This window comes from Salvelinus fontinalis, chromosome 34 (assembly GCF_029448725.1).
Source record: "Salvelinus fontinalis isolate EN_2023a chromosome 34, ASM2944872v1, whole genome shotgun sequence".
Taxonomy (NCBI): Eukaryota; Metazoa; Chordata; class Actinopteri; order Salmoniformes; family Salmonidae; genus Salvelinus; species Salvelinus fontinalis.
This window is the reverse complement of record NC_074698.1, coordinates 25299793-25371881: the sequence shown is the minus strand read 5'-3', so window position 1 is coordinate 25371881 and position 72089 is coordinate 25299793. Positions and strand designations below refer to the sequence as shown.

The following is a 72089-nucleotide window of genomic DNA, read 5'->3' as shown; positions in this document are numbered from 1 at the left end:
AGTGCAATAGAGATTGCATCTGTGGATCTGATTGGGCGGTATGAAAATTGGAGTGGGTCTAGGGTTTCTGGGATAATGGTGTTAATGTGAGCCATGACCAGCCTTTCAAAGCACTTAACCTGTCTAGGATCAGCGTGGCGCTAGCGGCACACCCCCCCCCCCCCCACTGAAAAACCAGTGCCGCGAAATTCAAAAAAAATATTTTTTTAAAATATTTAACTTTCACACATTAAAGTCCAATACAGCTAATGAAAGACACAGATCTTGTGAATCCAGTCAACATTTCCGATTTTTAAAATGTTTTACAGGGAAGACACAATATGTAAAGATGTACATCTATTACCTAAAAACACATTAGCATAATCCACCATCTTTTATTTGTCCACCAACACCAGTAGCCATCACCAATTCGGCTAAACTAAGATATTTATAGCCCCTAACCAACAAAAAAACTCATTAGATGACAGTCTGATAACATATTTATGGTATGGGATAGGTTTTGTTAGAAAAAAGTGCATATTTCAGGTAGATGGCATAGTTTACAATTGCACCCACCGTCACAAATGGACTAGAATAATTACAATGAGCAACGTGTTTACCTAACTACTAATCATCAAACATTTCGTAAAAATACACAGCATACACGAATCGAAAGACACAGATCCTGTGAATACAGACAATATTTCAGATTTTCTAAGTGTCTTACAGCGAAAACACAATAAATCGTTATATTAGCTTAGCACATAGCAATTAGCAGCCCAGCATTGATTCTAGCCAAAGTGAGCGATAAAAGTCAACATCGCCAAAAGATATTAATTTTTTCACTAACCTTCTCAGAATTCTTCCGATGACACTCCTGTAACATCACATTACAACATGCATATACAGTTTGATCGAAAATGTTTATATTTAGCCACCAAAATCATGTTTAGACAATGTGAAATGTAGACAAGCTGGTAAAGAAAAAGTCCTTGCGCCACTTAGACAGTGATCTACTCTTATACATAAATACTCATAAACGTGACTAAAAAATATAGGGTGGACAGGGATTGATAGACAATTTAATTCTTAATACAATTGCGTTATTACATTTTTTAATTTATCCTTACTTTTCAATACAGTTTGCGCCAAGCGAAGCTACGTCAAAAAACATGGCGTCCTAAGCCACTAAAATGTTTAGACAGAAACACGATTTATCATAATAAAAATGTCCTACCTTGAGCTGTTCTTCCATCAGTATCTTGGGCAAAGGATCCTTTCTTGGGAGAAATCGTCTTTTGGTGGAAAGCTGTCCTCTTGCCATGTGGAAATGTCAACTGCGTTCGGGATGAACTGAAAAGCGTGCCCAACTTTTCACATCGTTGCAAAAATAAATGTCCCAAAATCGCACTAAACGGATATAAATTGCTATAAAACGCTTTAAATTAACTACCTTATGATGTTTTTAACTCCTATAACGAGTGAAAAGATGACCGGAGAAATATAACAGGCTAAACTAACGCTTGGAACAGGTGCGCGCCGGTGTCCTCTAGGCTCATGACGCAGCTCCAAAAGAATGACTAGCTTCAGGGTTTTTTCATTTGTAGGGCCTGTGAACGCGCAATCGACCCCATTGGAATCGTCATCACGTAAAGGCATCCAGGGGAAGACGTAAGAAGTGTCCGTATAGTCATAGCAATGACAGTGCCCTTTTAACTGACTTCAGAAGAGTGGCCAACATTTCTCAAATCTGACTCCATGTCAGGGAAATTGCTGTAGAATGGGCTCTGTTCCACTTAGAGACAAAATTTCAACTCCTATAGAAACTATAGACTGTTTTCTATCCAATAATAATAATAATATGCATATTGTACGATCAAGGATTTTGTGGGAAGCCGTTTAAAAAATTAGCCAAATTAGCATAAATAGTCTAAACAGCGCCCCCATCCCCAACAGGTTTTAATGGCTACAGACGTGAGTGGTCTGTAGTCATTTAGGCAGGTTGCCTTAGTGTTCTTGGGCACAAGGACTATGGTGGTCTGCTTGAAACATGTTGGTATTACAGACTCAGACAGGGACATGTTGAAAATGTTAGTGAAGCCACCTGCCAGGTGGTCAGCACATGCCCGGAGCACACGTCCTGGTAATCCATCTGGCCCCGCGGCCTTGTGAATGTTGACATGTTTAAAGGTCTTACTCACGTCAGCTATGGAGAGAGTGATCACACTGTCGTCGGGAACAGCTGATGCTCTCATGCATACCTCATTGTTGCTTGCCTCGAAGTGAGCATAGAAGTGATTTCGCTCGTCTGGTAGGCTCGTGTCACTGGGCAGCTCGTGGCTGTGCTTCCCTTTGTAGTCTGTAACGGTTTGCAAGCCCTGCCACATAAGACGAGCGTCGGAGCCGGTGTAGTACGATTCAATCTTAGCCCTGTATTGGTTCTTTGCCTGTTTGATGGTTCATCAGAGGGCAGAGCAGGCTTTCTTATAAGCTTCCGGATTAGATTCCCGCACCTTGAAAGCGGCAGCTCTACCCTTTAGCTCAGTGCGAATGTTGCCTGTAATCCATGGCTTCTGGTTGGGGTATGGGCGTACAGTCACTGTCGGGACGATGTCCTTGATGCACTTATTGATAAAGCCAGTGACTCATGTGGTGTACTCCTCAATGCCATCGTAAGAATCCCGGAACATGTTCCAGTCTGTGGTAGCAAAACTGTCCTGTAGTTTAGCATCTGCTGCATCTGACCACTTTTTTTATAGACCGAGTCACTGGTGCTTCCTGCTTAAATTTTTGCTCGTAAGCAGGAATCAGGAGGATAGAATTGCGGTCAGATTTACCAAATGGAGGGCGAGGGAGAGCTTTGTGTGTGTGGAGTACAGGTGATCTAGAATTTTTTTCCCTCTGGTTGCCCATTTAACATGTTGATATAGATTTGGTAAAACTGATTTAAGTTTCCCAGCATTAAAGTCCTTGGCCACTAGGAGCGCCACCTCTGGGTGAGCGGTTTCCTGTTTGCTTATTTCCTTATACAGCTGACTGAGTGTGGACTTAGTGCCAGCATCCGTCTGTGGTGGTAAATAAACAGCCACGAAAAGTATAGATTAAAACTCTCTTAGGAAATAGTGTGGTTTACAGCTTATCATAAGATACTCTACTTCAGGCGAGCAAAATCTTGAGACTTCCTTAGATTTTGTGCACCAGCTGTTGTTTACAAATATGCACAGACCCCCCCCTTCATCTTACCGGAGTGTGCTTTTCTACCTAGCCGGTGCAGTTTATATCCCGCAAGCTGAATATCCATGTCATCATTTAGCCATGATTCTGTGAAACATAAGATGTTACAGTTTTTGATGTCCCGTTGGTAGGATATTCATGATCGTACCTCGTCTAATTCATTGTCCAATGATTGTACGTTGGCAAGTAATACTGACGGTAATGGCAGCTTTCCCACTCGCCGTCTGCGGATCCTTACGAGGCACCCAGCTCTGTGTCCTCTGTACCTGCTTCTCTTTCTCTTGCCAATGACGGGGATGTTGGCCTTGTCGGGTGTTCGAAGTACATCCTGTGCATCTGTGCATCCTGCTTGTTGAAGAAAAAATCTTTGTCTAATCTGAGGTGAGTGATCGCTGTCCTGATGCTAGTGGAACTGCATATGCAAAAAGTGTTGAAGGACGGATAGAAGTCACCAGAGATAATTCTAACAGCATGGTTTATCTGAAGCTGTCTGTTCTGAGAGCAAAGGACTCTGCTGTGTATTACTGTGCAAGAGAGACACAGTGGTGTGAGGGAGTGGAGGATCTGTACAAAAACCCCTCAGAGAATCTAACTGGCAAAACAGTCAACAGGGGGCAGAAGCGCATCAGTACAGCAGAGTCAACAGAGGGCAGAAGAGCATCAGAACAGCGCAGTCAACAGAGGGCAGTAGAGCATCAGTACAGCAGAGTCAACAGAGGGCAGAAGAGCATCAGTACAACACAGTCAACAGAGGGCAGTAGAGCATCAGTACAACACAGTCAACAGAGGGCAGTAGAGCATCAGTACAACACAGTCAACAGAGGGCAGAAGAGCATCAGTACAGTACAGTCAACAGAGGGCAGAAGAGCATCAGTACAGTACAGTCAACAGAGGGCAGTAGAGCATCAGTACAACACAGTCAACAGAGGGCATTAGAGCATCAGTACAACACAGTCAACAAAGGGCAGAAGAGCATCAGTACAGCAGAGTCAACAGAGGGCAGTAGAGCATCAGTACAACAGAGTCAACAGAGGGCAGAAGAGCATCAGTACAGCACAGTCAACAGAGGGCAGTAGAGCATCAGTACAGCAGAGTCAACAGAGGGCAAAAGAGCATCAGTACAACACAGTCAACAGAGGGCAGAAGAGCATCAGTACAGCACAGTCAACAGAGGGCAGAAGAGCATCAGTACAGCACAGTCAACAGAGGGCAGTAGAGCATCAGTACAGTACAGTCAACAGAGGGTAGTAGAGCATCATTACAGTACAGTCAACAGAGGGCAGTAGAGCATCAGTACTGCACAGTCAACAGAGGGTAGTAGAGCATCAGTACAGCACAGTCAACAGAGGGCAGTAGAGCATCAGTTCAGCAGACTACAAACTGCATACATTCCCCTGAGAACCAAAGCAACCAGTAAACCATCAACTGAACTACTATTAACATGAGCATTGTCGTATAGGCAAGAGTAGAAAGTTAGAAGTTAGAAACAATTATTAAAGTGTCACTCCACAATACATACATTGACAATACAAAATGCAGATTTAAGAAACACTCAGAGTTTTGAGACAATGTAGGTAATCATATGCAAACATGGCACAGTATGTAATTTGGTATCAGCTATACTACACTATAAAACAGGTTGTTTGGATACTGGATGCTGATTGGACGAGCAGCGTTCCAAGACGTGCTGTATTGGTCATCACATACCAATGCCTGCTGACAGTTCCATCTAAAAATGATCACTGCACCTCCATAATAATATCATGTTCATGTTGCTGTCTAAATCATCTCTTGTATTTATCTCAACTCACACTTTATTTCCCTTTGCTTCTAGCCCAGCATTTAGTTTGTTATAGCAGGGGTTAATATAAGCCTAGCTTTCTGCCTATCAGACCTCGGAAGATTTGTTTCACTTTTGTAATGAAAACATCCCTGTAGAGAGAATGGTCACGTCCCCTGCTCAGACGTTGCATGCATCAACCAATGGTTGCGTGCCACGTCATCGACTGTGTCATCAACGGACAGATTTCAATAGAGATCCTATTAACTTTTACTTGGTCACAATCCCGGATCCGGGAGCATCCTCATCAGTAAAAAAGCTGACTAGCATAGCCTAGCATAGCGCCAAGTAAATACCAAGTAAATACTAGCATATAACTATCATGAAATCACAAGTCCAAGACACCAGATGAAAGATACACATCTTGTGAATCCAGCCATCATTTCCGATTTTTAAAATGTTTTACAGCGAAAACACAATATGTATTTCTATTAGCTAACCACGATAGCAAAAGACTCAACCGCATATTTTCACGATTTTTTTACCGCATAGGTAGCTATCACAAATTCGACCAAATAAAGATATAATTAGTCACTAACCAAGAAACAACTTCATCAGATGACAGTCTTATAACAGATTTATTGTATAGCATATGTTTTGTTCGAAAAATGTGCATATTTCAGGTATAAATCATAGTTTTACATTGCAGCCACCATCACAAATCTCACCAAAGCAGCTAGAATAACTACAGAGACCAACGTGAAATACCTAAATACTCATCATAAAACATTTATGAAAAATACATGGTGTACAGCCAATGAAAGACAAACATCTTGTGAATCCAGCCAATCTTTCAGATTTTTTAAGTGTTTTACAGCGAAAACACAATATAGCATTATATTAGCTTACTACAATAGCCAACCACACAACCGCATTTATTCACAGCAACGGTAGCGATAGCGAAAAAACCAGCAAAAGATATAAATGTATTCACTAACCTTCACAAACTTCATCAGATGACAGTCCTATAACATCATATTACACAATACATATATGGTTTGTTCGAAAATGTGCATATTTAGCGGCACAAATCGTGGTTTTACAATGTGAATACGTAGTCAAAATGCAAACAAAATGTCCGGAGAAATCTTGGAGAGGCACCTAATCTAATCAAATAACGCCATTTCCACTTTGGGAAAAAATCGTGCCCAAATTAAACTGCTTCGTACTCTGTTCTAGATCATACAATATGCATATTATTATTACTATTGGATAGAAAACACTCTGAAGTTTCTAAAACTGTTTGAATTATATCTGTGAGTAAAACAGAACTCATTTGGCAGCAAACTTCCATACAGGAAGTGAAAATTCTGAAAATGAGGCTCTGTGTCAGGGCCTGCCTATTCAACTGGCTTATATTTATGGATCTGTATGCACTTCATACGCCTTCCACTAGATGTCAACAGGCAGTAGAAGGTTGAATGGGGTGTCTAGCTTGATGTGAGGCCGAATGAGAGCTTTTGGAGTGACAGGTCCGCTCTTTTGTCAGTTTTCAACGGCGCACAGGGGAACTCCACATTGTCTTCTGAAATGCGTTACGTATACACGTCGAAATGCTCCGGCTCTGATTTTATTGGATATATATGAGAAAAACATCATAACGTAGGATTTTCAACCGAGTTTGACCAGTTTATTCTACGTTTATTGGGAATTTTGGAATTTTTCGTTCCAGGCGCCAAGAGTTGATGGGCATGTTCGCGCCACAATGCTAGCCAAAGTTGCTAATTCGACAGAAGAAATGGACATTCTAAAACCAATCAACGATTTATTCTGGAACTAGGACTCCTTGCACAACATTCTGACGGAAGATCAACAAAGGTAAGAGAATATTTATGATGTTATTTCGTATTTTTGTGTTTTATGTTGGCTCCAACAAGGCGGAAAATTGTAGGGCGCTGTCTCACAATACTGCATGCTGTATGTTGTACTAAAGTTATTTTTTAAAAATCTAACACAGCGGTTGCATTAAGAACCAGTGTATCTTTCATTTGCTGTACAACATGTATTTTTTAGTAAAGTTTATGATGAGTTCTTTGGTTAGATTAGGTGACTGTCCAAAATATCTCCGGACATTTTGGTGTATTGTGGCTACGTATTCACAATGTAAAACCACGATTTGCAGCTCTAAATATGCACATTTTCGAACAAAACATAAATGTATTGTATAACATGATGTTATAAGACTGTCATCTGATGAAGTTGTCCAAAGGTTAGTGATTAATTTTATCTCTATTTCTGGGTTTTGTGAAAGCTATGTTGGCGGTGAATAAATGGCGTTGTGTGTTTGGCTATTGTGGTGAGCTAATAGAAATATATATTGTGTTTTTTGCTGTAAAACACTTAAAAAATCTGAAATATTGGCTGGATTCACAAGATGTTTATCTTTCATTTGCTGTACACCATGTATTTTTCATAAATGTTTAATGATGAGTATTTATGTATTTCACGTTGCTCTCTGTAATTATTCTGGCTGCTTTGGTGCCATTTGTGATGGTGGCTGCAATGTAAAACTACGATTTATACCTCAAATATGCACATTTTCAAACAAAACATAAATGTATTGTATAACATGATGTTATAAGACAGTCATCTGATGAAGTTGTTCAAGGTTAGTGATTAATTTTATCTCTATTTGTGGGTTTTGTGAAAGCTACCTATGCGGTGGAAACATGGTGAAAACATGGCGTTGTGTGTTTGGCTATTGTGGTGAGCTAATATAAATACATAGTGTTTTTGCTGTAAAACATTAAAAAAATCGGAAATGATTCACAAGATGTTTATCTTTCATTTGCTGTATTGGACTTGTGATTTCATGAAATTATATTATATGATATTCCCTGTCGCGTTAGGCTAGGCTATGCTAGTCAGCTTTGTTGATGAGGAGGATTCCGGATCCGGGAGGGAGACTCGTTAGAGGTTAATTGTCACGTTCCTGACCTTATTTCCTTTGTTTAGCCTTGTTTAGTTGGTCAAGACGTGAGCTGGGTGGGTATATTCTATGTTATGTGTTTTCATTGGTTTAGGGGTGTCTAATTGGCCTGATATGGTTCTCAATCAGAGGCAGGTGTTTTACGTTGTCTCTGATTGGGAAACATATTATGGTAGGCTGTTCTCACTGTTTGTTTGTGGGTGATTGTTGCCGTGTCTGTGTTTGTTCGCCACACGGGACTGTCTCGTTCGTTTGTTCCTGTTCGTGCGTTCATGTTTTTATTATGTTCTCAAGTTCAGGATTGTAGCGTCGTTGGTTTCGTTTTGTTTATTGTTTTGTTCGTCTTAAAAAGTATTCGAATAAAGACGGATACATACCACGCTGCATATTGGTCCGATCCTTGCTCCTCCTCAGACGAGGAGGATTACGACGAGCGTTACATTAATAAGTTAACCTTACAAAAAGCGTTAAAAGCATGCAGAACTTTTGTCCCCGTGTTGCTGATCTTGAACACATCGACCTAAAGCCATTATATATAGTCAACGCATCATACTAAAGCCATTATAGTCAACACGTCTCATAAGTAGAATCTGAACTACAGAGAGAAGAACAAAGGACAGAGAGGAGAGAGAATAAAGGAATAGAGCAGATGATCTCTCCCTGTCAGGATATTTAATCCTCTAGAGGGCGGTCTATGCAAAGTCTCCATCCCCTTCATCCCTTTATAATCAGACACAGCTCTGGCCTTCTCATTATAGACAGTGTGGATTGATTCGGTAGTAAGCCCTGCATATAACCTGACTATCACTGAAAAATGAGGACTGTCTGGAGTTTAGTACTCATGGTAGTCTTTGTAAAAAGTAAGTTACAATATTCTGTGTTCACTAGAATTAATGTTCCATCATTTTCAGTAATTTTTCAGAAAGTTATGTGCAGTATATAGACATGTTTAAAGACATCACTGTTCATGTGTATGAATGTATGCATTCTAAAGTTTTGGGTATTTCATTTCCACAGGTGTTCAGTGTCAGACACTAACTGAGTCTGGACCAGTGATAAAAAGCCTGGAGATTCCCACACACTGACCTGTACATATAACGGGTTTGGTGGAAACATTGATGCAGCTTGGATCAGACAGGCTCCTGGGAAAGGACTGGAGTGGGTGTCCTATATTAGCAGTGGTAGTAGTTACATCCACTATTCCCAGTCTGTTCAGGGTCGGTTCACCATCTCCAGAGACAACAGCATGAAGCAGGTGTATCTCCAGATGAACAGTCTGAAGACTGAAGACTCTGCTGTTTATTATTGTGCCAGACACAGGAGGCTGCAGGACCGTACAAAAACTGATCAAGCCGATATTTTACTGTGAGAAAGTGAGACAATTCTGAGCTCCAGTGTCTGTCAATATCAATCTAGCACAAAAAAGAACATAAGGTAGAACAAAAACACACAATAAATAAAAAGAAGAAAGGAAGAAGCTATATACAGCGTCACTTCCAATACCATTTACAATGTGCATTGATACTGGAGTAATGGATGTAGATGTATAGAGGTAAGGGAACAAGGCATCATGATATATGATTAACAGAGTAGCGCCAGCGTAAGTGATGATTGTATGTGAGTGTGTGGCAATGTGTGTAGAGTTAGTATAAATGTGTGTGAATGTTATGTGTGTGTTGGAGTGTTAGTGTGTAGAGTCCTATGAGTGTGCATAGAGACAGTGCAAAAATAAAAATGTAATACAAGGGTCAACTCAGATAGTCCCATGTAGCCATTCTGTTAGCTATTTAGCAGTCTTATTGCTTGGGGATAGAAGCTTTTCAAGGCTGTTGGTGTCAGACTTGATGCACCGGAAGCAGAGAGAACAGTCTATGGCTTAGCTGGTTGGAGTCTTTAACAATTTTCCGGGCCTTCCTTCCACACATAAATAACAACTATTAAAGGTTAAACCATTCATAATGATTCTGACTAAAAAACAACTATAAAGGTTAAACCATTCATAATGATGCTGACTAAATAACAACTATTAAAGGTTAAACCATTCATCATGATTCTGACTAAAAAACAACTATAAAGGTTAAACCATTCATAATGATGCTGACTAAATAACAACTATTAAAGGTTAAACCATTCATAATGATGCTGACTAAATAACAACTATTAAAGGTTAAACCATTCATAATGATTCTGACTAAAAAACAACTATAAAGGTTAAACCATTCATAATGAAGCAGACTAAGTAACAAGGTTCAAGCATTCATATTAATGCTGACTAAATAATAATAATAATTGAATTTTTTTGAAAACTCTGTTTATTCAGTTTTACACACAAGACAACACAATTTGAGTGAGTTGAAAATTAAAATAGTATTATAAGAAAGGCTCATACATGTTTATAGCAGTTATAAAGAATTGTACCTGCAAGATTTAGGTAACATTTTCTAATTCTAAATAAGAAATATATTTTTTAAATAATATATAATACTTATAAAACAGTTAACTGATGGTAAAAAATATACTAAAATATTCTAAGAAATAATAGATCCACATACCATCTGAATGTGTTGCTATCCTGTGTGGTGCTGGTGGGAGTTTTTGTTATGGTGTGTATCACTGTGACTATATGGGGGCCACAGTGATATTACGCCGTACAAAAACCCCTTTGCTCCTGTATGGACACGTCAACGCTGAACAAGTCAAATAAACACCTCCCAGGACAATGTAACCCTAATGAAACCTCACCATAAACATGATTTTGGCCATAGCCATGTTAGTGGATTTTATACTGTGACATAAATCCATACATTTCTAAACAAATGTCACAAACTGATAATGGATACACCTTTAGTCACAAACAATAATCCCAAACAATGAAGATTAATCCACCAATAATTCTGCAATAATCTGTATTAATGCACATTTGTATAGTTTTAACCATAGTTTTATGTTTCTTATACCTCACTGAGAGCAGAGTCATATGGAATCCCTATGGAGATGTGAAGGAGGTGTTTTTGTGCTGGGATATATCACTGTGATATGGGCTGGGGGGCACAGTGAAATGAGGCTGTACAGAAACCTCAGAGACAAAACCTGCATTATATCTGCATGAGGATTGGGAAAATGGGGAAAAACTATACCATATTCTTAAAATGACCGTCTGATATTGATATAACCCTGTTGTAAATTGTTTTACATTTTAAAATGTTGTTTTTGATGGAATGATATCATGACATGGACCTGGATACTGCAATTATTGGATTCTGACAACATAATGTATTTGTTTCATGTTTTAACTTTAAATAATGACTGAAAATTACTCTGTAAACAAAAAAATATTATTTAATCATTGTTATGGTCAAAATTCCTGACAGAGTAAAAGCTGAAAGCCCAAACTAATCAAAGTGTTATTAATAAGTAGTAAAACATCATTTGACATTCTGTTCATCAGACTAAAATCAACAGATCATGTTATAGTTGTTGTGAAAAGTTGCACATGTTTATTCCATCTTTGGCCCTGTACAGAGTGGTGGGGGGTTTTTGTACAGGGTTAAACCACTGTGCCATATAGCAGGTCACAATGATACAGCCCATGGTCCTGTACAGAGTGGTGGGGAGGTTTTTGTACAGGGTTAAACCACTGTGCCATATAGCAGGTCACAATGATACAGCCCATGGTCCTGTACAGAGTGGTGGGGGGTTTGTACAGGGTTAAACCACTGTGCCATATAGCAGGTCACAATGATACAGCCATGGCCCTGCACAGAGTGGTGGGGGGTTTGTACAGGGTTAAACCACTGTGCCATATAGCAGGTCACAATGATACAGCCATGGCCCTGTACAGAGTGGTGGGGGGTTTGTACAGGGTTAAACCACTGTGCCATGTAGCAGGTCACAATGATACAGCCATGGCCCTGCACAGAGTGGTGGGGAGTTTGTACAGGGTTAAACCACTGTGCCATATAGCAGGTCACAATGATACAGCCATGGCCCTGCACAGAGTGGTGGGGGGTTTGTACAGGGTTAAACCACTGTGCCATATAGCAGGTCACAATGATACAGCCATGGCCCTGCACAGAGTGGTGGGGGGTTTGTACAGGGTTAAACCACTGTGCCATATAGCAGGTCACAATGATACAGTCCATGGCCCTGCACAGAGTGGTGGGGAGTTTGTACAGGGTTAAACCACTGTGCCATATAGCAGGTCACAATGATACAGCCATGGCCCTGCACAGAGTGGTGGGGGGTTTGTACAGGGTTAAACCACTGTGCCATATAGCAGGTCACAATGATACAGCCATGGTCCTGCACAGAGTGGTGGGGAGTTTGTACAGGGTTAAACCACTGTGCCATATAGCAGGTCACAATGATACAGCCATGGCCCTGCACAGAGTGGTGGGGAGTTTGTACAGGGTTAAACCACTGTGCCATATAGCAGGTCACAATGATACAGCCATGGTCCTGCACAGAGTGGTGGGGGGTTTGTACAGGGTTAAACCACTGTGCCATATAGCAGGTCACAATGATACAGCCATGGTCCTGTACAGAGTGGTGGGGGGTTTGTACAGGGTTAAACCACTGTGCCATATAGCAGGTCACAATGATACAGTCCATGACAAAAACCCACCACCTCTACCAAGCACAGTGTGAGAGTGCTGACACCTAAGGAACACATTTTTAAAAACACATTATCAACATTATCAACTCAAACACATTTCTATACTCTTTAGGCCTACTTCAGAGAACAACATCTTAACATTAATAACTTTAAAACAGACATACACTGGGGAACAACTATTTTCTGTACACTTTAAATCATGTGATCCTAAAAATTAGCTTCAATTGAACTTCAATAGTGGTTGTAAATGACACAGGATCCAGATGGAGACATTGGAGGTTTCAGTGAGTTTTACTGGGAAGATTCTGTGGCTGTATGTGACATGGGTTTTTGTAATGGCGTGAGTGGCCACAGTGATAAACATCGATACTAAAACCTCTACTGTGCTGTTTTTAGCCAAGTTGTTGAATGACAATCATGTTTGTTTTTCTGCCATCCTTGTCCATATAAATATACAGTGAAGCACCCTTTAAAGGTGGTCTATCCTGACATTTAAGATGTAGCAATCATGGTTTTCACGTCGTCCAGACATGTAGAGTTATTTACAGCAGGTATCGAATACCAAGTATTATATATAGTCCACTCACTGTAGCAACATTTAGAAGCATTCTATATCGCCAACTACTGATATATAGCAATGTCAGGTGCTCCATCTGAGGTTAGTTGGTAGGCTGCATGAATGATCCATAAAGATGTTGACACCATATTGATCATAATCAATTGTTGGGAAACAATGTTGTACAGAACACAACAGATGGTTCCTTTTGATATTGAGAGAAAATACATCAATGTCTAATGTTTCACACAGCCGCCCTCAGTACATTGTAAATTCCCCCATCTAGACAGGAGAGGGGTTTTTGTACAGGGATGTATCACAGTGCAGTATAACAGCCACAGTGATACAGCCCATGACAAAAACCCTACCCCATCTCTAACACTGGGTTTAGAGTGTGTATTAGGGGAGAAACTAGGTGTTGAGCATAGTGTCAGGATTTGGCCAGGATTGTTCAGGTTTTTGGTCACTAGATGCCCCCATTGCGCCTTTTTTGAACCTTTTGTTTTTCCCTTGTTCTAATTATTATTTGCACCTGTGTGTCATTTCCTTGTAGGTATTTAATCCCTTTGTGTTCCTCAGTTCTTTGCGTTGTGTTTGTATGTTAGCACCCAGCCCCAGCCATGCTGTGAACATATATTTCTCTTGTTGGATTTTCCAGAGGTTCTCTGGTTTTGTTCTTGTTTATTTTTGATTAGTCTTTTGAGGTTTGTTTTTTCCCTGCTGTTCTTACCACTTTGTGGATTTTCTTTGTATTTTGGAGGATATCCATTTTTTCTCTTGGCTTTACTTTTGACGTTGTGGATTTATATTTTTGCCTGAAGATCTTTTACCTTGATTAAACCACCGTCTCTAGTACTGCTGTGTCTGCCTCATCTTCTGGGTTCTGCCGACTATTAGTGACTGTTTCTCACACCGGGTCCTGACAGAAACACAGCGCCATTAAAATGAACCCAGAGGCAGCCAGTACCCAGGATTTTTTTCCCATGCTGTCCCACCACGAGGGGGCTGTCCAACGTCGCAAAGCTGCTCTGGTTCAGCAAGAGGCCTTAATGGCTAGACATTCTCAACTTCTGTCGGAGATGCTGACTTCCATAAAGCAGATTTCTGATCGACTTTCCCCGGCAACCGCGTCTGCTCCAGTACATCAGATTCAAGTGCCCGTGGCAGTTAACCCCCTGGCTGAACCTCGTCTGCCACCTCCCCAACGGTTCTCAGGTGATCCGAGTGTTTGTAAGGGGTTTTTCACCCAATGTTCTCTCTCCTTCGAGCTGCAACCCTCGTCGTTTCCCACCGACCGGTCCAAGATAGCATATATCATCACCCTGTTGTCGGAAAAAGCCCTAGCCTGGGCTACTGCTGTGTGGGATGCCCAAAGTCCCTGCTGTGCCAGCTACTCTACCTTTGCTGAAGAATTCAAGCGAGTGTTTCAAGGTCTTACCAGCGGCCCTTTTTCAGCCAAACAGCTCCTGACTCTCCGCCAAGGTCGGCGCAGCGTGACGGACTATGCCATCCAGTTCCGCACGGTGGCAGCAGCGAGTGGCTGGAACGACGAGGCGCTCACAGTGTGTTTTTTGAATTGTCTTTCTGACACCATCCAAGATGAACTGGCCACTCGGGAACCACCAGACAACCTCGAGTCCCTGATCAAGTTGGCCTCGCGCATAGACCAGCATCTGAGAGAGAGAGAACTCAACCGTAGACCTCTCACCCTAGCTCCTATCGGTTCCAGCTCCGAGTCTCCACCTTTATCCTCGCTGGCTCCACCAGAACCCATGCAGGTTGGACGCATCTCCCAGGCTGAGAGAGACCGCCGGATGAGGGAGCGATGCTGTCTATATTGCGGCAAACCGGGCCATTTCCGCTCCACGTGTCCCGGGCTCCAGGGAAACGCACTCTCCCGTGCAGGCCTGGGAGGACTGTAACGGGAAACATAACCTCCTCCCATCCATCCAACTCCCGCCTGCTCATTCCAGTTACCCTTTCCTGGGACAACCACGAGCTTCCCCTTCAAGCCTCGGTAGACTCTGGAGCCGCAGGTAACTTCATGGATGTTGTCTGGGCGAAGGAGAATGGCGTTCCCTCTGAACCTCTAAGTGACCCCATAAGGGTTACTACATTGGATGGAAGCCCTTTGGGATCTGGACTTGTCACTCGTGTCACTACCCCCTTGCGACTTTCAGTTTCCCAACACCAGGAAGTGATGAACTTTCATCTGACCTCCTGTTCCGAGTTCCCTCTCGTCCTTGGATACCCCTGGTTTCACAGCCATAACCCTCACATCGACTGGTCTGTGGGCACTATCAAGCAGTGGGGTCCTACGTGCCAAGCCACTTGTATCTTCCCGAGTTCCCCTCCCGAGTCTCTAGAATCCATCGACCTGTCCCGAGTTCCCGAGTGTTACCATGACCTCAAACCGGTATTTAGCAAACAGAGGGCCACCAGACTACCACCCCATAGACCTCACGATTGCCCCATCGACCTGTTTCCGGGCACCTGCCCCCCTAGGGGTCGGATTTTTTCCCTATCTCCTCCCGAACGAGCTGCTATGGATACCTACATCAAGGACGCTCTGGCAGCAGGCCTCATGCGTCCATCTACCTCGCCGGCGGGAGCAGGATTTTTCTTTGTGGCCAAAAAAGACGGTGGATTACGTCCTTGCATCGACTACCGGGGACTCAATGCCATAACCGTCCGTAACCGCTACCCGCTACCCCTTATGGCCACAGCCTTTGAGCTGCTCCAGGAAGCAGTTGTCTTCACTAAGCTTGACCTGCGGAACGCATACCATCTTGTGCGGATCAAACCCGGTGACGAGTGGAAGACCGCTTTCAACACGCCTACTGGTCACTACGAATACTTGGTGATGCCCTTCGGCCTGACCAACGCCCCGGCTGTGTTCCAAGCGCTCATAAATGATGTGCTTAGAGATATGCTTAACATCTTCGTGTTTGTTTACTTGGATGACATCCTCATCTTTTCGAGCTCCCTTCAAGAACACACTAAGCATGTCAGACAAGTACTCAAACGCCTCCTAGACAGCCATTTGTACGTTAAGCCGGAAAAGTGTGAATTCCATTCCTCCCGAGTACAATTCCTGGGATTTGTAGTGGAACCCGGTCGAGTCCAGATGGACCCCAGGAAGGTAGGGGCGGTAGCGGATTGGCCCACCCCCAAGTCCGTTAACCTGTTGGGGATGGGGGCGCTGTTTAGACTATTTATGCTAATTTGGCTAATTTTTGAAACGGCTTCCCACAAAATCCTTGATCGTACAATATGCATATTATTATTATTATTGGATAGAAAACAGTCTATAGTTTCTATAGGAGTTGAAATTTTGTCTCTAAGTGGAACAGAGCCCATTCTACAGCAATTTCCCTGACATGGAGTCAGATTTGAGAAATGTTGGCCACTCTTCTGAAGTCAGTTAAAAGGGCACTGTCATTGCTATGACTACACGAACACTTCTTACGTCTTCCCCTGGATGCCTTTACGTGATGACGATTCCAATGGGGTCGATTGCGCGTTCACAGGCACTACAAATGAAAAAAACCTTTAGCTAGCAAGTCTTTTCTTGCTGCGTAACGCGCGTGGAAGACACCGACCCTCTCCTGTTCCAAGCGTTAGTTTAGCCTGTTATATTTCTCCGGTCATCTTTTCACTCGTTATAGGAGTTAAAAACATCATAAGGTAGTTAATTTAAAGCGTTTTATAGCAATTTATATCCGTTTAGTGCGATTTTGGGACATTTATTTCTTTAACGCTGTGAATAGGTGGGCACGCTTTTCAGTTCATCCCGAACGCAGTTGGCATTTTCACATGGCAAGAGGACAGCTTTCCACCAAAAGACGATTCCTCCCAAGAAAGGATCCTTTGCCCAAGATACTGATGGAAGAACAGCTCAAGGTAGGACATTTTTATTATGATAAATCGTGTTTCTGTCGAAACATTTTAGTGGCTTAGGACGCCATGTTTTTTGACGTAGCTTCGCTTGGCGCAAACTGTATTGAAAAGTAAGGATAAATTAAAAAATGTAATAACGCAATTGTATTAAGAATTAAATTGTCTATCAATCCCTGTCCACCCTATATTTTTTAGTCACGTTTATGAGTATTTATGTATAAGAGTAGATCACTGTCTAAGTGGCGCAAGGACTTTTTCTTTACCAGCTTGTCTACATTTCACATTGTCTAACCATGATTTTGGTGGCTAAATATAAACATTTTCGATCAAACTGTATATGCATGTTGTAATGTGATGTTACAGGAGTGTCATCGGAAGAATTCTGAGAAGGTTAGTGAAAAAATTAATATCTTTTGGCGATGTTGACTTTTATCGCTCACTTTGGCTAGAATCAATGCTGGGCTGCTAATTGCTATGTGCTAAGCTAATATAACGATTTATTGTGTTTTCGCTGTAAGACACTTAGAAAATCTGAAATATTGTCTGTATTCACAGGATCTGTGTCTTTCGATTCGTGTATGCTGTGTATTTTTACGAAATGTTTGATGATTAGTAAGTAGGTAAACACGTTGCTCTAAGTAGTTTTTCTATTCCATTTGTGACGGTGGGTGCAATTGTAACTTATGCCATCTACCTGAAATATGCACTTTTTTCTAACAAAACCTATCCCATACCATAAATATGTTATCAGACTGTCATCTAATGAGTTTTTTTGTTGGTTAGGGGCTATAAATATCTTAGTTTAGCCGAATTGGTGATGGCTACTGGTGTTGGTGGACAAATAAAAGATGGTGGATTATGCTAATGTGTTTTTAGGTAATAGATGTACATCTTTACATATTGTGTCTTCCCTGTAAAACATTTTAAAAATCGGACATGTTGACTGGATTCACAAGATCTGTGTCTTTCATTAGCTGTATTGGACTTTAATTTGTGAAAGTTAAATATTTAAAAAAAATATTTTTTTTGAATTTCGCGGCACTGGTTTTTCAGTGGGGGGGGGGGGGGTGTGCCGCTAGCGCCACGCTGATCCTAGACAGGTTAAGGAAGTTCAGCGTTTCCTGGGCTTCACTAACTTTTACCGCAAGTTCATCAAGAACTTCAGCTTGGTGGCAGCCCCTCTCTCAGCTTTAACCAAGGGTGGCAACGCAAGGTTTCTGTGGGGAGAAGAAGCTGAGATGGCCTTCCAAGGACTCAAGCAGCGCATCCTCTCTGCTCCCATCCTGACACTACCGACAGCGGATGAACCTTTTGTGGTGGAGGTAGACGCATCAGAGGTTGGTGTTGGAGCTGTCCTGTCTCAGAGGGGTGAAGACAAGAGGCTTCATCCTTGCGCCTTCTTCTCTCACCGGCTTACCCCGACCGAGAGGAATTACGATGTGGGGGATCGTGAACTCCTAGCTGTTAAGATGGCATTGAAGGAGACACTGGCTCGAGGGGGCTTCTCAACCGTTTCAAGTGCTTACGGACCACAAAAATCTGGAGTATATCCAGCAGGCGAAGCGGTTGAACTCCAGACAAGCTCGATGGTCTCTTTTCTTCAATCGATTCCAGTTTATCCTCACCTATAGACCCGGGTCGAAGAATCTCAAACCGGACGCCTTGTCACGAGTCTACTCTCCTGCCATTCAAGAAGATACTGACATGCCTGTCCTTCCTGCCGCTAAGATCGTGGCTCCGATCTCGTGGCAAGTTGAGGATACCGTGAAACAAGCTCAAGCCATCGAACCGGGTCCTAAAGGAGGTCCTGCCAATCGGTTGTTTGTTCCCAAGGCAGCAAGGTCCCAAGTCCTTCTGTGGGGGCACTCCTCTCGCCTCACCTGTCACCCGGGCGTAGGTCGCACCTTGGAGTTCATCCAGCGTAAGTTCTGGTGGCCCACCATAAAAGAAGACGTTGCCACTTTCGTCAAGGCCTGTCCCGTGTGCTGCCAGGGCAAATCTTCTCACCTCCGCCCTCAAGGACTCCTTCACCCTTTATCTATTCCCCACCGACCCTGGTCCCATATCTCGTTGGACTTTATTACTGGCCTTCCTCCGTCCCATGGTAATACTACTATCCTAGTCATCATCGACAGGTTTTCTAAGGCGGCCAGGTTTGTTCCCTTGACTAAATTACCTTCTGCCAAGGAAACGGCTGAGTTGGTGATTAACCATGTGTTCCGAGTCTTCGGCATTCCGCAAGATATGGTTTCCGACAGAGGTCCCCAGTTCGCCTCAAAGTTTTGGAAGGTCTTCTGCCAACTCATAGGGGCCACTGCCAGTCTATCTTCAGGGTACCATCCGGAGTCCAACGGCCAAACCGAGAGGATGAATCAAGAGCTGGAAACCACCCTCAGATGTATGGTCTCCAACAACCCGTCCACATGGTCATCCTTCATTGTTTGGGCCGAGTACGCGCACAACACCTTGTGCTCCTCCTCCACTGGTATGTCCCCGCACGAGTGTCAGTTTGGCTATGCTCCTCTATTGTTCCCGGACCAGGAGGCAGAAGTCAGCGTGCCTTCAGCCTTGAGGTTCATCAGACGCTGTCGGCTTACGTGGAAGAAGGCCCGTCTTAATCTTCTGCGTTCCTCACAGCGGTACCAACGACAAGCCAACAGACGTCGCCGTCCCGGTCCTACCCTGTACCCCGGCCAGAGAGTATGGCTCTCAACTAAGAACTTACCGCTACGGGTGGAGTCTCGCAAGCTGTCCCAGAAATTCATCGGTCCCTTTAAGGTTGCCAGGAGAGTGAATCCCGTTACTTTTCGCCTGCACTTACCCAGATCCCTTAAGATTAATCCCACGTTTCACATTTCTTTATTAAAACCTGTTGTTTTTTCTCCCCTTATCCCGGCAGGCAGACATCCCCCTCCGCCCCGTGTCATCGGAGGCCAGTCGGCTTATACCGTCCATCGGATACTGGATTCCCGCCGGGTGCAGCGGTCCTGGCAGTATCTGGTGGACTGGGAAGGCTACGGTCCCGAGGAGCGCTCCTGGGTTCCTGCCAAAGATATACTGGACCCTGAACTTATTCGTCAGTTCAGGGCCCTCCACCCTGAGAAGGCTGGTAGGAACGTCAGGAGCCGTTCCTAGGAGGGGGATTCTGTCAGGATTTGGCCAGGATTGTTCAGGTTTTTGGTCACTAGATGCCCCCATTGCGCCTTTTTTGAACCTTTTGTTTTTCCCTTGTTCTAATTATTATTTGCACCTGTGTGTCATTTCCTTGTAGGTATTTAATCCCTTTGTGTTCCTCAGTTCTTTGCGCTGTGTTTGTATGTTAGCACCCAGCCCCAGCCATGCTGTGAACATATATTTCTCTTGTTGGATTTTCCAGAGGTTCTCTGGTTTTGTTCTTGTTTATTTTTGATTAGTCTTTTGAGGTTTGTTTTTTCCCTGCTGTTCTTACCACTTTGTGGATTTTCTTTGTATTTTGGAGGATATCCATTTTTTCTCTTGGCTTTACTTTTGACGTTGTGGATTTATATTTTTGCCTGAAGATCTTTTACCTTGATTAAACCACCGTCTCTACTACTGCTGTGTCTGCCTCATCTTCTGGGTTCTGCCGACTATTAGTGACTGTTTCTCACACCGGGTCCTGACACATAGTGTGTGTTTCTCATACGTTTGGCTCACCATGCTTGATAATTTTATAGGAATTTATTTTTAATTATACTGTTTAATTAACATGTTATCGTCTGTTAATTAAGGAGAAACATTTGTCGATGAGAATTGGACATACAGTTGGTATGACGTGAGAAACCAGTTTATGCCTAAACATGATCTAGAATTCTCTTATGATTGATTTCTTAAAGTTGATTTTTGATGAAAGGTTATTGGGGAAAAACTGTGGTGTCAATGTTGGGGATAAAATAACACATTGTTTTATTGAGGGTGTCACTATGTGGCATGAGTTTTTGTACTGGCATGTATCACTGTGTACACTGGGAGCCACAATGATATACATCAGTACAAAAACCTCAGCACAAGTGGTTACCTCTCCTGACTCTGTATTAAGTGACGGATCAGACTGGAATGTTCTGAATACGGCTTATTTGAATTCTGGATATAATGACTATGGGCTATGTTGAATAGAACCGTTTTGTGCCATCTAGTTTTTTTTTATAAATTACATTTTTTAAGCAGAATTATTTGTCACATATAGACATTTTGACAAACGTCAAATTTAAACTACAAATTAAAACATTTTCACATGACCTTTACTGTAGGAGCATATGATCCAGGTTTTTGTGGGCAGCTACAGTGATACACACCAATACAAAAACCTCAGCCTACATGCTGGTCATGGCAGCACATACTTACTGAAACCTCGGCAGACTCTGTGCCAAGTGACTGCTTATACGACAATACCTGACCCAATCCAAATAGATTTAGTGCAGATTTCGTGCACTGATACCTTATATCTAATACTGATATCCAACGTTGCATTACAGACAAAGTACCATAGTCCTTCATTTAGAAATACTTATTGTTTTCTTCAGTTAATTAAAAAGGTAATATCAAAACAACAATGGGTTGACACTTTTCTTAGCTGAGATATACAGATGTAGAGAGTCTGAAAATATTTACCTAAAATTAGATCAGTGATAGTGATGATAAGAGTATCAATGACATGTCTTTAATCATTTGTTGAACAAGCACCGGTACCTACATTTGCCATTATCGTTTACAGTGTCATTACGCTCATCATAAAACTGATGTTGATATGAGTTGATGTATGGATGGACAGAAACATACTGTAGATAAACATACAAATGAAGGATGATTAAACTAAAATAACAGACATAGTGGGAACATTTTGGCCTTGTGGTAGAGCATATCCACACTGGATATTATTTATGTAATGAGAGGTAACAGACAGGAAACCAGCCATGTCATTCACCACACTGAGGGAACAGGTGCTTCCTCATAACATAGGCATACTTACTGAAACCTCCTCTGGACTGAGGGTACATAGAGTCCTCAGAAACCACCGCTATGTTATGAAACAGCGTGCCCAAATGTCACTATCTAAGTCAGCAAGTATTCAGTCTTTAGCCTCAAAGGGTTGTTCTTCAATTATACTGTTAAAGAGAATCTAAAATATATATTTTTAACATTAGCCCAAGGACTACTAACAACCAAATTCTTGTTTTTGAGTTGAATTAACAATTGATGCCATTTTTTAGCTTGAGAGTCCACCAGCATGGCACAAGAACGAACTCAGTTCCCTGAAGGCAAGGATGACAACCGTCAGATACTGCATCTTGACACTGGGCGAAAAAGGTCCATATCAGGGATATCTTTACATTACACGTTTTTGATATTCTAGATAATACAGAGTGTTTTCAATGTATATTTTGAGTTTTGTGGATTTGCACCATATCCTGACCAATTATGAATCCAGATGTGTCTTCTAGAAATACAGTCAATGGCGAACCGAAATGTTTTGAGCCCCACATTTCTTGCCAAAAATGTTTTGGGGGGAGGGCTTACCTGTTTTGCATGTTATTTTGGCATTCATTTGTGTCATATATCAGTTTGCAAACAATGTAAAAAATTATATATATATATAACATTTTTTTTAAAATAAAGCTATATAAAACATGGTCTCTTTTTTGCTTTCTTTAGTAAGGCAGCTCCAAAATGCAGGTGTTTCAGCCAAGCTCAGTGCTTTATGTGATGGTGGGGCAGCCATCAGAAAACATGAAGCATAGGTGTTGGTAATGTTCTCTAGTTGCCTCATGATTAGCTCAGTACGTGACAGTACATCACTGCCAAGTCTAAGGGTAGACCTCAATGGGTGCTGTCAAATAGTTACCTTAGAAGTGCCCATCCAAGAAGGCTCAACGTCATTGGCCACAGATAAAATTATGTCAAATCACGTTATATCTACAGTAGCTTTGATTGTACTGATCATTTCAACATCATACTTTCAACATTTTAGCTAGCAGTCATCATCATGAATCAAGTCGACAATCTACTGGCAAATCCTTTTTTATTCTTAATTTGTTACTTTACAGCCATATTCTAAAATTGATTAAATTGTTTTTTTCCCTCATCAATCTACACACAATAGCCCATAATGACAAAGCAAAAACAGGGTTTTAGAAGAAAAAAATATATCACATTCACATAAGTATTCAGGACCTTTATTCAGTACTTTGTTGAAGCACCTTTGGCACCTTCTAGGCAGAGTTCCTCTGTCCAGTGTCTGTGTTCTTTTGCCCATCTTAATCTTGTATTTTTATTGGCCAGTCTGAGACATGGCTTTTTCTTTGCAACTCTATCTAGAAGGCCAGCATCCCGGAGTCGCCTCTTAACTGTTGATGTTGAGTCTGGTGTTTTGCGGGTACTATTTAATGAAGCTGCCAATTGAGGACTTGTGAGGCGTCTGTTTCTCAAACTACACATTCTAATGTACTTGTCCTCTTGCTCAGTTGTGCACCGTGGCCTCCCACTCCTCTTTCTATTCTGGTTAGAGCCAGCTTGCGCTGTTCTGTGAAGGTTGTAGTACACAGCGTTGTACGAGATCTTCAGTTTCTTGGCAATTTCTCACATGGAATAGCCTTAATTTCTCTGAACAAGAATAGACTGACGAGTTTCAGAAGAAAGTTCTTTTTTTCTGGCCATTTTGAGCCTGTATTTGAACCCTCTGATGCTCCAGATACTCAACTAGTCTAAAGAAGGCCAGTTTTATTGCTTCTTTAATCAAAACAACAGTTTTCAGCTGTGCTAACATAATTGCAAAAGGGTTTTCTAATGATCAATTAGCCTTTTAAAATGATAAACTTGGATTAGCTAACACAACGTTCCATTGAAACACAGGAGTGATGGTTGCTGATAATTGGCCTAAGTACGCATATGTAGATCTTCCATAAAAAATCTGCCGTTTCCAGCTACGAAAGTCATTTACAACATTAACAATGTCTACACTGTATTTCTGATCAATTTTATGTTATTGAAATGGAAAAAAAACGTGTTTTTCTTTCAAAAACAAGGACATTTCTAAGTGACCCCAAGCTTTTGAACGGTAGGGTACTGTAATATAGCCTCTTTATTCTTATTGTGTTACTTTTTATTATGACTTTTTATTTTAGCCTACTTGGTAATCATTTTCTTCTTCTTGAACTACACTGTTGGTTAAGGGCTTGTAAGTAAGCATTCCAGGGTAAAGTCTAGACTTGTTGTATTCGGTGAATGTGGCAAATGAAGTTTGATTTGATTTGATTTGAAGATGAGACATAGTTAGCTAGATAGATAAGCTAACATTAGCACATGGCACTTATAGACTGCTAGATTAGTTTAACTTCTTATGGCTGAAGGGGCTGTATTGAGTAGCTTGGATGAAAGGTGCACAGAGGTGCCCAGAGTAAACGGCCTGAGTCATAGTTGCTAATATATGCATATTATTATTAGTATTGGATAGAAACACTCTGAAGTTTCTAAAACTGTTTGGATTATGTCTGTGAGTATAACAGAACTCATATGGCAGGCAAAAACCTGAGAAAAAATCCAAACAGGAAGTGGAAATTCTGAGGCTGGTCGATTTTCAACCAAGATCCCATTGAAATCACAGCGACATATGAATGAGTTTTCACTTCCTACGGCTTCCACGAGATGTCAACAGTCTGTAGAACTTTGTCTGATGCCTCTACTGTGAAGGGGGGCCGAATGAGAGAGGAATTAGTCAGGTCTGCCATGACCTCACCATGCTTTGACCATGCGCATTCACATGGAAGGGACCTCTGTTCCATCTCTCATCTGAAGTCAATGTAATTCTTCGGTTGGAACGTTATTCAAGATTTATGTTAACAACATTCTAAAGATTGATTCAATACATCGTTTGACATGTTTCTACTGACTGTTACTGAACTTTTGGACATTTCGTCAGCTTTTAGGGAACGCGCTTCGTGACTTTGGATTTGTTTACCAAACACGCTAACAAAAGTAGCTACTTGGACATAAATAACGGACATTATCGAACAAATCAAGCATTTATTGTGGACCTGGGATTCCTGGGAGTGCATTCTGATGAAGAACATCAAAGGTAAGGGAACATTTATCATGTAATTTCTGGTTTATGTTGACTCCAAAATGGCGGCTAATTGTATTATATTTTTGAGCGCCGTCAGATTATTGCATGGTTTGCTTTGACCGTAAAGTTGTTTTGAAATCTGACACTGCGGTTGCATTAAGGAGAGGTACAGTATATCTATAATTCCATGTGTATAACTATTATCATCTACATTTATGATGAGTATTTCTGTTGAATCGATGTAGCTATGCAAAATCACTGGATGTTTTTGGAACTAGTGAATGTAACGCACCAATGTAAAAGCAGATTTTTTTATATAAATATGAACTTTATCATACAAAACGTACATGTATTGTGTAACATGAAGTCCTATGAGTGTCATCTGATGAAGATCATCAAAGGTTAGTGATTAATTTGATCTCTATTTGTGCTTTTTGTGACTCATATCTTTGGCTGGGCAAATGGCTGTGCTTATTGTGGTTTGGTGTGAGCTAACATAATCGTTTGTGGTGCTTTTGCTGAAAAGCATATTTGAAATCAGACACTTTGGTGTGATTAACAACAAGATTACCTTTTAAAATGGTATAAGACACATGTATGTCTGAGGAATTTTAATTATGAGATTTCTCTTTTTTGAATTTGGCGCCCTGCACTTTCACTGGCTGTTGTCATATCGATCCCGTTACCGGAATCTCAGCCATAAGTTTTAATTGATGGCATAAGATAATTTATCTTATTGTCTTCTACGGAATGTTTATAATATAGTAGAACGTAATGAACCAACACTGAATCGTAGGAACTTAAAATCTCTTAAGGATTAGCCCCTTTATTTCAATTTTCGCCTAAAATGACAAACCCAAATCTAACTGCCTGTAGCTCAGGCCCTGAATTAAGTATATGCCTATTCTTGGTACCATTTGAAAGGAAACACTTTGAAGTTCATGGAAGTGTGAAAGGAATGTAGTAGAATATAACACAATAGATCTGGTAAAAGATAATACAAAGAAAAAACCAACCGTTCTTTTACATTTTTTTGTATCATCTTTGAAGTGCAAGAGAAAGGCCATAATGTATTATTTCAGCCCAGGTGCAATTTATATTTTGGCTACTAGATGGCATCAGTGTATGTGCAAAGGTTTAGACTGATCCAATGAAGCATTGTATTTCTGTTCCAAATTTTGTATCAAGAATGCCCAAATGTGCCTAATTTGTTTATTAATAACTTTTCATGTTCAAAATTGTGCACTCTCCTCAAACAATGGCATGATATTCTTTCACTGTAATAGCTACTGTAAATTGGACAGTGCAGTTAGATTAAAAATAATTTAATATCAGATATTTTCTTGTTACTTACATCCTCATGCTAATCGCATTAGCCTACGTTAGCTCAACCGTCCCGTGGAAGGGACACCGATCCCAAAGAAGGTTTACTAGCTATGTAGAAATTGGACAGAAGAAAGCTCAGTGCTGCTTACCTGAGATACAGTCCTCGTAAGCATAGATATCATCTCTATATCTTTACTCGTAGGTACAAGTTTGTAGGTAGGTGTCCACATTTGTGTTGGAAAGAAAGGCTGAACAGTATTGGTTGTAGCCAAACTGACACTCAAAAAACGTCTGACCAATGGAGAAGCATCATCCACACCTCCCACTAATGCCCGCCCACAGCTGTGGGGTCAAAAGTGCAAACGAAGAACTAGCGTTTCAATCAACAACAAAAAGTTTCAAAAGAAAAAAAAAAGAAAAGAAGAAGCACTGCAAGCAAAGGGGGCAGTCTAGCCAAAATGGAGGGTGGTTGATAGCGTTCTGTTTTCAAATACATTTTTTGTTTTCTAAATATTTTTGGGGAATAAAATGCATAAAGTTTTGCGCTCTATTACAAAATATTTGATTGCAAATATTATTATTTTTACTTTGAAGCCTCGTTTTTGCTTTCAGAACAATTATTTTTGATTGAAAAAATGTAATTTGCTCTCGACAAAAAGACACAAATGTACATCCATATTATTGGAGCTCTGGAAGCTGCATTATTTAAAGCAAAAATAGCAGAGATGTGCAGGAATTAAATATGACGATGTTTGCTTTTCTGCGCCTTATAGCCTACTACTGAATATAGTCCAAATGTATGCTCAGTTATATCACCTTCATTTGAAGAAGCACTATGATTTTCGGCACCTGAACACAATGTAATTTGTGCACTGGACATCATAAATCGAATTTAGCCCATTTTTTATCATACATATGACAATGAATATTACATATCATGAATGAATATCTATTGAATTATGAATTTCTTGTGAAATACGGATCCATAGATGATCAGGTAATGAATACAGATATGATACATTTCTGAAAGTATGTCGATTTGTTCATTCCTAAATATAAAGCCTTAGATATGTCAGCATGTTGACAGTTAAAATGTTCTACAAATATGTAAGTGGGAGCACACGCATTAGGGGCGTGTCTTTAAGGGATCTTACCCCAGAGATCTGCCTGGGGTGAGATATCCGGATATATGTAGATATCCCCTGATTTTGACCCTTTTCACCCTGTGAAAGGATTTGAGTTGGATACCATTTTACTACATGCGATACAGCTCTGGAACTAGAAAAGTTATGTGGCACTGCAGTGTTGTCAAAACAATTGTTACAAAGTAGCAACATGTCCTCCCCTCCCTCAACCCACATTATTATTCAACACAACACACTACACAATATTTACCATAAATTTCATGTTTGACCAACATTTACTGTAGAAGTGATAAGCAAAACAGTGATGTAGTCACTAAACCTTGAGTCCATGTCGAGTCCAAAGTCGAGTCACTAGTCCCTTGGTAGTGGTCAATGCTGCATTCCAACAATCTTTGACCCTGCATTACAGAAAGCTAACCATCTTACAGTATTGAACATTAGTCAGGATAGCTAGCTAATTCAGTAGCTATTATGTTGAATAAATAAATAATAATAATAATAAATAAAACTATGTTGAATTAAGCAAAGTTTCTGACAATAAAGATACCGTTGGTTCACCTCGTTATTTACTAACCACCAAGCAGTACGTCACCCTCAGTAAGGCAAGATTAGTGGAGTCCCTCATAACCTGTGGTGTCCCACAAGGGTCGGTGTTAGGACCTATCCTCTTCCTTCTCTACATGCTCCCACATGACCAGATCTTCAGACAACACAGTGTCCACTGCTACACAGATGACACACAGGTGTACATTAACAAAGCCTGACAACATCTGCTCTGTCAACATTGTCCAACCTGTCTGGAAGAGGACAAATCTTGGATGCAGAACAACTTCCTCCAACTCAACAGGAGCAAGGCAGAGGCAATGCTGTTAGGCAACCCCCAGCAGATATACAACTCCTGCAGCATCCACCCTGCCATATATGGCCACATCATCCCTCTAATCTCAGTCATCACTCATTTGGGTGTGAATTCATTCCTGCTCTCTCCTTCAATGCCTACATTAGTCACGCCGGTAAAACATCGGATCCGGCTAACTTTACTTGTCAGACCTACTCCCTATGAATCTCCACTCACCCTACATTCAAGCCACACCAAACTCCTCCATACGCCTAGGACCAGGCTCTGCATAATGGGGAACTGTGCCTTTCCTCCCATGCACAACGCCAATGGATTTCCCTTCCAAATAAAGCAGGCCTGAAGACTCATCTCTATCGCCTGGCCTACCCTTTTTTTCTAGACTTTGATTGTTTCTTACATTCATTCTTTTTTTTGTTATTTAAAACTATTTTCTATTTTATTTAATGCACTTCGAGATCATTATTGTATGATGAAAATACATGTAATAAATGGTAATAAATAAGAAATGTAATAAATTATTATTTTTATTATTGATGATGTCCGATCACAAGTCTGAGTCATCAATAGTTGAGTCTTGAATGTTGTCATGAGTCAACAAAATCTGGACCCCTACTAGTACTGGACTGGAGTAAATGCTAGCTTCCCCCGCCAGTAGATGAGTGCAGGGGTGAATTACTACCTCAGTGATAATTGAATCCTGAAAGCTTGATCTGAAGTCATACACCTGATTCAAATAATCAACAAATCTTCCATTTAGGCCATGGCATTGGAATAAAAATAGAATACATTTAGGTGAAATATAAATACAAGGAAGGCTCAAACAATTTACTGTAGGATATTTACATTTTCTGGGGATGAAGAATATGGAGAGCAAGCCATTGAATTGATCAATAATAATAGAAGTCCAATAGCAGTAGTCATGTGTGTGTGTGTGTAGTGTGTGTTTGTGTTTATGTGTGGGCGTGTGAGTTGATGTGTGAGCAAGTGTATGTCTGCGAAGAGTGCGGAGAGTCAGTGCAAAGAGATTGTTGGTGTGCAGGTGGTCGGTCCTAGTTCACGTGTTCAGCTCAGCAGTCGGATAGTTTGTGGGTAAAAGTTGTCTCTGAGACTGGTGGTCTGAGCCCTGATGCTCCGATGCAGTCTGCCAGACGGTAAAGGTTTGAACAGTCCGTGGATGGGGTGTCTGAGTGATGGACTGGGCTGTCTTCACCACCCGCTGAAGGTCTTTGTGGTCAAGAGTGGAGCTGTTTCCGTACCAGGCCATGATGCAGCTGGTCAGGACGCTCTTAATGATGTAGCAGTAGAAGTTGGAGAGTATCCGGGCAGACATGCCACATTTTTTCATCCGCCTGAGGAAGTAGAGGCGCTGTTGCTCCTCCTTGACCAAAGTTGTGGTGTTGTTGGTCCATGTCGGGTTCTCTGTGATTTGGACGCAGAGGAATTTGAAGTCACTGACTCTCTCCACAGCAGTCCCATTGATATGGATTAGGCATATCCTCCTCCCTGCTTCCTGATGTCGACAATCAAGTCCTTAGTTTTGTTGATGTTGAGGTTGTTGCCAGTTATACTGTCTCTTCCCTATAGACTTTCTCATAATTGTTGGTGATCAAGCCTACAACCCTGGTGTAATCAGCAAACTTGATGATGGAGTTAGTGTCGCGCTTGGTCACGCAGTTGTGAGAGAACAGGGAGTACAGGAGTACTGTGTTAATACCTCTTTTGGCTAGACGTGCCTCTAGCGACCCACCACGACAACATCCGGTGAAATTGCAGAGCGCCAAATTCAAATTACAGAAATCGTAGTATTAAACATTCATGAAAATACAAGTGTCATACGTAATTTAAAAGCTTAACTTCTTGTTAATCCAGCCGCATTGTCAGATTTCAAAAAGGCTTTACGGCAAAAGCACACCATGCGATTATGTGAGGACAGCGCCCCGCACACAAAAGCATTACATACATTTTCCAACCAATCAGATTCGTCACGAAAGTCAGAAATAGCGATAAAATAAATCACTTACCTTTGAAGATCTTCATCTGGTTGCAATCACAAGGGTCCCAGCTACATAAAAAATTGTCCTTTTGTTCGATAAAGTCCTTCTTTGTATCCCAAAAAAGTATGTTTCAATGGCGCGCTTGACTCAGTAATCCACAAGGTTTCCCTCGTTCAAAATGCATACAAAATTAATCCCGTAGTTACCAATAAACTTATCCTAAACAAGTCAAATAACGTTCCTAATCAATCCTCACACAAACCAAGATTCTTCATCTCAAATCGGGAAATACGGCCACCATTCACGACCAACTTTCAGAGATTTTAAGCACTGATTGTAGGTCCTGTGTGTCACACCTATCTGGGATTAATTTATCCAATCAGGATAAATAACTCAACTATCAGGATGATGCTCAAGAATGACAGGAAGAAAACACACACTCTTTCAGACAAAGTTAACTTCATGCAACACTTTTATTTTGATGGGAAGTGTGTCTCCCCAGAGAAGCAGCCAACCATCAATATGCCACAAAATAAAGTTAATGAAGCATTACATTTGAAATTAATTGGGTTTTTAGTTTAGGGGCAGATAAACAATTATCACTGTGATTACTATTTCAACTACTGGGGGAAAGGAACCCAAGTCACGGTAACTTCTGGTAAGTAGCATTAACATTCAGACCTAAACATGTGATTTTATTGTTGATGTATAACTTGTGACTATTCAGGTTATTTTATTAACCTGAATGATTGTGTATTAAGTACTGGTCAGACCATTCACCGTGACTACTTTGACTACTGGGGGAAACGTCCACAGGTTAAAAAATATGTATTCTGTTGATTTTTGCATTATTATCGAGGTTTGAATTTAATTGAAAAGTCTCTACTAAAGGCTTGAAATATATATTTTTGGTCTTCACTTGCGGTAGTTTTTGTGCGTTGCATGTATTGAAAGATTGCACTGTGACAATGCTTTTGACTACTGGGGGAAAGGCACAATGGTTACCGTTTCATCAGGTAAGAAAATGTTTATGATTTCATCAAATGTGTGAGTTTTCAAATAGTAAAATAGATCTAGGTTTTTTAAACTCTATTCTAGGCTAAATTTAATACATTTGATACATTTGCTAAATTGAATTGTGGATCAATATCAGTAATGGCAACTATAACACATATTCATAATCTCGACAAAAACTTATCAAAATAATATGTGTGATAGACTATATAAAAAATATAAATACATTGCTTCAAGTTTTTGTGCATGGCCTGTATTGGTTGTTCGTGCTGTGACTACGCTTTTAGCTACTGGGGAAAAGGCACAATGGTTACCGTTTTAGGTAAGAAAATTATTATGATTTCATCAAATTTATATGTGACTTCAAATAGTCAAGGTTTATTCAACTCGATTATCGGTAAAATTTGCTCAATTGAGTTGTGGATCAACTTACATAGTGTATATTATTCTAACCTATGTAGTCTTCAGATGTACAACATATTCATTCTGTCCATAATGTATATACATCCCATCACACACACACAAACACACACCTATATATATATATATTCTGGACTCCGACATCGCTCAACCTAATATTTCTATATTTCTTAGTTAATGAATTTTACTTTTAGATTTGTGTGCATTGTTGTGTATTGTTAGATATTACTGCACTATTGGAACTAGGAACACAAGCATTTCGCTACACCCGCAATTAACATCTGCTAAAAATGTATATGCTAATAATAACATTTGATTTGAACAGTAAAGGTACGCCATAACAAAGGCATATTCATCACCTGGACAAAAACAATAAAACTAAAATGATTTGATTTTATTACTATATAGAAAATTTAAATACATTGGCGCAAGTATTTGTGCATAACCTGTATTGGTTGTTTGCACTGTGGCTAGCTTTTTATTACTGGGGAAATGGGACATTGATTACAGTTTTATCAGGTAAGACTTTCAATTCTAAATTCCGTAGTCTTAAAAATGAATGTTAAAATCGTTTATATTTTTCTGCTTTAGGTTATCAAATAGTTTGTTACTTTTTATCAGAAAAAAACATTGTCTGGAATGGAATGAAGCTACATGTCTAAAATGCAGTCTATTATAAAGTTTGCCAATCAAACATCAAATAGCCTAACATTACGTTAAATAAATAAATATCTGAAAGTGTGCAAAAGAATTGCGTTCATTTGGAGCTCTTTGGTTAAGGATGGGAATAAGACGGTATAGAGCCTGGGATGAATGCGTTTTTATACCACTCGCTGAATTCATTGAACACTGTGCTACGGCACTTTCGACTACAGGGGTCAGGGTACAACCGTAACCGTCTCATCAGGTAAGAATCGCATTTTGTTCGATGGCAAGGCATTATTTAGATTAGATACTGATCTCTTAAATATAAGGATACATATTTAATCAATCAAGAAGGTATATACAGTCCTACCTACCTGCCTTCAGTTCTGTACAGGAATTTATGATACCACATTCAATACAATTTGGGGATAAATAATATCCTATCCTCACTTATTCTTAGTCTCTTAATTAATAAATCACGTATTAGGCCTACTAATGAATGCTAAATACAGTTAAGATAAAATACAATATTATGATTGTAAAATGGAATCGGTCCTTATAACTGTTATTTATTTTATTTGGTCAGTGTTTTTATTTATTATTTGATTTTATTATTTTCATAATGTAGCCTATATCCTTGAAGGCAACAAGAGTTGCCATAGACTAGTAGTCTACCATGCAGAATTTGTATTGATTAGGCTTAAATGTCATCCCCAATATTGAGCGGGTAAACAAAAGTTTGATGGACTTGATGGACTATTTGTAACACGTAATTTCTCTTACAGCCTCATCTACTGCCCCGACCGTGTTCCCTCTTATGCAATGTGGCCCCGGGGCCGGAGATATGCTAAATCTAGGTTGCATTGCCACCGGCTTCACGCCTGCCTCCCTCACCTTCAAATGGAAGGACACCGCCGGGAGAGCCCTGACTGACTTTGTCCAGTACCCCGCGGTCCAAACCGGTGGAAAGTACATTGGAGTCAGTCAGCTCCGCGTAAAAAGGGCAGACTGGGACAACAGGAAGACTTTCAAATGTGCCGTGGAACATTCAGCTGGTTCAAAGGAAGTAATAATGCAGAAACCAGGTAAGTCTTATTTATAAATTAACTTATCCATTTATTTAATAATAACAATACAGAATTAGTTTAGGGTAATTTATTATTATCTATTTTCATTTACACGTATTAGGATAGTAAAAACATATGATAATTGATTCGAAGATTATTCTATTCTATAAAAACCCCAATTTGTAAGTATTATTTGTTTACATTTTTTAAGTAGAAAAACAAAGATCAACAACGATAAGTTTATGAAGTATGGATGAATTGCAAATGTTTTTGTTGTATAATTCCATTTTTGCTATTTGAAATAACAATGGACTACTACTGTACAATGTAGTTGTATAAAGCATATTGAGCGTTCACGTTTATAATAAAGCGTGTATAAAGCTTTATTCATGAAGGATCAATTATTTAAGTCTTATTAATTTCTACCATGAAAAATAATATAAAGCTATTCGCCTATATTATAATTTTTGTTCATGTGTTTTTGGGTCTGCATACTTATGACTTCTTCATTTGTCATGTTTGTTTCTTTACCAATTAATCCATCTTTAGAATCTACTTCAGAAAAACTCTGTACCTTAATAGGCCTAGCCATACAGTAAAACATCTTGTCTGATGAGATACCTGATGCATAATTAAAGTAACAAATGTGTTATAGGATGAATAGAAGTGGCAAACAACAGATGATGATTAGGCCTACATTAAGATTGCTGATGACCACTTGAAGAGCATTACAGAGCTGATAATTGCTCGCTGGAACATTTGTGTGACTGTCACCAGCGATAAAACAAGCCATTTAGGCCAAGTCAGGTATTAGTTTGATTGTGGTGTAGGTGACTAGGATGAGGGTTGGAGTGGCGGTGACTGACCCACGCAGACGAGTCATTGGGTAATTTAGCCATGTCCCCCAGCACTAAGTTTGAGCCCTGTTTGCTTTCCTCTGCCTGCATGGCCCTTTTATGTCCACAGTCTTAACTGCTTGATCATATCAATAATTGAACCGTATACCCCTACACATTGATTGGTTGACAGATTTAAGACATGATATATTAATAAGCGATTGACACACTTTATGGACAGAGCTTTGACCTTTCCATCTCCACCACTGCAACACTCCAGAAATACACACAGTACAGCAAGCACAGTAGAACAGCAAAACAGGTTATCAAAGAGTATAGTTTAAAAGTTGGTATGAGTATTGTGCATGAAAATTGCGGGACTTTACTCCCACAGCGGCCCAGCAATAACACCAACTGTTGTATGTACACATAGAAGCCATATTAACACTTTTCCATTCTAGCATACGTGGTCCTCTCTCAGCCTCTGCATACACCCGTATGAAGAGTTTATTTCTAAAACACTATATCCAAACATTTTTCCACATTTGTGTTTTTTTACCAGAAATTATTTCTTATGGCTACCTTCATGTGTGTAAAATATCTCTGTTCTCAGATTTTTTATTCATTAATTTTAGATGTGTAGTAATGTTTTTGCAAAACGCTATATTATATCCATTGTTTAGCTGGAAAGGAATGTTCGTATACTGTATATTTGACGGATATGTGGTTGTCTCACCTAGCTATCTTCAGATGAATGCACTTACTGTAAGTTGCTCTGGATAAATGACTAAAATGTTGAATATAAATGTTTTACATACAGATCACATCTTACTGTATTGATTCATTTATTTTTTAAATTGACTGCGTAAAACCTAGCAGTACTACTTATTTATCTGAGACTCACACTGAGAGTGAGGCTGATATAGAGTTTTGCAACAAAAAAATATGATCTCAAACAAATACATGTATGTCATTGCACAGCCCCATGCAATGATTAGATAGTGATAAAACACACCGATATCTTTCATGAGTTCTTCAACCAATAAAAGCTAATTTACCAACATTTCTGAAAATGGATATATAGTGTTTTGGAAAGAAACTCTATTTTTGTTCATTAGCTTCTCCATTCATATACGAGTTTGTTTGTTTTTCAGTCTTTTTATGTATTGGCCCCCTCAAAAGAAAATATGCAAGACAATCAAACGACTCCCTAGAAACACAACCTAATGGATTAATCCTTGGATAGCTTTTCAGATTTCAACAATAAATTGTCCCACAAGGAAAGCGAAAGGCATAGAAACCGTAAATGACTTGACAACAGGAAATACATTTATTTCCATGACAGAATTATAAAGCAATTTTGGACTGACCAATGTAAATACATGTAACTTAAAAGTTAAATATCACAACATTTTTATTTGAAATCTTTTGGACATCAGAGCAACCTTGAGTGAATCTTATTTGAGTCAGAATATGATGTTTATATGATAGGGAAGATCTACAAAAACTTCCAGAAAGCATATCCTACTGACAATCTCTTAGAAAGTTGGGGCATAACTAACAAAATTAGAAGTCAATGAAAATCTACACTTGATCCAGTATAAACTAATGTACAGCATGTATTATACAAGAGACACAATTCACAAATTGTACAGCACAAAGGCAGAGTCATGTCTCATGTGTAAAACGAATAATTTTTGTTACTTTAGTTCAAACTGCAGAATAAAAGGTATGTCGAATGTGATTAAAAGTTTACAGTATGACAGAATTTGGTTAACAGTTTAGACGTAGTATGACGTTGTATGCTCAAAAGTCAGTGGCACTGAATTTCACTGCAGATTATGTCATTTCCACTTTATATCAGTGCAGCGGTTCATTCCTCCAAACATCAACCTGTACCCTCTCTGGGAGGGCGTGGAGGGAGGATCGAAGGTGGGACTCCTCTGCATCCTGAGTGGGTTCTACCCTGACAAGCTGAGTGTGGAGTGGCTGCTGGATGGCAAGGCTGTGACCACCTCTCCAGTCCAGCGGAAGCTGCAGAGTGTAGAAGGTGAGGAGAAAACTTTCAGCCTGAACAGCCAGCTGGATCTGGACCAGAGCCAATGGATTCAAGGGTCAGAGGTCACATGCAAGGCCACCCACAATGCAGCACAAGGACCACCTCCAGGACCACCAGTCTCCAGGACCAGCAGCATTTGCTCAGGTGGGTTTCAGTGACAGCACCGTGTATTGGGCCAAAGGATGGGTATAGAAAATGAAGGACATAACAATCCATATCTGCAAGTCTTGTGACTTCTCCATCTGGTTTTCTCTCAGCGTTTCCCTCATCTACTCCATCCATCCACCTGGAGATCCCAAGATTCAGGACAGTGATGACACAGACTGCGGTAACAGCTACATGTGTGGTCAACTCTGCGTATGATGCCAAAGTGTCCTGGCTTCTGGATGGAAAAGACCCAACCAACGGGACCCCAGTGAACCAGGCCAGCAGCACAACTCAGAGCATCAGCAGTAACCTGACTCTTCCCTCAAGCCAATGGAAAAGACTGAACACAATAACATGCAGAGCTGAACATCGCTGCTTCAACCCCACAGAGAAGACCAGCAATGTTAAAGGTTAGAATGTATATATGTTATCATATACTCAGAAATAGTAGCAAAGCTGTCGTCATTTCTTTAGACAATACTACCACATAAAATGTATATTGTCATTAAGCCAAATCAGTGTTCCTTTCTCCTGATGATTCCTCTCCTCTGTGTGTGTGTTCTCCAGGACCTGCAGTGAGCAGCACTCCTACAGTGCTGATCAGGAGGTCTCTCCCAGAGTTCCTGAAGGGAGACAGTGCTGTGCTGGAGTGTGCCATCACACAACTCTCCTACAGTGACCTCTACGTCACCTTTCAGGCCAATGGGGTTGATTTCCCTGAGAAACAGTATGTGGATCTGCCTGCCTCCAAAGACCACCATTCACTCACCAGACGCTTCTCTGTCCCCAAATCACACTGGAAGACAGACAACACTTTCACCTGTAAAGTGAACCAAGGCTTCTCCAACAACTGGGCGTCTAACTCCATGGGAAAGCTTTTTGGTGAGTGAACTTCTCTCATCTTTACTTAATTATACCTTCTCTAATTATTTTTATGTAATTTGGCCTACCAACATGAAATTAGTTATCCCTTGTTTGTTGAATAATCTTCATTCAACATTCCAAGGCTAGAATTGAATAATGTTTGTGTTGTTTGCAGAGGAACCGTCCATGGAGCTCCTTCTAGTCCCCAGTAAGGAGCCGTCTGGCTCAGGGACCCAGAAACTCATGTGTTCTGGGTGGGGCTTCAACCCTCAGATCAAGTGGCTCTCTGGGTCTGAAGAAAAGTCTGCAGCAGCTAATGAGAGAAGGATGGGGGAAAACGGGCTTTTGGCAGTAACCAGTCATATCACAGTAACACAGCAGGAGTGGAACCAGGGTATGGTCTTCACCTGTGAGGTCATCGACACGGATCTTCAGAAAGTCAGGAAGAGCATCAATATATGTGCAGGTAGTTTTTGGTATTTTGACATATACTATCCTGGAGCAGTGATATAGGCCTAACCATCCTTCAGTAATGTAGGCATTCTTTATCTGAACATGGCTTAAGACACTCAATTCCCCTTCCTCTCAGTGACTCCAATATCATCTCAGAAAGTGGGGGTTTACCTACAATGACCCACCCTTCAAGAGCTGAGGACAGATGGACCGGTGCCTGTCACCTGTCTGCTGGTGGGTCTCAGCCTTGGGGACTTTTCTGTCACCTGGAAGGTGCATGGGGTTGTGGCTTCTCAAGGTGGGGTCACACCGACCGCCAAGGATCATTCCAATGGGACACAGACTGAGCAGATCACGTTTAACGTGTCTGCGAGGGACTGGCATGCACACAAACGTGTGTCTTGTGAGATGAAGCACCGCTGCTCCAGCCAAGCCCAGGAGGAGCATATCACCAAATGCAGAGGTAGGAAAATTCAACACTCACATAACCCAGATTGCTGATTTTTGATACATACTGTACATACATCTTTGTGCATGCTATTATGTCAGTGCCTATCTGACATATTAATAAACAATATGTTTCTGTTACATTTGACTGAATAGGCCCAAAATCCAATAACTAATCAGTTTCCTGTTAATTTGTTTTGTCCCTCCAGATCCCAAGCCACCCTCTATAAAGATAGTGAGACAATCAGATTCTGATCTATGGGGGTCAAATAATGCCACACTGCTTTGCTTAGTGTCTGGGTTCTTCCCCTCTGATGTAATAGTGAATTGGGAGAAGGCTGGCAGTCGCCTACCTTTATCTCGCTACTCCAGTAGCCCTTCAGTTCTTTATGCAGGGAGCAGCACCTACTCCATGAACAGTAGACTCATCGTGCCCAGGTCCGAGTGGAATCAGAACTCCAATTACTCCTGTGCTGTCAGACATGAGTCATCCGAGAGACCTATCACCCACACAATAGAGAATGTATTTGGTGAGTGGACTGTTGATTTGAACAGTTCCATGAATTAGATTGTAATAACATGTACTGATGAATAGTAATAATGTTTGTTTGATAATATTGTCTAATGACTTGAAGAGTTTAGATGAGAACAATACCAGAGATGTGTGGTTAGTGTGTCTCCCAATAAAAATAATTTGTAGTGCACAATGCCCATTTTGTGCATCCCAACTCTCTCTTTCATGCCCTACAGTAGGTATACGAATAGGCTATTCAATCCTCCAAATCCCTAATTGTGTAAAAAAAATGTCATCATGACAGAAATGTAGGCTAGGTCAGCAGACCATTGACCTCAGACCATTTCCATTAGTAAAATTTTTATAAACACCTCATAATAACATTTACTCAATATATTGCTAAATTAGTCAAATTATCAGTTGTGTTGCATTTGCTAACTAAAATCGAATTGGCTCGCTGGTTATGTTTATCTAGCTGGCTAACTCAGCTAGCCAAGCTATATTGTTATGCTAGCTAGTGCATTAATTTGCTCATTTTTCTAAGAAGCAAAACAATACAAGTAGATATTTCCACATTTAGCCAATTCATTATATCTCATAAGTGAAAACATGTAAAAATGAAGCTATTTGATTTGAGTAGTTAAAAGGACGTACTGATTATATCCTTTCTTCTTAGCAAGTTCTCAACTCCAAGGTTCGGAAGTTTTGGTGCCAAAGTCACTTGCGGTCAAGTGCCCGCGTGAACGTACCGTCTAGACAGGACAGAACCATTGCAAATGCAAACCCTAGTGTCAATGATACAACACCACCACCACCAATAATAATCTTTGTTGCTAGCTGTCAAGGAGTGGATTCTGAATTTGCAGTCGACAAGGGTTTTGAAAAAGTAGATATAAGTAGCTACAACATCATAGTTTATGGCTGCAGACTGCAGAGAGACTCTATGAATGATACAATTCAGTAAGATGCAAACAATGCACCAAGAATGTATAGCATTTTAGGGTACATGGAGTTTCAGCACCAGGCCTCAAAGTATGTACATCCTTTATTCAGTCATCATCACTCATACATATAGAATCAAATAACAGTTTATTGTTCACGTACACAGTTTTGTTGATGTTATCGCAGGTGCTACCCCCTCTCCATCCACCCATTTTCTCTCCCAGACTCTCAGTCATGCAGCCCCCTCTCTGCCCAGTCTCATCCACTCCAGTCTATCTTCCCTGACTCTCACTTTCTCTCTCTCTCCAGGCTCAGTGACCCCCTCCGCACCAACAGCCACCCTGCTCCAGGGTCCCAGTGAGCTCGTCTGCCTGGTGCTTGGCTTCAGCCCTTCAGACATCAACATCACCTGGCTGCTGGACAACGTCACAGAACTGTGGAACAACAACACTAGCACCCCCTACAGGGCACCAGGGGGAAAGTTCGGCATCAGGAGCCACCTGAGCTTGGCACCCCAGGACTGGGCACCGGGGGCTGTTTACACCTGCAGGGTGACCCACACCACCCAGACTCTGGCCCTGAACATATCCAAACCAGGTGTCTGTCTGTCTGTTCACTCAATTCTGATACAAGAACATTTGCCTGGTGCTAGCCTGTTTCTAGCCTCATATGCTCTGTTTCACCATTGTAACAGAGCATTTCAGTATGGATTCCAGGCTAGCCTGTTTCTGCAACACTTTATTTTCATTTTGAGTAGAGCTCCTTGGGGTGGAGGGTGTCTTCTTTGACGAGAACAGGTCTGATCCCATTCTGGCGGACACTGCAGACGAGAACTGGAACATGGCCTGCATCTTCCTGGTCCTCTTCCTCATCTCCCTCCTCTACAGCTTCACAGTCACTCTGGTCAAGGTGAGAGGGAGGATATAACCACCTCAAAGGTTTTCACTGCCTGGCTTTGAAGTGCAAATATATATTTGTGCGGTTTGCCTTTTTTTAAGAAGAAGAAAACATTATTTTTCCCACTGTGTCTTTACTGCTTTGATTCCCTGTTGAAGCACCTGTTGAGTTTCAGGCATCCCACACAGAGGGTATTCAGATTATCTTCATGTTCAATATTATTCAAGTTGGCTCTCCCCAGAGGTTATATGTTTGTTTTTTGCATTATGTATCTGTCACTGCAATCTCATTATGACACTTACTCTCATTTTATTGCTGGCTAAGCCACAGCTACACTTGGTGTTCTCACTACCTGTTCAGCATTTTGAATGTAAAACAGACATTCCAAGCTTTTCACATCAACTTAAACTTACTTCCTTTTTAATGAATTTTTTCAGACAAAATGATGACTTCAGGACACTTCCATATGATGGATCCCTAGGAGTTCAACTGGAAATGAAACCATTTATTTCAACCTTTTCTTATACAATCACAACACGTTTCTTTAGAAAATTGCATAGATTTAATTACTTACTGTAGCAGGTTTGATGACAGGGAAGTGTTATTGTTTTTATTCCCCACAAAGACAGACAATGTGGAGGTGCGCTTACTTGCTCTCATCTCTTGTTAATGCATTATAGAATTTTTGAGCAGAGATAAAAAATTGATATTTAACCACTACTAAATAAAGCATACCATAGCAGTTATTGCTGAATTATCTTCTGATAATAAAAAATTATTTCAAATGACCTACTTTGTTCTTCTCCCTCTTGTGTGTTATTTGTAGTTTATCGTTTTTAAATCATGTTAAAATATATACCCTTAGTAAGAATATAAATATGGTTGCATATGTGATTTGAAATAAATACATATAGAGAACAACATTAAAAAGCATATAAGTAGGATCATGCTTTTTGGTTGATGTTTTTCTGGCACTTTCTACTGATATTTCCAGCATAATAAGCTAGGTTTGCTGCTGCTAGAAAATCCTAGGAAATGTTATTTAATTGACACAAGCTTTCTCCAATCAATCAATCAATCAAAGTCTTGTTATGCGTGTTTGTTCGATGGGGGGATTTGTCGAAGCCAGGGGAGGCGTAGCTCTTTGATTCTTACTCACACAAAGCCTATTATTTGGCAGGGAATACTATTTGTAGATCAGCCTCCACTGGCTTAGGCGATACTGCCACCAAACCACACGCACAACCAGACATTAATTGATTGATTGATTGGAGACAGCTTGTGTCAATTAAATAACATTTATTAGGATTTTCTGCAGCAAACCCACCCCTTTGCTGTCATGCACCTCGTTTCATCACTGTAACACGATTGTTGCCCACTAGAGGACGCCACAAGACTGGGGTGCATCTGACTGTGGGCTGGTACATTTCCCATGTGAAAGGCCAATCATGTGTGGCAGTGGTCACTGGTCTGTATGCAGATGCTCACAGTTCGGAAAACAACTGAAAATAATAGCTGGCTGCATTTAGGTCCCCATGAATACAGAGGAAGAGACAGTTGCATTATTCTCACAATGTGTGCATATGTCTGCAAGAAAAAATGAAAGAGTGTGAGCGTGAATATCTGTGAGTGTGTGTGTATGCTGCTGTGTCTATGACATCTGAGTGTGTGTGTATATGTATATCTGGAGGGTTCGAAGGAATTCACATGTGAGAGGGAAGAGACTGAGTTCACCCAGCTTCCCAATTGGCTGGCTCTTGTGTAATCTGACATCGTCAGTGCTCTGATTGGCTCAGACTGCCGTGGCTGAGGACCAACGCTGTGACATTGTTGCTGGGACAGAGTCATAGCATGTTGCCAACCGACGTGCCGAGGGGCTGATGACAGGGGAGAGGAGGGAACAATGCCCAGTAGGCTGCGCTTCCAGCAGCATCTCTCTGTCTGACCACTTCTCTCTCCATCTGACCCTCTCCCCCATCTCCATCACCAACCATGGAGAAATAACCAGTGAACATCCTCACTCAGTAGGGCACAGGCAAATGACAGCCGTTTAGCCGGATAGTCACCCTCTTATCATCAGCATATCATTGGCCACCACCGTGATCACCAACATAATGACTACCACCTAACTAAATCAACATCAACACTGTTGTCAGCTCCACCATCATCATCATAACTATCCTCTACCCAGATGCTGAGCTGCTCTGCCTGTCTCCACAGTGTATTGTTTATTTCAGTGCGCTGGTTAGTAGTTTGTGTATTGGATGTCTTTATCTCTGTATGGATCAGTAGAGGGAGATGTAATCCCTGCCACGATGTGTCCCAATACTGATGTGGCTTCCGCTCCTTTTCACCTTCCTTCCTCTCCACAGATGTGAAATACACAGAGGTGAACCTTCAGAAATAAGTTTCCACCATATTGGTTCCACGTGTCCCGTGTGCTCAGATTTGTACAGGTTAAGGGAAGGAGACAAGGAGAGGAATCCAATCTAGGATATTGGGCCTCACCCCTGTCTCAACATGCCTTGTTGATGGGTGGTGATTCCCTGGATTAAAGGCTGGCAGCACTTCAGTTTACAGTGCTGAAATAACAGGGTAACGTCAATAGGAAACTACAGGTAAATAAGACTGCAATGACCAGGTAAGAAAACAGTAAAAACCTGTTAATACTTAGTATGTTACTGCTAAATACAGATATCAAGTGATATGAATTCACCTGATTGTTATTTAGAAGCAATTACTTGTTAATGAAGAACTGTCAATAATAGAGGCTAATAAGCAGAAGTATTTAGAAAGTATTTAAAGACCCAGTGCAGTCAAAAGCCTGATTTTGCTGTGTTTTATATATATTTCCACACTTTGAGGGTGGAGTAGTACTGTGAAATTGGGAACATGATGATAATGCACTTTTAGTGTAAGAGCTGTTTGAAAAGGTTTCCTGAAATTTCAACCTGTTTTGGTGGGGGGTTTCTTGGCGGTTGATGTAGTCTTTGCCCTCCTCCAGAGACTCTATGGTTAGGATGGGCAGGATGGGACCAAAAATCTCTTCCTGGATTAGAACATCAGACTCCTGCACATCCACCAACATTGGGAGCTAGAAACACCATAGAAACATCAGACTCCTGAACGTCCACCAACATTGGGAGCTAGAAACACCATAGAAACATCAGACTCCTGCACGTCCACCAACATTGGGAGCTAGAAATTAAAACAAACACTTTGACTATGGAACTATGGAATCAAACAAACACTTAGACTATGGAATGGATGTATTAATAGTTACTTAAAAAAAAAAAATCAGAATCATAAAACACGGGACGAGATGTTAAAACTGTCCATTGTGCCAATAGATGGTATGCACTCACATGAGATTTGCCGTGATGTTGACAGAGTGGCATGGGAGGTTTATTTCTAAGACTGGGTTAAGATGTCAATTTTGGGACACATCCTCAGTAGTGTGCCTTCGAATCAGTGGGTGTTTCGGCCTTTAATCACTAAACACCCTCATCAAAGGTGGCCAGCTAAAGGGTGATCAAGCCTTAGCTTGTGTCCCATGCCCAATTAAGATTTCCCACGGGACTATGCAAGGCAGGGGCGTCCTCTTCCCTGAGCCAGCCCTACAGCTGACCGCATACCTCATATGCCCTCCTCAAGTTGGAGGGATCTGAATTGGGTTCTCAGGTGGGGGTGGGGGGTCATGAAGTTATAGCCCAGCAAGGGTCCTTCCGTTTGATCCAGATCCACTGGCTGCCTCTTTCTGCTGCTTGAGAAACTGCTCTGACGGTCTGCCGCAGAGCCTGTCCATGGATTCCAAGTTCTTTCAGCAACCTGATGGTGGAAGAAGCCACGAATCCTCTGCATCCCACTTCAACTGGCCAGACTTTTGCATTCCAGCCATGCTGAGTTGCGTCTGCTGCCAACTCTGTGTAACGCAGTTTCTTACGCTCGTAGGCCTCTTCAACAGAGTTTTCCCACGGGACTGTGAGCTTGATGATGTACACAGCCTTTCGTGAAGGGGACCAGAGTACCATGTCTGGCCTAAGGTTGGTAGAAGCAATCTCAGGTGGAAAAATTAGTTGCTGGCCAATATCGACAAGCATCTTCCAGTCCCGGGCCATGCCTAGGTGTCCAGTTTCTGGCTTTGTAGGAGGATGCTTGGGCCTTTTCTGTCCCTCCCGGATGAATGTTGTTGTTTTGACGGGATTGCTTGTTTTTGGAGGTAATGAATTGGTTGCACTCCTCTTGGTCTCAAGTGCTGCAGCCAGGCTCATGAGGACCTGATTGTGCCTCCAGGTGTAGCGGCCTTGTGAGAGGCTGGTCTTGCAACCTGTTATTATATGCCTGAGAGTCGCTGGAGCTGGGCAGAGGGGGCAGGTCAGGTCCTCGCCATACCATTGATGTAGGTTTTTTGGTGATGGAAGCACATCATAAACAGCTCTTATGATGAAGCTGATGTTGCTTGCCTCCATTTGCCAAAGCTCACTCCAGTTGATCTTTCTCCTCTCCAGGCCTTCCCACCGCGTCCATTGCCCTTGTTTAGCAAGAGAGACAGCCTTTGCACTTCTTGCAGTCTCCTCCTGTCTGCGCACCTCCTCGACCACCAGCTTCCTGCGTTCAGATGTTGTTGCCTTATGGAACGTTGGTTTGCTTGCTGCCAGGCCAAAGCCTGCTGGATATTCCCCACAATGTCTTGGTGTCTCAGGGCTGATGTTGCTTGCTGCACAGCCTTGGATGATGTCCATTTCCATCCAGTTTGTAGGGGAGGTGCAGCCTTGCTAATGGTCTGGTCTTTGGAGTCCTTCAATGTCATCTGAAGTCTTACTTTAGAGCACTTGTACTCCTCCGTTAGACTTGTAAGAGGTAGTTCAAGGACCCCTTTGCCATGTTACTCAGGCATCGTGGGACACCCAGCCATTTCTTCACGTATGAGGTAATGGTTCGCTCCATCTTCTCCACTGTTGTTATTGGGACCTCATAGACGGTGAGTGGCCACATTACCCGGGGGAGAAGTCCAAACTGTATGCACCAAAGCTTGAGCTTCCCAGGCAGTAGGGTCTTGTTGATGTTCTCAAGACCGTCGGCGATGTCCTGTCTTACTTGCTGCACTTGATCTTTATCCCGGAGGCTTTCGTTGTACCATCTACCCAGGCTCTTGACGGGTTGCTCAGACACCGTTGATATCGGGTCATCTCCAATGCAGAACCTCACATCTTTAAGCTGTCCCTTGACTATGGAGATGCTTCGAGATTTGCTTGGCTTGATTTTCATCCGGGCCCACTTGATGTTATCCTGCAGTTTTGCAAGTAGCCGCCTGGTGCATGCTGCAGTGGTGGTCAGTGTAGTCATGTCATCCATGTATGCTCGGATAGGTGGGAGACGGAGCCCTTCCTTAGTTCTCTCACCGCCGACCACCCATCTCGATGCCCTGATGATGACTTCCATGGCCATAGTGAAGGCCAGAGGTGAAATTGTACAGCCTGCCATTATGCCCACTTCCAAGCGCTGCCATGTTGTTGTGAAGTCAGGTGTTGTGAAACAGTTGCAGGTCTTGGAAATAGGCCTTTACCAGTGTAGTGATGGGTTCTGGTACGTGGAAAAAGTTGAAAGATTCCCAGAGGAGTTCATGGGGAACTGAGCCAAAGGCATTGGCCAGGTCGAGGAAGATGACATAGAGGTCTCTCTTGTCCTTCTTAGCTGTTTGGATCTGGTGCCAAATCATACTAGTATGTTCCAGGCAACCAGAGAAACCAGGAATGCCTGCTTTCTGTACAGATGTATCAATGTACTTGTTCCTTTCCAGGTAAGTGGACAGCCTCTGTGCTATTATACTGAAAAAGATCTTCCCTTCGACGTTGAGAAGGGAGATTGGTCGGAATTGACTGATGTCTGTCGCATCCTTCTCTTTCGGGATTAGCACACCACCAGCCCTTCGCCATGCTTTTGGTATTATTTCCTTCTGCCACACTATCCTCATGAGCCTCCAAAGAAAGCGTAGAACATCCGGGGCGTTCTTGTAGAGCTTATATGGTACTCCATTAGGCCCAGGAGCCGAGGCCGCTCTTGCTCGTCGGACAACGTTCTCTACTTCCTTCCATTTTGGAGGGTCAGTGTCCAGATTGAATTCTGGTGGTTGAATAGGTGGGATGTCATGTGGGATGATTATCTGCTCATGCCTTTTCGTGTCCTGGTGGACCTTTTCCAGATGTTCTTCCAGTTCTGGCTTTGGAGTTTTTAGGATTCCGCACTTTTCCTTTGCGAAGAGGTCTTTGACAAACTTAAAGGGGTTTTTATAGAACCGTGTTCTTGAGTGTTCCTTCTTCCTACGAAGTTTCCTTAAGTTTTCCGCTCTTCGCAAGGTTGCCAGCCGACATTTGATGTCTGCTTGGAGTAGCATGAGACCTTCTCTCTCTGCATCAGAGGCCTTCTTCCACTGCTTTCTCAGCTGCCTTCTCTCTCTGACAAGTATCTTGATCTCTTGCTGCCTCCTAGATTTGGCTGGCGCGGGTGGTGTCTTGCCACTTCTCCTTTCGTTTACTCCAAAGCGCTCTTCTCCATAGTGGTAGATAATGTCTCCCATTCTTTCAAGCTTTTTCTCTGCTGTTCCTACCTGTTGTTCCAAGATTTTTGTCAGGTCGTTGTTGATTGTTTCCCACTCTCTCTTTTCAACAGCTTTGGGCCACTTCACACTCGGTCTGTGCCCTTTGACCTTTTCCTCTTTTAGAGGTCTCTGTGGTTGGGTGAGTTCATCCACCGGCATTTCTGTGCTTGTGTTATCCTCCTCCGTTACAGGGGTGCTGATGCTCTGCGAACTTTGGTTTGCGTCCCGTCGCTGTGCTTCATTCAACTGATTTGACTGGCTGCTTCGTAAGAAGTACTGGTCAATGCGAGGTCCCTGTCTCTGCTCTCCCAAGCACCTTTTCCTCCCTTGATGGATCCTTAACCCCCTTGCCGATGTTACTCTCTCCCAACCACAGCTGCACACCTGAAGTGTGTGTCCTGCTGCTGTTATGGTTGTCTCATGTGCTGTGTTCCTACTCGTAGTCGTTCCATTCCTGGGTCCGTAGCCGTGTGATCAGTCGTTGAGCCATCTTGCGCCCCAGCTCTCGCAGGCTCTAGGGGTATGTTCCTTTGTTGACTTTCAGTAGCACTTAGCGGGTGTCTCCAACATACTGAAGCAGCGTCGGAGACTGCCAACATGGGTAGCTAGCCCATTACAGCCCCATTGGGGTCTATTCCCTCCGGTCAGCTGTCTCTCCAAGCTGTCACACAGACTTTCCTATGTTGTCAGCTAAACTATGGAACTATGGAATCAAACAAACACTTAGACTATGGAATGGATGTATTAATAGTTACTTTTAAAACAGTTATTATGCTTTAAGACATGCAAATATACAGAATGGATGAAAATGTAGATGTTTTTAGCTACAGCTGTGGTCTGTAGCACCACCAAGGACCATTCTCTGATGACGTAGACCCTCTGATAAAACTGAACCAGGAGAACTTTAGCTCATTAGAATCTGACTTTCTGGGCCTGAGATATTGAAACTGTAATGTCATTTCTAAGAGGTAAAATGCACCAGTCACAGATTCTGACAAAATTTAATGAACTTATCAATATAAACTGACTATTTAATCGTACATACTTAGAGTTTGGAATTAACATATTTACAGTTACTTTTGTCATAATTATTATGCTTTAAGTCACACAAATACAGCATATTTTCCATCGTGTTGGTCAAACTGTATGATAAGTAATTATTAATGCATCCATTCCATAGCCTAAGGATTTATGTTTGATAATCTATTCTGTTCCACACAGGCCCTGCTCTCCTTTTCTCAGTTGTGTCTGTTTCTCTCACACACCCCACCCCTCTCTCTTCCCCTCTGTGACCCTCACAGCTGTGTGGCACCACGCTTGGTGAACTCCAGTCTGTCACCTGGGTGTTTCAGGGTCCCAGTTTAGCATCTCTGATGATTCAGATAGACAGTTAAAGTAGTTAAGTAGCCCAGGGACTGTAGGGACTATTTCTATACACTTTCATGTTCTAATTCTCACTACCTTGTTTCAGCTGAGGAGAAACTGACTTTTGCATAAGCCAGCTGGTGGCTGGTAACCATACAATGTTTCAACCACGTGAACACGACTGGCATTTGGTTTGAATAAATGCCGAGATGGATCAAAGAATCAGATAATTGAATCAATATTTATATTGTTGACCTTGTTAACAGTTGTATTAATTATATTTTTAATAGTTTGCCATTCACTGCTACTCATCACACAATGTTATTGACAGACCATATTCATGGTTTGTGTTCGTAATAAATATAACACACTTTTCAAGAATAGCATTGAACAATGAGTCCTTAACTAAAATAACACATTTTTCTATGTTGTTTCTCATAGCTGTTCTAAGCACCTCACCCTAAATACTTTACTATGTCTTTATAATCGTGTATAGGGGAGAGAGTTTAAGACTGTTTTACCTTTATTTAACTAGGCAAGTCAGTTAAGAACAAATTCTTATTTACAATGACAGGCTACTGGGGAACAGTGGTTTAACTGCCTTGTTCAGCGGCAGAACGACAGATTCGTACCTTGTCAGCTCGGGGATTCAAACCAGCAACCTTTTGGTTACTGGCCCAACGCTCTAACCACTAGGCTACCTGCTGCATGTCTTGCAAAATGAGTGTTGGGTGTTATTGTTCAAAGCTACCCAAGCATGACTTCACAGGATGCACCTGCACTCTGATAAAGCCATTTCCCTGATGTAGTATCTTGATTAACCCCAAAAAAGGACCAATGTACAGTATCATTGGAAAAGTGCAGTAACATATAAAAAAAACAAAAGAACACACAACACTGATGTACTGCAGATGTGGGAGAAAATGACTAATTATGATTTGAAAAAAGTAATTGAGTGAAGTTTATCTATCTATTGGTTTGGTGATAGTTGCATTTTAGGGTACAGTACTTCAGGATGTGAATTATTCATTATTATTATTATTTTGTTATTTTGTTTTGTGTTTTTTGTGTCTGAAGTATAATATTCCCCTGAGAGCAAAACTACATAACTGCTTGTACATCAACACAAGGTACACATATCCCTGAGGAGAGAGATAGAAAGTAAATGGGAATCGGATACAGGCCTTCATAGCGGTGTACATTCCTGTTAACCTCTTTGGGCTGCAGGGGCAGTATTGAGTAGCCTGGATAAAAGGTGCCCATTTCAAACGGCCTCGTATTCAATTCTTGCTCGTACAATATGCATATTATTATTATATTATTACTATTGGATAGAAAACACTCTCTAGTTTCTAAAACCGTTTGAATTATATCTGTGAGTAAAACAGAACTCATTTTGCAGCAAACTTCCTGACAGGAAGTGGAAAATCTGAAATCGATGCTCTGTTCTAGGGCCTGCCTATAAATGTGCTTGATATGTATTAGTATACATGCACTTCATACGCCTTCCACTAGATGTCAACAGGCAGTGAGAGAAGAAATGAAGTGTATAACTTGATCTGAGGTCGAATAAGAGCTCTTGGCATGACGTGACACCAATTTCCTGTTTTCTGGAAGGCGCGAGAAGGGACCGGGTAACAGCCTTCTGAAAAGCTGTCGTTATAGACGGCTAATATCTCCGGCTTTGATTTTATTTGATAAATCTGACAATATCATCGTAAAGTATGTTTTTTCAATATAGTTTTATTAGATTATTGAAATTTTTTCGGGACGTTAGGGGTGTTGCGTTGTCTGCGTTTGTTCACGAAGGAGAGCTTCGCGCCACTTTGCTAGCTTTCTGTGCTAATTGACTGGAGAAGAGGACATTCTAAAACCAAACAACGATTGTTCCCGACAAAGGACCCCTTGTACAACATTCTGATGGAAGATCATCAAAAGTAGGACCCATTTTATGATGTTATTTCATATATCTGTCGAACATGTGTACTATTAGTTTGCGCCCAGATTTTGGGAACTCTCTCGCTATAACGTAAGCTGGATGTCGTAATGAAGTTATTTTTTTGAATTCTAACACGGCGATTGCATTAAGAACTAGTGTATCTATCATTTCCTATACAACATGTATTTTTTAGTAACGTTTATGAATAGTTATTTGGTCAGAATAGGTGAGTGTCATGAAAATATCCGGACATTCTGGGAAAAAGATGCTACGTTAGCACAATGTATAACCACTGATTTCAGCTCTAAATATGCACATTTTCGAACAAAACATAAGTGTATGTATATCCTGATGTTATAGGACTGTCATCTGATGAAGCTTATCAAGGTTAGTCAAAAATGATATATCTTTTGCTGGTTTGTTACGATCGCTAACTTTTGCTGCTGGTAAATGGCTTGTGTTTCTGGCTATTGTGGTAAGCTAATATAATGCTATATTGTGTTTTCGCTGTAAAACACATAAGAAATCGGAAATATTGGCTGGATTCACAAGATGCTTGTCTTTCATTTGCTGTACACCATGTATTTTTCAGAAATGTTTTATGATGAGTATTTAGGTATTTCACGTTGGTGTCTGTAATTACTCTGGCTGCTTCGGTGCTATTTGTGACGGTAGCGGTGATGGTCGCTGCAATGTAAAACTGATTTATACCTCAAATATGCACATTTTTCGAACAAAACATAGATTTATTGTATAACATGTTATAAGACTGTCATCTGATGAAGTTGTTTCTTGGTTAGTTTGGTTGGTTCTTGGTTAGTTAGGTTGGTTTTGTGCATGCTACCTGTTCTGTGAAAAATGTCTGTCCTTTTTTGTATTTGGTGGTGAGCTAACATAAATATACGTTGTGTTTTCGCTGTAAAACATTTTAAAAATCGGACATGTTGGCTGGATTCACAAGATGTTTATCTTTCATTTGCTGTATTGGACTTGTTAATGTGTGAAAGTTAAATATTTCTAAAAAATATCTTTTGAATTTCGCGCCCTGCACTTGAAGTGGCTGCTGTCATATTGTGCCCGGCTTCGGGCTTGCAGCCCAAAGAAGTTAAACAAGGTTACTGTTCTTAAGGATATTGATCCCTAATCTGACATTATAGTAAACTAACCACAATGGTGAAGGATTTCTATAAATATTTAGAAAATCATCCTCCAAGATTCCCTACAGTTTTACCAACCTGAGCAGGAAAAACTCTAAGCCCTGGTTATGAGATGGGGACAGATTTTGTCTGTGTCACTTGACATGTCATGTTATCAACAAACACTCCTTGCCCTACCAATGAGTCACAGCTTGACTCCTGACCTCAGTCATCAGTCCCTCCCCCATGACATCATGATGTAAATCCAGATCCCTCAGAGTTCCTATATACTTATGTTCTGCTGCTGACTTGTTGTCTTGTTTTCTTGTGTTTTACTTTATTTTTATTTCAGCTTTATTTAACCAGGTAAGCTAGTTGAGAACAAGTTCTCATTTACAACTGCAAGCTGGCCAAGATAAAGCAAAGCAGTGCAACACAAACAACAACACAGAGTTACACATGGAATAAACAAGCGTACAGTCAATAATACAATAGAAAAAAAAGTATATATACAGTGTGTGCAAATGGCGTGAGGAGGTAAGGCAATAAATAGGCCACAGTAGCGAAGTAATTATAATTTAGCAAATGAACACTGGAGTGATAGATGAGCAGATGATGATGTGCAAGTAGAAATACTGGTGTGCAAAAGAGCAGAAATGTAAATAAAAACAATATGGGAATGAGGTAGGTAGATTGGGTGGGCTATTTACAGATGGGCTATGTACAGCTGCAGCGATCGGTTAGTTGCTCAGATAGCTGATGTTTAAAGTTAGTGAGGGAAATATAAGTCTCCAGCTTCAGCGATTTTTGCAATTCGTTCCAGTCATTGGCAGCAGAGAACTGGAAGGAAAGGCGGCCAATTGAGGTGTTGGCTTTGGGGATGACGAGTGAGATATACCTGCTGGAGCGTGTGCTACGGGTGGGTGTTCTTATCGTGACCAGTGAGCTGAGATAAGACAGAGCTTTACCTAGCATCGACTTATAGATGACCTGGAGCAGTGGGTCTGGCGACGAATATGTAGCGAGGGTCAGCCGACTAGAGCATACAGGTCGCAGTGGTGGGCTTTGGTTTCAAAACGGATGGCACTGTGATAGACTGCATCCAGATTGCTGAGTAGAGTTTTGGAAGCTTTTTTGTAAATGATGTGGAGCAGCTGAGTTCATATCTCCACCCTCAGTATGAAGGGAAAACTCTACATTCTGTTGCTCTCTCTGTGTCTACCCTGTGAGTTCTCCTTGATTTTACTCCTTATCAACTGTTCTTATTCTGAGCAAAGACTGAAGACAATTTTCCATTGTAACCTCTATCTCCATTGCTCCTTCATGTTTTCCCTCAATATTCCAGCCTCTCTCCTTTCTCCTTTCCCCCTGTTTCCTCTCTCTCTCTTTTTTTCCATCTGGTCTACATGGTCAGAGTCCATTCCCTCCAGTCCACTCCAGAAAAAGCCAGGAGAAACTCTCAACCTCTCTTGCAGAAGAACTAGGTATACCTTTACAAGCTATGGTATGAACTGGATTCGCCAACCTACAGGGAAACCATTGGAATGGATGGGCTGGATCAACACCAATACTGGAGCAGTGGGCTATGCCAAATCCCTGGAGGGACGGATTGAACTGACCAAAGACAGCTCAGTGAGCATGACACATCTGAAACTGTCTGGTCTGAAGGCAGAGGACTCCGCTGTGTATTACGGTACATTCTGGGAACAGTGATGTGAATTTGTGGTGGAGCTGCACAAAACCCCCTCAAACATAAACTCAGCAAAAAAAGAAACGTCCCTTTTTCAGGACCCTGTATTTCAAAGATAATTCGTAAAAATCCAAATAACTTCACAGATCTTCATTGTAAAGGGTTTAACTTCTTATGGCTGCAGGGGCAGTATTGAGTAGCTTGGATGAAAAGGTGCCCAGAGGTGCCCAGAGCAAACTGCCTGCTCCTCAGTCCCAGTTGATAATATATGCATATTATTATTAGTATTGGATAGAAAACACTCTGAAGTTTATAAAACTGTTTGAATGATGTCTGTGAGTATAACAGAACTCATATGGCAGGCAAAAACCTGAGAAAAAAACCCAACCAGGAAGTGGGAAATCTGAGGTTTGTAGGTTTTCAACTCATCGCCTATCGAATACACAGTGGGATATGGGTCAGGTTGCACTTCCTACGGCTTCCACTAGATGTCAATAGTCTTTAGAACCTTGTCTGATGCTTCTACTGTGAAGGGGGGCCGAAGGAGAAGGGAATGAGTAAGGTCTGCCATGAGTTGACCATGCTCTGACCATGCGCGTCCATCGCACTTCTGAAGACAATGGAATTCTCCGGTTGGAACATTATTGAAGATTTATGTTAAAACCATCCTAAAGATTGATTCAATACATCGTTTGACATGTTTCTACGGAACTTTTTGACATTTCGTCTGCTTTTATTGAACGCGCTTCGTGACTTTGGATTTGTTTACCAAACGCGCTAACAAATGTAACTATTTTGACATAAATGATGGACATTACCGAACAAAACGAACATTTCTTGTGGAAGTGGGAGTCCTGGGAGTGCATTTCGACGAAGATCAGCAAAGGTAAGTGAAGATTTATAATGCTTTTATGACTTCTGTTGACTGCATAATATGGCGGCTATATTTGTGTCTTGATTGGGCTCTGAGCTGTATCTTTTAGCAATGTTTATTATGAGTATTCCTGTAAATTGATGTGGCTCTCTGCAAAATCAAAGGATGTTTTGGAACTTCTGAACGTAAGGCGCCAATGTAAACTCAGATTTTTGGAGATAAATATGAACTTTACCGAACAAAACATACATGTAGTGTGTAACATGAAGTCCTATGAGTGTCATCCGATTAAGATCATCAAAGGTTAGTGATTCATTTTATCTATTTTTCTTCTTTTTGTGAATCCTCTCTTTGGCTGGAAAAATGGCTGTGTTATTCTGTGAATAGGCACTCACCTAACATAATCGTTTGGTTTGCGTTTGGTTTCCTTTTTGAAATCGGAAACTATGGCTGGATTTACAACAAGTGTATCTTTAAAATTGTGTAAAATACATGTATGTTTGAGGAATTTTAATTATGGGATTTCTGTTGTTTTGAATTTGGCGCCCTGCAGTTTCACTGGCTGTTGAAGAGGTGGGACGCTACCGTCTCACGTACCCTAGAGAGTTTAATTTGCATGGAATCTATGGGTCTACATGCACCGCATACGCCTTCCACTAGATGTCAGTAGGCAGTGAGAGTTGGAATGGGGTGTCTAGCTAGATCTGAGGCCGAACAAGACGTCTTGGAACGGAGGGTCTGGTCTTTTCACCGTTTGGCTTGACGCGAGAGGGAGCTCAGCATTGCGTTCAGAAAACCTTTCGTTTTAGAAGTTAGATATATCCGGCTCTGATTTTATTTGATATATGTGTTAAAAACATCATAAACTAGTTATATTAAACCGACTTATATCAGTTTATATCAGTTGATTGGGATTTTCGGTATTTTGTTTGTTATGCGTTCTGGTGAGTTGGGCACTTCCGTGCCGCATGGCCAGCTTTGTTAGCTAAATCGACAGATGAAGACGACATTCTACAACCGAACAACGATTATTCTGGAAAAAGGACACCTTGTACAAGATTCTGATGGAAGCTCATCAAATAGTAGGAACCATTTATGATATTATTTCGTATTTCTGTCGAAAATGTTTAGACTATATTCCGCCCAGATTTCGGGCGCTGTCTCGCTATAACGTAAGCTGTATGTCGTACTAAGGTTATTTTTAAAAATCTAACACAGCGGTTGCATTAACTTCTTTGGGCTGCAAGCCCGAAGTCGGGCACAATATGACAACAGCCACTTCAAGTGCAGGGCGCGAAATTCAAAATATATTTTTTTGAAATATTTAACTTTCACACATTAACAAGTCCAATACAGCAAATGAAAGATAAACATCTTGTGAATCCAGCCAACATGTCCGATTTTTTAAATGTTTTACAGCGAAAACACCACGTATATTTATGTTAGCTCACCACCAAATACAAAAAAGCACAGACATTTTTCACAGCACAGGTGGCTTGCACAAAACCAACCAAACTAACCAAGAACCAACCAAACTAACCAAGAAACAACTTCATCAGATGACAGTCTTATAACATGTTATACAATAAATCTATGTTTTGTTCAAAAAATGTGCATATTTGAGGTATAAATCATAGTTTTACATTGCAGCTACAATCGGAAATAGCACCGAAGCAGCTAGAACAATTACAGAGACCAAATTGAAATACCTAAATACTCATCATAAAACATTTATGAAAAATACATGGTGTACAGCAAATGAAAGACAAACATCTTGTGAATCCAGCCAATATTTCCGATTCTTTAAGTGTTTTACAGCGAAAACACAATATAGCATTATATTAGCTTACCACAATAGCCAGAAACACAACCCATTTATCAGCAGCAAAAGTTAGCGATCGCAAAAAAACAGCAAAAGATATATAATTTTTCACTAACCTGGACAAACTTCATCAGATGACAGTCCTATAACATCAGGTTATACAATACACTTATGTTTTGTTCGAAAATGTGCATATTTAGAGCTGAAATCCGAGGTTATACATTGTGAAAACGTAGCAAATATTTTCCAGAATCTCCGGATATATTTCTGACACTCACCTATTCTGACCAAATAACTAATCATAAACGTTACTAAAAAATTCTTGTTGTACAGAAAATGATAGATACACTAGTTCTTAAAACCTTTTCTCAATAGGGGGGCGCCATTTCCACTTTGTAAAAAATCGTTCCCAAATTAAACTGCCTCGTACTCAATTCTTGCTCGTACAATATGCATATTATTATTACTATTGGATACAAAACACTCTCTAGTTCCTAAAACCGTTTGAATTATATCTGTGAGTAAAACAGAACTCATTTTGCAGCAAACTTCCTGTCAGGAACTGAAAAATCTGAAATCGAGGGCTCTGTTCCAGGGTCAGTTTATTAATTTGCATGTAATCTATGGGTCGACATGCACTGCATACGCCTTCCACTAGATGTCAGTAGGCAGTGAGAATTGGAATGGGGTGTCTAGCTAGATCTGAGGCCGAACAAGACCTGTTGGAACGGAAGGTCTGGTCTTTCCATGGTTTGGCCTGACGCAAGAAGGACCTCTCCATTGCGCTCTGAAAAGATTTTGTTTTAGGAGTTAGATATCTCCGGCTCTGATTTAATTTGATATATGTGTTAAAAACATCATAATGTAGTTATTTTAAACCGAGTTATATCAGTTTATATCAGTTTAACTTTTACTGCCTCAGAAACCCGGATCCGGGAGCACCCCCCACCCCCCCCCACTGACTAGCATAGCTAGCATAGCGTCACAAGTAAATTGTAGCATCTAAATATCATTAAATCACAAGTCCAAGACACCAGATGAAAGATACACTTCTTGTGAATCTAGCCACCATTTCTGATTTTTAAAATGTTTTACAGGGAAGACACAATATGTAAATCTATTAGCTAACCACGTTAGCAAAAGACACCATTTTTTTTACTCCACTATTTTTCCACTCCATCACTAGCTATCACCAATTCGACCAAATAAAGAAATAAATAGCCACTAACCAAGAAAAAACCTCATCAGATGACAGTCTGATAACATATTTATTGTATAGCATAGGCTTTGTTAGAAAAATGTGCATATTTCAGGTATAAATCATAGTTTGCCATTGCAGCCACCATCACAAATCTCCCCAAAGCGACTAGAATTACTACAGAGAGCAACGTGTATTACCAATTTACTCATCATAAAACATTTCATAAAAATAGACAAAGCATAGCAATGGAAAGACACAGATCTTGTGAATTCAGACAATATTTCAGATTTTCTAAGCGTTTTACAGCGAAAACACAATAAATCGTTATATTAGCATACCACATGTGCAAACGTTACCCCTGCATGAATTCAAGGCAAAGGGAGCGATAACTTTATCGCCACCAAAATATATTAATTTTTTCACTAACCTTCTCAGAATTCTTCCGATGACACTCCTGTAACATCATATTACAACATACATATAGAGTTTGTTCGAAAATGTGCATATTTAGCCACAAAAAAACGTAGTTATACAATGAGAATAGTAGCAAAACTGGCCTGAAAATGTCGGGCGCCATCTTTGAGAGTGATCTAGTCTAATCGATAACTAATCATAAACTTGACTAAAAAATACAGGGTTGACAGGAATCGAAAGACAAATTAGTTCTTAATCTTGCCACTATAGGGGGTGCTGTTTTCGCATTAGCATAATTTCCTCTACAGATTAAACTGCCTCTTATTCAATTATTGCTCTTACTATATGCATATAATTAATACCATTGGATAGAAAACAATCTATAGTTTCTAAAACCGTTTCAATTTTGTCTCTGAGTTAAACAGAAGTCATTTGACAGCACTTTCCCTGACCAAGAAGAAGAATGCAAGATGTGTATGCTCGCTTCAACGCTCTGCCTATATATGGTCACGCCACCTATGACCCGAAACACACTTCATTTGTCTTCCTCTGGGTGTCAAGAGGACGTCAGAGGAGAAATTTTTTGTTTACCTTGTACTGACGTGAAATAAGACCTATTTCTTTGGCGTGACCGACAACTTCCGGTTCTCTGATTCGCGCTATTTGGAGGTGCGATTGTCTACTGTTTTGCTGCCGTTACGGATGAAAACTATCTCCGTCTCGAAGTTTGTTTGATACATGTGACCATATCATCTTAATGTATGTTTTTTCAATATAGTTTAATCAGATTATTTGAATTTTTTCGGGAGTTTTGCCGTGTTCCGTTCTGTGACTTTTTTTACTTTGGCCAGTCGACCAGTACATATGCTAAATGAAGAGGGAAAGTTGCCATTATGAATGGATTGAACGACTCATCAGGACTAAGGACACATTGATCAACATTCTGGTGAAAGATCAGCAATAGTAAGACCCAATTTACGATGTTATTTCATATATCTGTCGTGCATGTGAACTGGTCGGGGGCGCCCAGCTGGTTCTGGCTGGCGTGGCTATGCTAATTTAGCGCTACATTTTGTTTTCGCTATAAAACATTTAATAAATCTGAAATATTGTTTGGATTCACCAGATGTTGGGCTTTCAATATCTGTACGCTGTGTATTTTTCTGAAATGTTTTAAGATAAGTAATTAGTTATATGACGTTGGTCTCTGTAATTGTTCTGGCTGCGTCAGCACTATTTCAGATTGCAGCTGCAATGTAGAACTGTGATTTATACCTGAAAAATGCACATTTTTCAAAAAAAAACTATGCTATACCATAAATATGTTATCAGACTGTCATCTTATGAAGTTGTTTCTTGGTTAGTGGCTATATATATTTTTATTTAGTCGAATTAGTGATAGCTACTGACGCAGGAAAAAACTGTTGGAGTAAAAAAATTGTGTCTTATGCTAACGTGGTTAGCTAATAGATTTACATATTGTGTCTTCCCTGTAAAACATTTTAAAAATCTGAAATGGTGGCTTTATTCACAAGATCTGTATCTTTCATCTGGTGTCTTGGACTTGTGATTTAATGATATTTAGATGCTACAATTTACTTGTGACGCTATGCTAGCTATGCTACTCAGTGGGGGGGAGTGGGGGGTGATCCCGGATCCGGGTTGGTGACTCGTTAAAGGTTAATGCAATCGCTGAATTACATTTCTAAAATTATCCTTACTGTGCAATACCGGGTCCGCCAAAGCGAAGCTACACAAAACAAAATGGCGATATATGCGTTTAACATTTTTCAACAGAACAGCGATTTATCATCATAAATAGTTCTTACTGTGAGCTGTTCTTCCATCAGAATCTTGGGCAATGTATCCTTTCTCCGGTCTAATCGTCTTTTGGTCGAAAGATGTCCTCTTGTCCCGTCGAAATGCCCACTAACGTTCGGTATGCACAGGGAAAGTGCCCAGCTCATGGAAGGGCGTCACAAATAAATGCCTCAAAATCGCACTAAACGGATGTAAATTGCTATAAAACGGTTTAAATTAACTACCTTATGATGTCTTTAACACCTATAACGAGTAAAAACATGACCGGCGATATATTACTGGCTAAACCAAGGCTTGGAAAGAGGCAAGTCCGACGTCCATTGTGCGTCGAGCGCAGGGTCCGAAAGACAGCTCCTTCCGGTCTTTGGTGTTTTATACAGGCCCTGATTGCGCAATCGACTCCATTCAAATTGTCACCACTTACTGACATCTAGAGGAAGGCGTAGGCAGTGTTTGTATCCTCATAGCATTCACAGGGACATTAAAACTGACCTGGGACCAGAGGCCAAGATTTCTGAAATCTCACTCCCTCAGGAAAAGTGTAGAATGAGTTCTGTTCCACTCAGAGACATAATTCCAACGGTTATAGAAACTAGAGAGTGTTTTCTATCCAATAATAACAATAATATGCATATTGTACGAGCAAGAATTGATTACTAGGCAGTTTAATTTGGCAATGTCAAAAAAATTAAAGTGCTAACAGCTCCCTGCGATTTTCGTTTTTTTCTTTGTTTGGCGTTATGGTGGGTTGGCCACTTATGTGCCTCATGGCTAGCTTCGGCTAGCTTCGTTAGCTAATTCCACAGATGAAGACGACATTCTACAACCGAACAACGATTATTCTGGACAAAGGACAACTTGTAAAAGATTCTGATGGAAGCGGATCAAATAGTAGGAACCATTTATGATGTTAATTCATATTTCTGTCGAAAATGTTTAGACTACTAATCCGCCATTATTTTCGGGGGTGTCTCGCTATAACGTAAGCTGTATGTCGTAGTAACATTATTTTTAAAAATCTAACACAGCGGTTGCATTAAGAACTAGTGTATCTTTAATTTGCTGTCCAACCTGTATTTTTTAGTCAAGTTTATGATTAGTTATTGATTAGATTAGGTGCCTCTCCAAGATTTCTCCGGACAAATTGTTTGAATTTTGGCTACTTATTCACATTGTTCAACCACGAATTGTACCGCTAAATATGCACATTTTCGAACAAACCATATATGTATTGTGTAATATGATGTTATAGGACTGTCATCTGATGAAGTTTGAGAAGGTTGGTGAAAAAATTAATATCTTTTGCTGGTTTATTCGCTATCGCTAACGTTATGTTGAATGAATGGGGCTGTGTGGTAGGCTATTGTAGTAAGCTAATATAATGCTATATTGTGTTTTCGCTGTAAAACACTTCAAAAATCTGAAATATTGGCTGGATTCACAAGATGTTTGTCTTTCATTTGCTGTACACTGTGTATTTTCATAAATGTTTTATGATAAGTATTTAGGTATTTCACGTTGGTTTCTGTAGTTATTCTAGCTGTTTTGGTGAAAAATGTAATGGTGGCTGCAATGTAAAACTAGGATTTATTCCTGAAATATGCAAATTTTTCTAACAAAACATATGCTATACAATAAATCTGTTATAAGACTGTCATCTGATGAAGTTGTTTCTTGGTTAGTGACTATTTATATCTTTATTTGGTCGAATTTGTGATAGCTACCTATGCAGTAAAAAAATGGTGAAAAAAAGAGCCTCGATTTCAGATTTTTCACTTTCTGACAGGAAGTTTGCTGCAAAATGAGTTCTGTTTTACTCACAGATATAATTCAAACGGTTTTAGAAACTTGAGAGTGTTTTCTATCCAATAGTAATAATAATATGCATATTGTACGAGCAAGAATTGAGTACGAGGCCGTTTGAAATGGGCACCTTTTATCCAAGCTACTCAATACTGCCACCGCAGCCATAAGAAGTTAAGAACTAGTGTATCTTTCATTTGCTGTCCAACCTTTATTTTTTAGTAAAGTATATGATTAGTTATTTGATTAGATGATGTGAGTTTCAGAAATATATCCGGATTATTTTGTGCATTTTGGCTACGTATTCACATTGTTCAACCACGAATTGTACCGCTAAATAGGCACATTTTCGAACAAACCATATATGTATTGTGTAATATGATGTTATAGGACTGTCATCTGATGAAGTTTGAGAAGGTTAGTGAAAAAATGTATATATTTTGCTGGTTTATTCGCTATCGCAAACGTGCCTTGAATGAATGCAGTTGTGTGGTAGGCTATTGTAGTAAGCTAATATAATGCTATATTGTGTTTTCGCTGTAAAACACTTAAAAAATCTGAAATATTGGCTGGATTCACAAGATGTTTGTCTTTCATTTGCTGTACACCGTGTATTTTTCATAAATGTTTTATGATGAGTATTTAGGTATTTCACGTTGGTTTCTGTAGTTATTCTAGCTGCTTTGGTGAGACTTGTGATGGTGGCTGCAATGTAAAACTATGATTTATACATGAAATATGCACATTTTTCTAACAAAACATATGCTATACAATAAATATGTTATCAGACTGTCATCTGATGAAGTTGTTTCTTGGTTAGTGACTATTTATATCTTTATTTGGTCGAATTTGTGATAGCTACCTATGCAGTAAAAAAATTGTGAAAATATACGGTTGGGTCTTTTGCTATCGTGGTTAGCTAATAGAAATACATATTGTGTTTTCCCTGTAAAACATTTTAAAAATAGGAAATGATGGCTGGATTCACAAGATGTGTATCTTTCATCTGGTGTCTTGGACTTGTGATTTCATGATATTTAGATGCTAGTATTTACTTGTGGCGCTATGCTAGGCTATGCTAGTCAGCTTTTTTACTGATGAGGGTGCTCCCGGATCCGGGATGAGTACCAAGTAGAAGTTAACTTCACTAGGGTAGGGGGCAGTATTGGGAATTATGGATGAAATGCGTGCCCAAAATAAACTGCCTGCTACTCAGCCATAAAAGCAAGAATATGCATATATGCATTAGTAGATTTGGTTAGAAAACACTCCGAAGTTTCTAGAACTGTTTGAATGATGTCTGTGAGTATAACAGAACTCATATGGCAGGCAAAAACCTGAGAAAAAATCCAACCAGGAAGTGGGAAATCTGAGGTTTGTAGTTTTTCAACTCTTTGCCTTTCAAATACAAAATGTCTATGGGGTCAAATTCCACTTCCTAAAGCTTCCACTAGATGTCAACAGTCTTTAGAACCTTGTTTGAGGCTTCTACTGTGAAGTGGGAGAGAATGAGAGAGGATTGAGTCAGAGGTCTGCCAGAGAGATCCACGAGCTGGCCACGCGTGTTCACGTGATAGTTAGCTTGCGTTCCATTGCATTTCTGAAGACAAAGGAAAGATTTATGTTAATCTGTTAAGGCTAGGGGGTGCTGTTGTCACTATTTATGGAAATCGTGTAATTTTTGAAACGGCTTCCTACAAACTTCTTGATCGTACAATATGCATATTATTATTATTATTGGATAGAAAACAGTCTATAGTTTCTATAGCCGTTGAAATTTTGTCTCTAAGTGGAACAGAACTCATTCTACAGCAATTTCCCTGACATGGAGTCAGATTTCACACATTTTGGCCCCTGTTCTGGAGTCAGTTTTAAGGCCACTGTTATTCCTATGAGTATACGGACACTGCTTACGTCTTCCCCTGGATGCCTTTACGTGATGACGCTTTGAACGGTATCGATTGCCCAATCACAGCCACTATAAATGAAAAAATCCTGTAGGTAGGACCTCTTTTCTAGGTGCGTCATGCGCGCGGAGGATACCGACCTACTGTTTTTCCAAGCATTAGTGTAGCCTGTTATATTTCTCCGGTCATATTTTTACTCGTTATAGGAGTTAAAAACATCATAAGGTAGTTAATTTAAAGCGTTTTATAGCAATTTATATCCGTTTAGTGCGATTTTGGGACATTTATTTCTGAGCCACTGTGAATCTCTGGGCACCGTTCCAATTCATGCCGAACGCAATGTGCATTTCTGCATGGCAAGAGGACAGCTTTCGACCAAAAGACGATTAGACCCAAGAAAGGATTCTTTGCCCAAGATTCTGATGGAAGAACAGCTCAAAGTAGGAACAATTTATTATGATAAATCGTGATTCTGTCGAAAAATGTTAGTGGCTTAGGACGCCATCTTTTTTGACGTAGCTTCGCTTGGCGCAAACTGTATTGAAAAGTAAGGATAATTTAAAAAATGTAATTCCGCGATTGTATTAAGAATTAAATTGTCTCTCAATCGCTGTCCACCCTATATTTTTTAGTCACGTTTATGAGTATTTATGTATACGACTAGATCACTGTCTAATATGGCGCACGGCATTTTCTGACCAGCTCGGCTACTTTTCTCATTGTATAACCACGATTTTGGTGGCTAAATATCCACATTTTCGAACAAACTGTATATGTATGTTGTAATATGATGTTACAGGAGTGTCATCTGAAGAATTCTGAGAAGGTTAGTGAAAAAATTAATATCTTTTGGCGATGTTGACGTTATCGCGCTCTTTGGCTAGAATCAATGCTGGGGTAACGTTTGCATATGTGGTATGCTAATATAACGATTTATTGTGTTTTCGCTGTAAGACACTTAGAAAATCTGTATTCACAGGATCTGTGTCTTTCGATTAGTGTATGCTGTGTATTTTTACGAAATGTTTTATGATTAGTAATTAGGTAAGACACGTTGCTCTATCTATTTATTCTAGTCGATTTGTGACGGTGGGTGCAATTGTAAACTATGATATCTACCTGAAATATTCACATTTTTCTAACAAAACCTATCCTATACCATAAATATGTTATCAGACTGTCATCTGAGGAGGTTTTTTCTTGGTTAGTGGCTATCAATATCTTAGTTTAGCCGAATTGGTGATAGCTAGTGGTGTTGGTGGACAAAGAAAAAATGGTCTCTTTTGCTAAGGTGTTTACCTAATAGATTTACATATTGTGTCTTCCCTGTAAAACATTTTAAAAATCGGACATGTTGGCTGGATTCACACGATCTGTATCTTTCATTAGCTGTATTGGACTTGTTAATGTGTGAAAGTGCGCCCTGGCTTTTCAGTGGGGGGGGGGGGGGCCGCTAGCGGCACCCCAGTCCTAGACAGGTTAAAAACATCCTAAAGATTGATTCTATACATCATTTGACATATTTCTACGGACTGTAACAGAACTTTTTGACTTTTCGTCTGCACCTAGTGATCGCGCCTCATGAATTTTGATTACTGGGCTAAACGCGTTAACAAATAGGAGGTATTTGGACATACATTATGGACATTATTGAACAAAAAAAACATTTATTGTGGAACTGGGATTCCTGGGAGTGCATTCTGATGAAGATGATCAAAGGTAAGTGAATATTTATAATGCTATTTCTGACTTCTGTTGACTACACAACATGGCGGATATCTGTTTGGGTTGTGTTGGTCTCTGAGCGCTGTACTCAGATTATTGCATGGTGTGCTTTTTCTGTAAAGTTTTTGGGAAATCTGACACAGCGGTTGCATTAACTTCTCTGTGCTACGGATCCCTTTTACAGGATCACTTTCCTAAACAACCGCTAGAATTGCAGGGCGCCAAATGCAAAAATATTACTAAAAATATTTATAATCATGCAATCACAACTGAAATATACCAAAACACAGCTTAGCTTGCTGTTAATCCACCTATCGTGTCAGATTTTGAAAATATATTTTACAGCAAAAGAAATCCAAGCTTTTGTGAGTGTAGCTTTCAATGCTACAACAGCTAGCCCCAAATTAGCATGGTCACGAAAGTCAGAAAAGCAATAAAATTAATCGCTTACCTTAGATAATCTTCGGATGTTTGCACTCACGAGACTCCCAGCTAGCCTTATATTAGCTTGGTTAGCTTGGTCACGAAAGTCAGAAAAGCAATGAAATGAATCGCTTACCTTTGATAATCTTCGGATGTTTCCACTCACGAGATGTCAGTTACACAACAAATGTTATTTTTGTTCGATAAATATTACTTTTATCACAAAAAAAATGCCATTTAGGTTGCGCATTATGTTCAGAAAATCAAAGCCGTGTTCAGTTCGTCAAATTCCAAAAAGTATCCGTAATGGTCGTAGAAACATGTCAAATGTTTTTTAAAATCAAGCCTCAGGTTGTTTTTGAAACCAGAAAGAGAGAAAGAAAGAATTAGAGAGAGCATACTTAACCTGTCTAGGATCAGCGTGGCGCTAGCGGCACACCCCCCCCCCCCCACTGAAAAACCAGTGCCGCGAAATTCAAAAAAAATATTTTTTTAAAATATTTAACTTTCACACATTAAAGTCCAATACAGCTAATGAAAGACACAGATCTTGTGAATCCAGTCAACATTTCCGATTTTTAAAATGTTTTACAGGGAAGACACAATATGTAAAGATGTACATCTATTACCTAAAAACACATTAGCATAATCCACCATCTTTTATTTGTCCACCAACACCAGTAGCCATCACCAATTCGGCTAAACTAAGATATTTATAGCCCCTAACCAACAAAAAAACTCATTAGATGACAGTCTGATAACATATTTATGGTATGGGATAGGTTTTGTTAGAAAAAAGTGCATATTTCAGGTAGATGGCATAGTTTACAATTGCACCCACCATCACAAATGGACTAGAATAATTACAATGAGCAACGTGTTTACCTAACTACTAATCATCAAACATTTCGTAAAAATACACAGCATACACGAATCGAAAGACACAGATCCTGTGAATACAGACAATATTTCAGATTTTCTAAGTGTCTTACAGCGAAAACACAATAAATCGTTATATTAGCTTAGCACATAGCAATTAGCAGCCCAGCATTGATTCTAGCCAAAGTGAGCGATAAAAGTCAACATCGCCAAAAGATATTAATTTTTTCACTAACCTTCTCAGAATTCTTCCGATGACACTCCTGTAACATCACATTACAACATGCATATACAGTTTGATCGAAAATGTTTATATTTAGCCACCAAAATCATGGTTAGACAATGTGAAATGTAGACAAGCTGGTAAAGAAAAAGTCCTTGTGCCACTTAGACAGTGATCTACTCTTATACATAAATACTCATAAACGTGACTAAAAAATACAGGGTGGACAGGGATTGATAGACAATTTAATTCTTAATACAATTGCGTTATTACATTTTTTTAATTTATCCTTACTTTTCAATACAGTTTGCGCCAAGCGAAGCTACGTCAAAAAACATGGCGTCCTAAGCCACTAAAATGTTTCGACAGAAACACGATTTATCATAATAAAAATGTCCTACCTTGAGCTGTTCTTCCATCAGTATCTTGGGCAAAGGATCCTTTCTTGGGAGAAATCGTCTTTTGGTGGAAAGCTGTCCTCTTGCCATGTGGAAATGTCAACTGCGTTCGGGATGAACTGAAAAGCGTGCCCAACTTTTCACATCGTTGCAAAAATAAATGTCCCAAAATCGCACTAAACGGATATAAATTGCTATAAAACGCTTTAAATTAACTACCTTATGATGTTTTTAACTCCTATAACGAGTGAAAAGATGACCGGAGAAATATAACAGGCTAAACTAACGCTTGGAACAGGTGCGCGCCGGTGTCCTCTAGGCTCATGACGCAGCTCCCAAAGAATGACTAGCTTCAGGGTTTTTTCATTTGTAGGGCCTGTGAACGCGCAATCGACCCCGTTGGAATCGTCATCACGTAAAGGCATCCAGGGGAAGACGTAAGAAGTGTCCGTATAGTCATAGCAACGACAGTGCCCTTTTAACTGACTTCAGAAGAGTGGCCAACATTTCTCAAATCTGACTCCATGTCAGGGAAATTGCTGTAGAATGGGCTCTGTTCCACTTAGAGACAAAATTTCAACTCCTATAGAAACTATAGACTGTTTTCTATCCAATAATAATAATAATATGCATATTGTACGATCAAGGATTTTGTGGGAAGCCGTTTAAAAAATTAGCCAAATTAGCATAAATAGTCTAAACAGCGCCCCCATCCCCAACAGGTTAAATTCACACAGGACACAGGATAAGACAGAAGTACTCCAGATATAACAAACTGACCCTAGCCCCCCGACACATAAACTAATGCAGCATAAATACTGGAGGCTGAGACAGGAGGGGTCAGGAGACACTGTGGCCCCATCCGATGATACCCCCGCACAGGGCCAAACAGGAAGGATATAACCCCAGCCACTTTGCCAAGGCACAGCCCCCACACCACTAGAGGGATATCTTCAACCACCAACTTACCATCCTGAGACAAGGCCGAGTATAGCCCACAAAGTTCTCCGCCACGGCACAACCCAAGGGGAGGCGCCAACCCAGACAGGAAGATCACGTCAGTGACTCAACCCACTCAAGTGACGCACCCCTCCTAGGGATGGCATGAAAGAGCACCAGTATGCCAGTGACTCAGCCCCTGTAATAGGGTAAGAGACTACACTCAATCATAGGACCTACTGAAGAGATGAGTCTTCAATAAAGACTTGAAGGTTGAGACCGAGTCTGCGTCTCTCACATGGGTAGGCAGACCATTCCATAAAAATGGAGATCTATAGGAGAAAGCTGTTTGCTTAGAAATTCTAGGGACAATTAGGAGGCCTGCGTCTTGTGACCGTAGCGTACGTATAGGTATGTACGGCAGGACCAACTCGGAAAGATAGGTAGGAGCAAACCCATGTAACGCTTTGTAGGTCAACAGTAAAACCTTGAAATCAGCCCTTACCTTAATTAACAGGAAGCCAGTGTAGGGAGGCTAGCACTGGAGTAATATGAAGGCAAAAGGCAAAAGGCAAAAGGCCTTCTGTGGGAATGGGGGCTTAAAAATAAAAAATAAAATAAGATACCTGATTTATAGCTGATTATCTTCATTATGCAAATATTTGTAATTATTTATTTATTTCACCTTTATTTAACCAGGTAGGCAAGTTGAGAACAAGTTCTCATTTACAACTGCGACCTGGCCAAGATAAAGCAAAGCAGTTCGACACATACAACACAGAGTTACACATGGAGTAAACAAACATAGAGTCAATAATACAGTAGAAAAACAAGTCTATATACAATGTGTGCAAATAAGGTGAGATAAGGGAGGTAAGGCAAGAAATAGGCCATGGTGGCGAAGTAAATACAATATAGCAATTAAACACTGGAATGGTAGATGTGCAGTAGATGTATGTGCAAAGTTGAAATACTGGGGTGCAAAGGAGCAAGATAAATAAATAAATAAATACAGTAGGGGATGAGGTAGTTGTTTGGGCTATTTACAGATGGGCTATGTACAGGTGCAGTGATCTGTGAGCTGCTCTGACAGCTGGTGCTTGAAGCTAGTGAGGGAGATCTGAGTCTCCAGTTTCAGTAATGTTTGTAGTTTGTTCCAGTCATTGGCAGCAGAAAACTGTAAGGAGAGGGAGCCAAAGGAGGAATTGGCTTTTGGGGGTGACCAGTGAGATATACCTGCTGGAGCGCGTGCTACGGGTGGGTGATGCTATGGTGACCAGCGAGCTGAGATAAGGCGGGGCTTTACCTACCAGGGTCTTGTAGATGACCTGGAGCCAGTGGGTTTGGCGACGAGTATGAATCGAGGGCCAGCCAACGAGAGCGTACAAGTCGCAGTGGTGGGTAGTATATGGGGCTTTGGTGACAAAACGGATGGCACTGTGATAGACTACATCCAATTTGTTGAGAAGAGAGTTGGAGGCTATTTTGTAAATGACATCGCCAAAGTCGAGGATTGGTAGGATGGTCAATTTTACGAGGGTATGTTTGGCAGCATGAGTGAAGGATGCTTTGTTGCGAAATAGGAAGCCAATTCTAGATTTAATTTTGGATTGGAGATGTTTGATGTGAGTCTGGAAGGAGACCTCAGTCTAACCAGACACCTAGGTATTTGTAGTTGTCCACATATTCTAAGTCAGAACCGTCCAGAGTAGTGATGCTGGACGGGCGGGCAGGTGCAGGCAGCGATCGTTTGAAGAGCGTTCATTTAGTTTAACTTGTATTTAAGAGCAGGGAGATATGTTTAAGAGCAGTTTAAGAGCAGTTGGAGGCCACGGAAGGAGAGTTGTATGGCATTGAAGCTTGTCTGGATGTTAGTTAACACAGTGTCCAAAGAAGGGCCAGAAGTATACAGAATGGTGTCGTCTGCGTAGAGGTGGATCAGAGATTCACCAGCAGCAAGAGCGACATCATTGATGTGTACAGAGAAGAGAGTCGGCCCAAAAATTGAACCCTGTGGCACCCCCATAGAGACTGCCAGAGGCCCGGACAATCAGCCCTCCGATTTGACACACTGAACTCTATCGGAGAAGTAGTTCGTGAACCAGGCAAGGCAATCATTTGAGAAACCAAGGCTGTTGAGTCTGCTGATAAGGATGTGGTGATTGACATAGTCGAAAGCCTTAGCCAGGTCAATAAATACGGCTGCACAGTATTGTTTCTTATCGATGGCGGTTATGATATCGTTTAAGACCTTGAGCGTGGCTGAGGTGAACCCATGACCAGCTCTGAAACCAGATTGCATAGCGGAGAAGGTACTGTGGGATTCGAAATGGTCGGTAATCTGTTTGTTAACTTGGCTTTCGAAGACCTTAGAAAGGCAGGGTAGGATAGATATAGGTCTGTAGCAGTTCGGGTCAAGAGTGTCCCCCCCTTTGAAGAGGGGGGTGACCGGAGCTGCTTTCCAATCTTTGGTAATCTCAGACGACGAGAGGTTGAACAGGCTAGTAATAGGGGTTGCAACAATTTCGGCAGATAATTTTAAATTGATAAATATAATCTTACCCCTCACGTCCTCTCCCTCTACCTCTCCGTTACATAAACAGGCTCCATGTTTGTCTGTCCTACACTCTTAGAAATAATATTATAATATTAGAACCCTTTTTGGTTCCATGCAGAACCTTTTGGGGTTCCATTTAGAACCGTCTGTGAAAATATTCCTACATGGAACCCAAAATTGTTTTACCTGGAACCAAAAAGGGTTCTCCTATGGGGTCAGCCGACAAACCCTTTTAGGTTCTAGATAGCTAAAAAAATATATAATAGTGTAGTACGTCTCTCTGAGTCCTGGAGAGTAGAGAAGAGCAGCTCCCATCAGTTCAGCTTCAACACAAACCATGTTCCCTTCATCTCTGCTGCTGCTGCTGGCAGCTGCCTCCATTGAGTTCCTGACTGTAGTCTGATCAGTACAACCTGTTTTGCTGTGGTACTGATTTAACCCCTTGATTGATCTGACCTGTCATTCCACTCCCTCCTCAGGTGTCCAGTGTAACGGTCGTACTCACACAGGCTGAACAATCAGTCCAGGGCACCCCTGGGGGATCCCTCAAACTCACATGTGCCTGTAGTGGAATCACTCTAAGCAGCAATTATATGTACTGGATCTGCCAGGCACCTGGAAAAGGACTTGAATGGATAATTTACTATTATTCAGACAGTAGCAAGAGCAATGCCCCTGGAGTACAGGGCAGATTCACAGCATCGAAGGACAGCACTAATTTCTATCTGCACATGAGCCAGTTGAAGCCAGAGGACTCTGCATTGTATTACTGTGCTAGAGATTCACTATGGTTAAACTAATGGGAATAGCTGTACACAAACCATCTGGTAGAGAAAGGAAGGACGTGCACAAACACACAGACACACGTATGGTATGACCAGTAGACCATGACAAGGGAATACATGAGGAACTGTTCTGTGGAGTGCGATTGAGATTGCGTCACCTATGGATCTGTTGGAGCGGTATGCAAATTAGAGTGGGTCTAGGGTGTCCGGGAGGATGCTGTTGATGTGAGCCATGACCAGCCTTTCAAAGGACTTCATGGCTACCGACATGAGTGCCCCGGGCGGTAATCATTTAAGCAGGTTACCTTCATTTACTTGGGCACAGGGACTATGGTGGTCTGCATGAAACATGTAGGTATTACAGACTCTGTAAAATGTCAATGAAGACACTTGACAGTTGGTCCGCATGCTTTGAGTTCACGTCCTGGTAATCTGTCTGGCCAAGCAGCTTTGTGAATGCTGACTAAATGTTTTCACATCGGCTACCGAGAGCGTTCTCACAGTCATCCAGAACAGCTGGTGCTCTCGTGCATGCTTCAGTGTTGCTTGCCTCAAAGCAAGCATAAAAGGAATTTAGCTCGTCTGGTAGGCTCGCGTCACTGGGCAGCTCGCGTCTGGGTTTCCCTTTGTAGTCCGTAATAGTTTTCAAGCCCTGCCACATCCGACGAGCGTCAGAGCTGGTTTAGTAGGATTCAATCTTAATCCTGTATTGACGCTTTGCTTGTTTGATGGTTCGTCTGAGGGCGTAGCGGGATTTCTTTTCAGCGTCCGGATTAGTCTCCCGCTCCTTGAAAGCGGCAGCTCTAGCCTTTAGCTCAATGCAGATGTTGC

At 40.8% G+C, this 72089-nt stretch overlaps 1 protein-coding gene across 1 annotated transcript; it reads left to right on the top strand.

The window, feature by feature from the left end:
* The first annotated feature begins 31451 nt into the window (after positions 1-31451).
* Positions 31452-41508, top strand: ighd (immunoglobulin heavy constant delta). The gene is given in 11 exon segments (XM_055898761.1): positions 31452-31470; positions 33319-33618; positions 36301-36639; positions 36753-37052; positions 37210-37524; positions 37682-37972; positions 38096-38422; positions 38616-38936; positions 40172-40459; positions 40620-40771; positions 41197-41508. Coding segments are annotated over 11 exon segments (2661 nt in total). The 3' UTR covers positions 41206-41508.
* Positions 41509-72089: the final 30581 nt, after the last annotated feature.